This window comes from Palaemon carinicauda, chromosome 6 (assembly GCF_036898095.1).
Source record: "Palaemon carinicauda isolate YSFRI2023 chromosome 6, ASM3689809v2, whole genome shotgun sequence".
Lineage (NCBI taxonomy): Eukaryota > Metazoa > Arthropoda > Malacostraca > Decapoda > Palaemonidae > Palaemon > Palaemon carinicauda.
The window spans coordinates 138,953,686-139,025,774 of record NC_090730.1 but is presented as its reverse complement, the minus strand read 5'-3'; positions in this window follow the sequence as shown (position 1 = coordinate 139,025,774).

The window sequence follows — 72,089 nt, the reverse complement described above, 5'->3', positions numbered from 1 at the left end:
AAGCTGTTGAAGAGGATATTTGGCGATCCTCTTCTGCTGCTAGTTTTTAGTGATTGATAGGAATTGTCTTATTATAATTATAATCATTATTATAATCATGAATACTAATAATATTAATATCAATAGTATTAATATTAACAATATTGATATCAATATTAATAATATTATTATTTATTTCATTATTAATAATATTAATATTAATAATATTATTTTTAATAATATTAATATTAATATTAATATTAATAACATTAACATTGATATTAATATTATTAATATTAATAATAATAACATTAATATTAAAAATATTAATATCAATATTATTAATATTGATAATATTAATATTATTAATATTAATGTTAATAATATTAATATTAATATATTAATATTATTAATATTACTATTAATATCAATAATATCAATATTAATATCATCTATATTAATTTTATTCATATAATTATTAATAATATTATTTTTAATAATAAAAACGATAATAACAATGTTAATATTATAAAATATTAATATTATTATTAATATTAATAGTATTGATATTAGTATTAATATTAATATTGATAATATTGATATTATTATTAATATTGATAATATTAATAATAATAATAATAATAATAATAATATTAATAATATTAATATCAATAATGACATTGATGATATTAATATTATTATTAATAATCTTATTATTATTATTATTATTATTATTATCATTATTAATATTAGTATTAATGTTAATACTAATAATAATATTTACATTGAAAATATTGATATTAATACTATTAATATTAATATTAATATTAAAATTGACATTAATATTAATATTATTAATATTAATATGAATATTAATATTGATAATGTTAATATTAATATTAATAATGTTGATATTATTAATAATATTAGTAATATTAATATTGATAATATTAATATTAATTATATTATTATTAATATTAATAATAATAAAATGAATAATATTAATATTAATACATGAAAATAATATTAATAATATCAACATTCATAATATTGTTAATATTAATATCAATAATATTATCATTAATAATATTATTATTATTAATACTATTAATAATAATATTATTATTGATATTAATATTAATATTAATATTAATATTAATTATTAATGTTAATATTAATATCGTTAATATTAATATTAATATTAATATTAATTATTAATGTTAATATTAATATCGTTATTAATAATATTAATATTACTATTAATATTAATACAAATAATGTTAATATTATCATTAATATTAATAATATTAGCATTGTTAATACTAATATCAATAATATTAATAACATCAATAATGTTATTGTGAATATTAATAATACTAATATGAATAATATTAATATTAATAGTATTAATATTAATAATATTAATATCAATAACATTAATATTAATAATGTTAAAATTTATAATACTATTAGTAATAATATTGATATTGATATTAATATTAATATTAATATTTATATTGATATTATTATTAATAGTATTAATGTTAATATTAATGAGTATTAATATTATTATTGATAATATTATTAATAATAATATTGATATTAACATTTATATTAATATTATTATCAATATTGATATTGATATTAATATTATTATTAATATTGATATTAATATTAATATTTGTATTAATATTAATATTAATATTAATATCAATATTATCATTAATTTTTATATTTATATCAATGTTGATAATATTAATGATAATATCATTATTAGTAATGTTTATATTAATAATGATAATAACATTAATATTATCAACATCAATAGTATTAATATTAATAATATTATTATTAATAATATAAATATTAATATTATTATTATGAAAAATAGTAATATCAATAATATTAACGTTAATAATATCAATATTAATATTGATAATGATATTATTAATAATATTAATATTAATATTAACAATATCAATATTGATATTGATAATATTAATATTCATATTAATAATATTAATATCAACATTAATATTAATAATATTCATATTAATATTATTATTGATAATATTAATATTAATACTATAATTATTAATATCAATTTTGATAATATTAATATTAATATTAATGTTAAAAATATTTTTATTGAATAATTTTATTATTACTAATACTAATATTAATATTGATAATATTATTATTAATATCAATAACATCAGTATTAATATCAACAATATTTTTATATATAATATTTATATTAATATTAGGATAATAATATTAATAATATGATTATTAATTATATCAATAATGATAGTACTTATGATAATAATATTAATATTATTAATAAAGATATTAATATTAATATTAATAATAACAATATTATTAATAATATTAATATTGATATCAATATTGATAATAATAATATTGATATAATAACATTCATATTTTTATTAGTAATAATATTATTAATATTGATATATATATATATATATATATATATATATATATATACATATATATATATGTATATATATATATATATATATATATATATATATATATATATATATATATATATATATATATATATATATATATGTATATATATATATATATATATATATATATCAATATTAATAATATTATTACTAATATATATATATATATATATATATATATATATATATATATATATATATATATATATATATATATATATATATTAATGTTATTATTATAGTATTACTATTAATTTCAATAATATTAACATCAATAATATTAATATTGATAATTTTATTATTAGAAAAATTAATATCAGTAATATTAGTATCAATAATATTATTATTAATTGTATTAATACTAATAATATCAATATCAATAATAGTAAAATCAATTAAATTACCATTAATAATATCAATATTGATTTTTATATTAACAACATTAATAATATAATATCAATAACATTAATCTTATTAATAATAATAATATTATTACTAACACTAATAGTACTATTATTAATATATATATATATATATATATATATATATATATATATATATATATATATATATATATATATACTTATATATATATATATATATATATATATATATATATATATATATATATATATATATATATATATATATATTAATATTTATATTGATATTTATATTAATAATATTAATATTAATAGCATTAAAATTTATAATATTGAAATTAATATTATTATTGATGATATTAATATTAATACTATTATTACTAACATCAATATCAATAATATTAATAATGATATTAATAATATTATTATGAATAATATTAATAATATTATTATTAATAATATCAATATTTATAATATCATTATTAATAATAGTAATGTTAATGCTAATAATAATAATATCATTAATATAAATATTAATATTAATAGTACTAATATTATAAAATTAATATTAATAATAATAATATTTATACTGATAATAATAATATTTATATTAATAATCATATTAATATTATTATTAATAATATTAATATTGCATTAATAATAATCATAATACTATCAATATTAATATCAATATTATTAACATTAATAATAATATTAATATTAATAATAGAATATAAATGATATTAATCTTAGTATTATAATTATCAATAATAATAGCATTAATAATATAAATAATAATAATATTAATAATATCAATATCAATACGACTAATATCAATATTAATGTTAAAAATATTAATATTTATATCGAATATATTAGTATTAATAATAATATTATTAATATCAATATTAACATTAATATTAATAATATTGATATTAATAATATTGATAATATTAATAATATAAACGATATTAATAATAATATCTATAATAATAATAATAATAATAATAATAATAATAATAATAATTATTGTTATTAAAAATATTAATATTAATAATATTAATAGTAGTAATATCAATATTTATATTAATAATAATAATATTAATGATTTTAATATTTGTGATGATAATATTAATAATATTAGTATTGATAATATCAATATTAATAATATTAACATTATTATTAATAATGTTAATATCAGTGTTAATAATATTATTATAATCATAATATTATTAAAATTAATAATGTTAATAGTAATAATATTGATTTTGATAAGATTAATATTGTTAATAACAAAATTATTATTAATATTAAATATAGTTTATATGAAAAATATCAATATTATTTTTAATAATATAAATTTATTAATATTGTTATAATAATAATAATAATAATATTAATAATATAAATATTAAAATCAATAATAATGTTATTAATATTAAAAATAATAATATTAAGATTAATAATATTGATTTTATTAATATTGATATTAATAATAATAATAACAATAATAATAATATTAATATTGATATTAATTATATTAATATTATTTTTATAATATTGATATTATTATAGATATTAAGAATTTGAATAATAATAATACTAATATTAATATTATTATTAATATTAATAATAATATTAATATTAATATAATAATATTAACATTAATATTAATATTATTGATATAAGAAATATTATTAAAAATGATATTAATATTGATAATAATTATGTAATTATTAAAATTTAAATTATTATTATTAATATTAAGGTTAATAACAATAATATTGATATTGATAATATTAATATTAAAATTATTATTAATATAATATAAATATTAATAATAATATTCATGATATTAATATAAATGATATGAATATTATTAATATTATCATCAATAATATCATTTTTAATCATATTAGTATTAATAATAATAATATAGATAATGAAAATAATATTATTAATAATATTAATAATATTAATAATGATACCTAATATTAATAATAGTAATATTGATATTAATATCAATAATACTATTATCGATAATATTAATAATAAGGGTAATAATATTAATAATTTTAGTAATATCAATATTAATAGTATTATTATTAATAGTAATAATAATATCATTATTAATAACATTATTATTAATATTAATAATAATAATATTATTAATAATATCAATATTAATATTGCTATCAGTTATATTAATAATGATTATAATAGTATCAATAATATATTAATATCATTAATTTTATTATTATTATTATTATTAATATTGATATTCATAATATTTATATCAATATTAATAATATTAATAAATATTGATATCAATATTAATAATAATATTATTTATAATATTGATACTAATAATAATAATACTAATGATATTAATGATAATAATAATGAAAATATCAATGATAAATATATCAATAATAATATTATTATTGATCTTAATCTTAATATTAATATTATTAGTAATATTAATACTATTGATATAATTATCAATATTGATATTATTATTATCAAAAATGATATTATAATTTATATTAATATTGATAATATTAATAGTATTATTAAGAGTAATACTAATATTTGTAATATTATTGTTGATATCATTTATGAAATAATTATTATAATAATAATAATATTATCAATATTAGTATTAATTTCCATAATATTAATATTGATAATAGGAATATTAATAATATTATTAATGATAATAATAACAATAAAAATAATAATATTAATATTATTATTATCAATATCCATATTAATGATAATATTTTTTATTAATAATAATATTATTAATATTAATATTATAACAATATTAATAATATTGATATTATTATCATTATTAATAATATTAATGGTAATAATATTAAGAATATTGATAATAATATTGATAAAAATGATATTATTAATATAAATATTATAATTAATATTGATAATAATATTAATACTAATATCAATTACATTAATATTACTAATATTAATATTACTAATATAAATAATGATGTTATTAATATTAATACTAAAAATGTTGATATTAATGTTGATAACTTAATACTGATTTTATCAATATTAATAATATTAATAAAAATAATAATGATATTAAGTATATCAATATTAATAATACTAATGTTAATAATATTAAAATTAATATTATCAATATTAATATCAATAATATGAATATTATTGATATAATATTAATATAAATAATATTAATATATATATATATATATATCAATAGTATTATTATTATTAATCTTAATATTAGTAATATTAATATTATTATTAATATTAATAATATCAATATTAATAACAATATTATTATTGATATTAATAATATTTATATTATTAGAATTAATATTTAAAATAAGGACATTAATAATGTAAATATTAATAATAATATTAGTAATATTGATATTAATGATATAAATATCAATATTGATAATATTGATATTATAATATTAATATTATTATTGATACTAATAATAAAAATAATAATAATAATAATAATATTGATAATAAATGTAATATTAATTTTATTAATATAAATATTGATAATATGAATATCAATAATATTGATATTTTAATTAATGATGCTAATGATAACTATATTAATATTGATAATATTAATAATAATAATAATAGTACTAATATTAATAATATTATTAATATTAACAATGTTATTATTAAATATATTTATATTAATAATAAAAATATTAATAATATTAATATTGATAATATCATCATTTACATTAATATTATTATTATATTAATAATATAGATATTGACAATATTAAAATTGATAATATTTATAATAATAATATTATTATAATAGTAACAATATAAATTTTAGTAATATTAATATTATTATCAATGATATAAATATTAATAATATTAATTTTAATAACATTAATATTGTAAGTATTAATATTAATATTATTGTTATCGATAATATTAATAATATTTACATCATAATTATTAATATTAATAATATTGATATTAATATTATTAATAATATTAATATTAATTTTAAAGATTTTAATGTTAATAATATTGCTATTGATATTTATAGTATTAATTTTTATAATATAAATATTAATAACATAAATATTTATTAATATATTAATAATATTAATATTAATATTTATATTAAAATTGATAACATTATCATCAATATCAATAATATTAATAAAAAAATTATCATAATTAATATTGATATTAATTTTGGTATTAACAATAATATTAATATTAATGATATTAATATTAATATTATTAAGATTAATAATATCAATACTAATATCAAGATTAATAATAATAATAATAATAATAATAATAATAATAATAATAATAATAATAATATTAATATTAATATTACCATTAATAATATTAATATTATTTGATATCATTGATAAAAATATTAATAAATTTATTATTATTAATGAAAATATTATGAAAATTAATATTAATAATATTAATGTTATTAATATTATTGAAATTATGATTAATAATATTTTTTTACTAATATTATAGATAATAATATTATTCACATTAATGCTATTAATATTAACTGTTTAGATATTGATGTTATTAATAATAATATTATTAATATTATTATTATTAATATTTACTTTAATAATATTATTATTTATAATATTAATATTATATAATAATATTAATATTATCAATATTAATATCATTTATATTAATATTATCAATATTAATATTTTTATTGATCATATTTATATATATACCATCACTATCAATATTTTTATTAATATTATTGATATTATTATTATTATCAATATTAATAATATTATATTAATATTGATATTATTAATATTAACAATAATGATATTAATAATATTTGTATTATTAGTGTTAATCTTATTAATAATAATATTTTTAATATGAATATCATTATTAATATTAATATTATTATTAATATTATCAATTCTATTATTAATAATAATATCATTAATATTAGTATTGTTATTATCATTATTATTATTAATACTAATATTATTATGATTAATAATATTATTAATGTTAATATTAACAATATTAATATTATTTATATTGATATTATTAATAATCATATATCAAATATTCATATTATTCATAATAATATTATTAACATTAATATTGGAAATAATAATATTATTAAAAAGAATATTCTTAATATTAATATTATCATCATTAATATTAATGATATTAAAGATATTAATAATATTATTAATATTAATATAATTGATATTGTTATCATCAATATCATTAATATTATTATTATTACTATTAATATTAATAATAATATTATTTTTCATATTATCAATATTAATACTATTAATATTAATATCAATATTTTTAATATTAATATAATTAATATTATTAATAATAATATCTTAATACAAATATTACCAATATTAATTTTAATATTATTAACATTAAAATAATCAATAATAATATTATTAATATTAATAAAATTACTAATGTTCATATAATTAATATTAATATTATTATTGTTAACATCTAATATTAATATTATTAATATTAATATTAATATCCATATCAATATTATTATTATTAATATTGATATTAATATCATCATTTATATTATTATTATCATTACTATTAATATTGATAATAATATTGATATTACTATTATCAATATTTATATTAATATTAATATGAATAATTAAATTAATATTATCATTGATATTTTCAATATAAATATTAATATTTCTATTATTAATATTAATAATATTGATATAAATATAATCAATATTATTAATAATAATATTAATATTATAAATAATAATATAATCAATATTAATATTATCAATATTAATATTATTAATATTAATATTACTATTAATAATATTATTATTACTAATATTAATTTAATTAATAATTATTTGATTCTTAATATTATTAATATCAATATTAACATTGATATTAATATCATTATTATTATTAATATTAATATTGATATTAATATCTTTATTCATATTAATATTAATATTATCAATAATTATGATATTATTAATAATATTAATATTATTAATATTAATTTTAATTTTAATATAATTGATCATAATATTATTCATGACATTATTAATATTATTAACATCAAGATTATAAATATTGATATTATTACTATTAATATTACTAATATCTATATTATCATTATTATTATTATTATTATTGTTATTATTAATATTGATATTATTATTATTGATATTATTATTGTTGATATTATTTATGTTGTTATTATTAATTCAAATATTATGGATATTATTATATTAGTAATATTATTATGGATAATGATATTAATATTATTATTTTTAATATTATTATTATTATAATATTGATATTATTAATATCAATATTATCAAAAGCAATATTATTGATATTATTAATAATAAAAATATTATTAATTTTAACATTATTCATATAAGTACTATTATTATTGATATTATTATTATTAATATTAATAGTAATATCATTATTATTATTATTATTATTATTATTATTATTATTATTATTATTATTATTATTTTTATTATTATTTTTACTATTATTATTATTATTATTATTAATATTTGTAAAATTAGTATTATCCTTCATATTATTGATAATGATATTATCAATATTAATTTTATTGATATTAGTAATATTAACATTAATAATATTTATATCATTATTATTAATATTACTTTTACAAATAGTAATTTTAATCATATTAATGTTATTATTGATATTAATATTATCAATATTATTCTTCATAATATTAATATTAATAATATTATTAACATTATTAATATTATTATTAATAATAATATCAATATTATGAATATTAATATTGATATTAATAATATCATTAACATTATAATTATTAATACTATCAATGATATTAATATTAACATAAATAATATTCATATTGTTAATATTGTTATAATTAATATTATTATCATTGATATTAATATTAATATTATAAATATCCATATCTTAAATATAATAATTATTAATAATAGTTTTATTTATATCAATGTTATTAATATTAATAATAAAATTCTTATTATTAATATTATTTTTGTTAATATTACTATTATTAATATTATCATTAAAATCTTTTTATATTATTATTATTAATAATAATAATATTAATATTATTAATATAATTAATATTATCATTAATATTAATAATATTATTATTATTAATATTATTATTTATATTATTATTATTGATAACTTTAGTATTATTGATATTATTATTAATATTGATATCTTTAATATAATCAATGTTATTATTTATATTATTATTAATATTGATATCTTTAATATCATTAATATCATTATTAGTATTAATATTTATAATACTATTATTGTTAATATTAATATCAATAATATTAATGTTATTGATATTAATATTATTAATATTAGTATTATTACTAATACTAATATTAATATTAATATAATTAACATTAATATTATCAATAATAATATTAATATTAATAATATTAGTATTAATTTTATTAAGATTAAAAATATCAATACTGATATCAATATTAATAATATCAATAATATTAATAATAATAATAATAATAATAATAATAATAATAATAATAATATTAATATTAATGATATTAATATTAATAGACATTAATAAAAATATTAATAATATTAATATTATTAATGGAAATATTATTAAAACTAATATTATTAATATCAATATTATTAATATTATAAAAGTTATTATTATGAATATTATTATTACAAATATTAATAATAATAATATTATTCACATTAATGCTATTAATATTAACATTTTAGATATTTATTTTAATGATATTATTATTATTAATATTAATATTATTCATATTAATATCAAAAATATTAATATTATCAATATAAATATTATTTGTAATTATATTTTCGATATTAATATAATTAATATTAATATTTTTATTCATCATATTAATATAAATACCATCATTATTAATACTGTTTTTATTAATATTATTGATATTATTATTGATAATAATGTTATTATATAAATTTTGATATTAGTATTAACAATAATAATAATAATAATAATTATTATTATTATTACTATTATTATTATTATTATTATTATTATTATTATTATTATTTTTATTAGTTATTATTAATATTATCATTTTATTATTATTATTATTATTATTGTTATTATTATTATTATTGTTATTTTTAATATTTGTAAAATTGATATTAATAGTATTATTATTCTTAGTATTAATAATAATATTATTAATATTTTTTTCAATATTATTAATAATAATAATGATATTGATAATACTATTAATATTACTATTAGTAATTTTAATCATATTATTTTTATTATTAATATTATTATTATTGATATTATTTTTAATAAAAAATAATATAAATAATATCAATAACATTATTAATATTATTATTTATATTACTACTACTAATAATAATATTATTATTAACATTATTATTAAAAATAATAATATCAATAATAATATTGATATTAATGATATTCATATTGTTATTATTATTATTATTAATATCAATATCATCATTAATATTAATATTATCATAAAAATCCCTATTATCAATATAATTATTATAAATAATATTTTTATTTATATTAATATTAATATTATTAATATTGAAATTATTATTGTTAATATTATTATTGTTAATATTACTATTATTAATATTATCATTAAAAATGTTCTTTAAATCATTATTACTAATAATAATATTATTAATGTTATTACTATTAATCATATTATTATTATTAATATTAATATTAGTATTAATATTATTATTATTAATGTTATTATTTATATTATTATTAGTATTGATATCTTTAATATTATTAATATTGTTATTAATGTTAATATTAATAATACTATTATCGTTAATATTAATATCAATAATATTAATGTTATTGATATTAATATTATTAATATTAATATTAATACTAATACTAATATTAATATTAATATAATCATTATTAATATTATCAATAATATTATTAGTACTCATATTTTTTATAATAATATTATTAAAAATATTAATATTATCATTGCTCTTAGTATTATCATTAATATTATTATAAATATTATTAATATTAATATCAATATTATTAATATTACTATTATTAATATTATTATTAATATTAGTATTATTAATATTAATATTATTATTAATAATATCATTGATATTAATATCATTATTATCAATATCGCTTTTATTAATATAATGATTATGATAAATATTAATATTATTAATATTAATAATTTTAACATTAACATTAATGATTATATAATTAATATTACTAATATTAATATTGTTTACATTCATATTAATATTATTATGATTAATATTATTATTTTTATTATTGATATTGATATTAATATAATCAATCTTATTATTAATATTAATATTACTAGTAATTTTATCAATTACATAATTAATATTGATATTAATGTTATTATTTCAAAAATTATTATTAATAATAGTATTGATATTAACAGTATTATTTATATTAATAAAAATATTAGTATTAATATTAGCATTGATATTATTATTATTGATATTATTAATATTAATAATAATATTAATATTAATTTCATTATCAATATTATTAATATTAATATTATTACTATTGATGTTATTAATATTTATATTCTTAATATTATTATTATTGATATTAATATCATTAATATTATAAATATTAATATTATCAATATTGATATTATTATTATTAATTTTTTCATATTGTTATTATAAATTCTAATATTGTTGATATCATTATATTGATATTGTTATCATTGATATTATTATTAAAAATATTAGTATTGATATTATCAATAATATCAATATACATATTATTAATATTATTATTATTAATTGTAATATTATTAATATTATTATTAATAATTAGATTATTAATATTAACATTACTTATATTAATATTATTAATATCATTATTATTAATATTATCAATATTAATATTATTATTATTATTATTATTATTATTATTATTATTATTATTGATGTTAATATTATTAATATTGTCAGTATTAATATTGATATTAATATTATTAATATTAATATTATCAAAGTTATTAATATTAATGATTATATTGAAATTATCAATAATAATATTATCAACATTAATATTATTTATATTCATTTTATTAATTTTAACATTATTAATAATAATATAATTAATATTATTAATTTTGTTATTATTATTATTATTTTTATTATTACTATTATTATTATTATTATTATTATCAATAATATTATTAATGATAATATTATTAATGTTAATATTATTAATATTTATAATATTAATATTATCAATATTCATATTATTGATATTAATATTATTAGTAGTGATATCATTATTATCAATATTAATTTTATTATTATTAATATTAATATTACTAATAGTAATCTTAATCCTTAATTTTATCATTAAATTAATGTTATCAAAATTATTTTTAATATACTTAATATCAATAATTTTATTAACATTATCAATAATAATATTAATATTTATATTAATAATATCAATATTAATATTAACAATATTATTAACATTATTATTAATACTAGTTTCAATAATATTATTATCAATTTTAATAATATTTATATTGAAATAATTTTGTTAATAATAATAATATTATCAATATTATCGATGTTATTACTAATAATATTAATATTATAAATATTAATATTATAATATTAATATTATTAATAGTAATTTTATTTATATTAATGTTATTAATATTAATAATAAAATCATTATTATTGATATCAATATTGTTATTATTATTATTATTAATATTATCATTAGAAATATTTCTAATATTATCATTATTAATATTAATAATATTAATATTATTAAAATTATTCATATTATGGTTATTAATATCAATATTATTAATATTATTATTCTTACTATCAATATTATTGATATTAATATTATTAATATTTTTTATATCAGTACTAATATTAATTTTATTATTTATATTATTATTAATATTGTTTACTTTGATATTATTAATATTATTATTAATATTAATATTAAAAATATTATTACTAATAATATCAATAACAAATATAGTAATATTATTGATATTTATAATATTTGTATTAATATTATCAGTAATATTATTAATAGTAATATTAACAATAATATTAATATTATTATTAATGTTAATATAGTTATTACTATTAGTATTATTATTAATATCATTATTGATAATAATAATAATATTATTATTAATATTATTAATATCAATATCAATATTATTAATAATAATTTTAATATTATCAATATTAATATTATTAATATTGTTATTATTAGTATTGATATTATTAATTATAATATCATTGATATTGATATCATCAATATTAATATCGTTATCAATATCATTAATATTATAATTGATAACATTATTACTCCTAATAATATTAATATTAATATTATTAATATTAATATTATTAATATTACTACTAGTAATATTGTTAATATTGGTATTAATATCATCAAGATTAAAATTATCAATATGAATATTGATATTTATATTAATATGAATACTTTTATTATTAGAATTTAAATTAATATTTATATCAATAGTAATTTTATTAAAATTAAAATTAATATTATAAATATTAATGTTAATATTTATATTATTATCATTATCAATATTAATATTTTTATTAATATCGATATTATTATTATTATTAACAATATTAATATTAATATTATTATTATTAATATTAATATTATCAATATTATTAATATTAATAATATTAATATTATCAATATTGTTATTAATAATGTTGTTATTATTAATTTTAATATTGTTAATAGTAGTATCAATAATATTATTAATATTATTATTAATATCATTAATATTATTCATATTGATAATATTAATATTATTATTATAAATTTTGATACTTATAATATTAATATTATTTATATTTATATTAATATGAATATTATTTATATTATTATTAATATTTGTATTATTAATATTGTTAATAATAATATTAATAATATTATTAATATTACTATTAATATTAATATTAATATTATTAATATTATTGAAGTTCTAATAATAATATTATTAATATTATTATTACTAATATTATTAATATCAATATCATCAATATCATTATTATTAATATTATTCATATTGGTATTATTAATATTAATACTATCAATATTACTAATATTAATATAATTATATTGATATTAATCATATTAATATTATTTATAATAAAACTATAAATATTAACATTGTTAATAATAAAATTATTAATAATACCATTATTAATATTAATATTATTATTATTAATATTATCATTTTAATTATTATTATTATTATTATATATTAATATTATCATTAATATTATTGATATGTGGCCGCGGGAGCATAAAAACAATTAGAATAGTGCCAACTTATCCTTGCGTGTCATAAGAGGCGACTGAAAGGGACTGTACTAAGGGGCTGGGAACCCTCTCTCCTCTATTTTAATCTTGTGAGACATCAAAGAAGTGGAGCTCTGGTGAGATTGACTGCTCCCCGGACTCTAGTTTTGGGGTTTTTGAATGTACGTCGATGCAGTACGATAGAGTAAAAGATGTGAGATACGAAGTATGTTTAGGAATAGAAGGATGGATATATTGGCTTTTTGTGAGACAAAGATAAATGAGAAAGGTGAAGTGATGGTTGGTGAAATGTCTGGTAGAGTGTCTTGGATTTAAAGGGGAAGAGCAAGAGAAGGTGTAGCTTTATTGCTGAGTGAATGGATGACAGGTAAAGTAGTGGAATGGAAGGTGATATTATCTAGGTTAATGTTGGTAGGGGTTAGGTTGGGTAGGGAATGTTGGGCTTTTGTCAGTGCGTATGCGCCAGGTTGTGAACAAAGTGAAGAAGAGCGCAATGAGTTCTGGAATCAATTAACTAGGTGTGTAGAAGGACTGGGTAAAAGGAATTATTTAGTTGTCATGAGTGACTTAAATGCTAGAGTGGCCACTGTAGAGGTAGAAGGTATCATTGGGAAGTATGGCGTACCAGGTGAAAATGAGAGTGGTAAGAGACTGGTTGATATCTGTGTTGAGCAAGAGATGGTGACAAATTCTAGCTTTTTCTAAAAGAAAGATAAAAAAAAAAAGTATACATGAGTAAGAGTGGCAAATGGAAGAGTGGTAGAAAGGGTGTTGATGGACTATATGTTGATAACTAAAAGAATATTTGGAAGATTGAAACTCGTGTACGTATACAGGGGTATGGCTAACGGTATATCTGATCATTTTTTGGTGGAAGGAAAATTAGTTGTAGTAAAAGAGTGGGGGAATAGAGTAAATATCAAAAAAGGTTGAAAAGAGCATATGACGAAGTGAAAGTAAGAGAAACAGGCAATTTAGTGGAGGAGTGGAAGTTAGTAAAAGAAAATTTTGTTGGGATGGCAAGTGATGTGTGTGGCAAGAAGATTGTTGGAGCCAGCATGAGGAAGGGCAGTGAATGGTGGAATGAAGGAGTGAAGGTAATAGTGGAAGAGAAAAAGAGGGCTTTTGAAGAATTCCTGCAGAGTAATAGTGTAGAAAAGTATGAAAGATATAGAGAGAAAAATATGGAAGTAAATCGCAAGGTATGTGAGGCAAAGAGGGTAGCTGACCTGAGGTGGGGTCAGGGATTGGGTCATTCATATGAAGAGAATAAGGAGTTTTGGAAAGAAGTGAAGAGAGTAAGGAAGGCTTGTTCAAGAATTGAAGAGACAGTGAAAGATGGAAATAGAAGATTGTTGAAAGGAGAGGAGGCAAGGAAAAGGTGGGCGGAATATTTTGAAAGTTTACTGAATGATAAGGATAATAGGGAGGCAGATATAATTGCTGTTGCAGGTGTTGAGGTGCCGGTGATAGGAGATGAGAGATTACAAGAGAGGAAGCGAGGAGAGCATTAGATGAAACGAGAGTAGGAAAAGCATCTGGTATGGATGGTGTGAGAGCTGATATGTTGAAGGAAGTGGGTGTGACTGTACTTGAATGGTTGGTGAGATTGTTTAATGTGTTTTGTGTTGTCAATGGTACCAGTAGATTGGGTTTGTGCGTGTATTGTACCACTATATAAGAGTAAGGGAAATGTGTATGAGTGTTGTAATTCAAGGGGTATTAGTTTGTTGAGTGTGGTGGGAAAAGTCTATGGTAGAGTACTGATTAATAGGATTTAGGATAAAACAGAGAATGCAATCTTAGACGTACAGGGTGGTTTTAGAAGAGGTAGGGGTTGTATGAATCATATTTTTATTTATGCAGATATGCGAGAAATATTTAGCAAAAGGTAAGGAGGTGTATGTTGCGTTTATGGATCTGGAGAAAGCGTATGATAGAGTTGATAAGGAAGCAATGTGGAATGTGATGAGGTTATATGGAGTTGGTGGAAGGTTGTTACAAGCAGGGAAAAGTTTCTACAAAGGTAGTAAAGCATGTGTTAGGATAGGAAATGAAGTGAGCGATTGGTTTCCGGTGAGAGTGGGGCTGAGTCAGGGATGTGTGATGTCGCTGTGGTTGTTTAACTTGTATGTTGATGGAGTGGTGAGAAAGGTGAATGCTCGAGTGCTTGGACGAGGATTAAAACTGGTAGACGAGAATGACCATGAATGGGAGGTAAATCAGTTGTTGTTTGCGGATGATACTGTACGGGTTGCAGACGTGGAAGAGAAGCTTGGCCAATTAGCGACAGATTTTGGAAGGATGTGTGAGAGAAGGAAGTTGAGAGTTAATGTGGGTAAGAGTAAGGTTATGAGATATACGAGAAGGGAGGGTGGTGCGAGGTTGAATGTCATGTTGAATGGAGAGTTATTTGAGGAGGTGGATCAGTTTAAGTACTTGGGGTCTGTTGATGCAGAAAATGGTGTTGTGGAAGCAGATGTAGGTCAGAGAGTGAATGAGGGATGCAAAGTGTTGGGGGCAGTTAAGGGAGAGGTAAAAAATAGAGGGTTGGGCATGAATGTAAAGAGAGTTCTGTATGAAAAAGTGATTGTACCAACTGTAATGTATGGATCGGAGTTGTGGGGAATGAAAGTGACTGAGAGACAGAAATTGAATGTGTTTGAGATGGAATGTCTAAGGAGTATGGCTGGTGTATCTCGAGAAAATAGGGTTAGGAACGAAGTAGTGAGGGTGAGAACGGGTGTAAGAAATGAGTTAGCAGCTAGAGTGGATATGAATGTGTTGAGGTGGTTTGGCCATGTTGAGAATTTGGAAAATGGCTGTCTGCTAAAGAAGGGGAATGAATGCAAGAGTTGAAGGGAGAAGTATAAGAGGAAGGCCAAGGTTTGGGTGGATGGATGGAGTGAAGAAAGCTCTGGGTGATAAGAGGATAGAAGTGAGAAAGGCAAAAGAGCGTGCTAGAAATAGGAATGAATGGCGAGCGATTGTGATGTTGTTCCAGTAGGCTCTGCTGGTTCCTCCGGTGCCTTGGAAGACCATGCAGGTAGAAGCAGTAGAGGATTGAGCGTTATGAAGCTTCATCTGTGGTGGCTAACGGGGGAGGGTGGGCTGTGGCACCCCTAGCAATACAAACCGAACTCGGTTGAGTCCCTTGTTAGGCTGTAAGGAACGTAGAGAGAAGAGGTTACCTTTTCTGTTTCATTTGTTTGATGTCGGTTACTGCCCAAAATTTGGGGAAGTGCCTTGGTATATGTATGTATGTATTAATATTATTATTAATAATAATAATATGCATATTATTAATAATGATATTATTAATATTAATATTATTAATATTAATGTTATTAATATTATTATTAATGTTAATAATAATAATATTATTAATATTAGTATTATTAATATTAATATTATTAATGTCGATACTATCATTATTGATATTAATAATAGTGAAATTATTACCATTATTAATATTAATATTGATATTAATAATATTAATATTATTAATATTAATGATTATATTATTAACATTATTATTATTATTAATATTAATAATATTGATATTAACATTAAAATATTTATGTTATCAATATTGTTATTATTAATATTTATATTATTGATATTAATATTATCAATAAAAATATAGTTAAAATTAATTGTATTGATATTATTAAAATTATTAATATTAATATTATTGGTATTATTATAATTATCATTATTGATATTGATAATATTAAATTTAATATTATTAATATTAATCATATCAATATAATTAATATTATTGATACTAATATTATTAATATTGATAATAATAATATTAATATTAATATTATTTTCATTAATATTATTCATAATATTATTATTATTATTCATAATATTAATATTATTATTATTAATATTAATATTAATAATATTAATATTAATAGTATTAATATTATTAACATTAATATTATTATAAAAATATTATCAAATGTAATATTAATATTATTAATATCATTAATATTAATAATCATATTATCAATAATAATATTATTATTATCATTATTATTAATAATATTAATATCTTTAATATTAATATTAATAACATCAATATTATTAATAATAATATTATTAATATTAATATTATTATTAATAATATTATTGATATTATTATTATTAATATTAATATCGTTATTAATAATATTATTAATATTAATATTATAAATAATTAAATGAAAATCATTAATATTAATATTACTATTAGTATTATTAATATTGAAGTAAATATTAATAATATTAATATTATTGTTAATATTAACATTATTAACATTGATATTATTATTAGTATTATTAATACTAAAATTATTATTAAAAATATTAATAATAATATTATGAATTTCAATATGTATATTATCAATATTAATAATATTGATATTAATATTAATAATAATATTATTGATATTAGTATCATTAATATTATTATTATTAATATCAATATTAATAGTAATATTATTATAGATATTATTATCATTATTATTAAGATTAATATTATTAATATTAATATTATTAACATTATTAATATTAATATTACTTCAAAATATTATTAATATTAGTATTAATATTTTTTATAATGATATTAATATTATTAATAATATTATCAATATTATCAATATTAATATTGTTAATATTAATATTAAAATATCAATATTAACATTATTATTATTTTTAATAATATTATTAATACTCTTAATATTAATATTATTGATATTGTAATTATGAATATTATAATTAATATTATTCATATTATTATAAATATTATAAATATCATTATTAATATTAATAATAATAATATTAATCATAATATTATCAATATTAATATTAATATTTATTTTATTATCAATATAATTTTAATTTTAATAATAGAATTTATTTTAATAATAATAATATTATTTTTATTACTATTATCATCATTATCATTATTAATAATAATATTTATATTATCAATAATGATATTGATAATATTATTCATAATATTGATGATAATAATATTGATAATAATATTATTGATATTAATAATATTAATAAAAATATTAAAAATATTTATACCAATATGATTAATATTAATATTATTATTATTATTGGTAATATTATCAATGCAAATATTATTAATATTAATATTTTTAATATTATTGTTATTAATATTAATAATAATAACATTAATATTAATATTATCATCATTAATGTCAATAATAATGATATAATCATTAATATAATATCAATATTAATCGAAATAACATTAATATCATTAAGATTATCATTATTTTAATTAATAATAATCTTGTTATCAATATTGATATTATTAACATTATAATATTAATATCATTAAAAACTTGTCAATAGTAATACTAGTTTTATTAATATTAGGATTAATATTAATAATACTAAGATTTATATTAATAATATTAATATCAATATTATTATTATTAATATAAATAATAATATTAATATAATTCATATTAATATTGATATTTAAATTATTATTATTAATATTAATATCAAAGATTATATTATTTACAATAATATCAATAATATTAATGTTAAGATTATTTATGTTATTATTAATATTATTAATATCATAATAATAAAAAGATTATTATCAATATTAATATTGATATTATTATTATCATTATTATTATTAATATTATTATTATTATTATTATTATTAATAGTATTAGTAAGAAAAACATTATTAATATTGATATTATTGATAAAAATTAATATTAACATTATTATTAACATTATTATTCATAATAATATTATTGATAATAATGATAATATTATGAATACTAATATTATTAATATTAATAATGTCATTAATATCCTTAATATTAATAATATTATTAACATTAATAATATCATTAATATTATGAGGGTTATTGAAATGATTGAATTTATTCATATTATTAATATTTTAATATTATTTTTGTTATTGAAATTACTATTAATATTAATATAAACATTGATATTATTATTATTATTATTATTATTATTATTATTATTATTATTATTATTATTATTATTATTATTATTATTATTAATTCTATTGATAATAATATTATCAGTATGAATAATATTAATAGTAATAGTAATATTAATATTAATAGTAATAGTAATATTAATATTAATATAATATTATTAATAACAATATTAATGTTAATATTATTGATATTATTATCAATATTATTAACATAAATATTGAAATTATTAATATTGATATTATTAATATTATTATTATTGATATTAATATTGATGTTAATATTAATATTAATATCAATATTATTTTTGATATTAATATTATTATTAATATCATCATTAACATTATTATTGATAGTAATTCTTTTATTATCAAAATTAATACTAATATTAATGTTAATATTATCAATATTAATATTATTAATATTATTATTGTGAATATTATAAATATTAATATCAATATTATTCCTAATAATATGATTATTGATAATATTGATAATATAAATATTAATAATACTTGTATGATAGATAATAATACTATTATTCTCAATATTATTAATATTAATATTATCAATATTCTTATTATGATTAATAATTTTATAAATTTTATTATCATTAATATTTATTTTAGTAATTTTGATATTATTGATATTAATTACGTTATTGATAATATTGATATTATTATCAATATTAATATTAATAATATTATTAAGTATGATATTATTAATGTTAATATTAATACTATTAATATTATTATTAATATTGATACTATTATTATTATTATTATTATTATTATTATTATTATTATTATTATTATTATTATTATTTTTTATATTAATAATATTAATATTTTTATTATTAATATTATCAATATTACTAATAATGATATTATTATTGATATTATTATTATTATTATTATTATTATTATTATTATTATTATTATTATTATTATTATTATTATTAATATTATCATTAACTATATTAATGTTAATATTAATTATAATATTATTATTTACAACATTAATACTCTTAATATCAATAGTATTAATATTAATGTTATTAATAATGATATAATTGATATTATTATTATTAACATTAATATTATTAATATTAAATTTATTAATATCAATATTATTGTTATTAATAATATCATTAATATTAATAATATAATTTTTAATGTTATATTTATTATTAGGCTTATTATTATTAATATTAATAATATAAATTTGAATAAAATTAATATTATTAATATAAATATTATTAAAATTAATATTATTGATATTATTATTAAAATTATTAAAATTAATATTATTATTAATAATTTTATTAATGTTAGTATAATTCATATTAATTATATTAGTATTAATAGTATTGATATTAATATTATTAATATCAATATTAACATTATTTATATTATTATTATTATTATTATTATTATTATTATTATTAATATCAATATTAATATAATTATTATTAATATTAATATTATTATCAATATTAATATTCATATTAATGATATTATTAATCATATTATTATTATTAATATTATTGATAATATTAATATTATTATGAATATTAATAATAATATCAATAATATTATTATTGCTAATATGATTTTTATTATTATTATTATTAATATTATTATCAATATTTATTTTAATAGTATTATTGATATTATCAATAGTAGCATTAATATAATTAATATCAATATCATTTATATTTGTAATATTAATATTAATATTATTAATATTATTATTATTGATATTTATATTATTGATATTATTAATATTATTATTATCAGTATTGATATTATCAATATTGATTGTATCAATAATAATATTATTATTAATTATGTTAAAATTATTAATATCAATATTTATACTACTATTTTTATTATTATTATCAATATTCATATTATCAATCTTAATATCATTAATATTGATAATAGTATTATTAATATTTTTATTATTATCATTAATATTATTATTAATATTTTTATTATTATTAATATTAATAATATTAATATTATCGTTATTAATATCATTGATATTATTATTATTAATATTGATATATATATATATATATATATATATATATATATATATATATATATATATATATATATATATATATATATATATATATATATATATATATATATATATATATATATATATATTATTAATAGTAATATTTTCAAAATTATCAATAATTATATTGTTTATATTGTTATTATTAACATTAATATTATTTATAATAATATTAATGTTATTAGTGTTGTTATTTATGATAATATTATTGATATTATTATTAACATTATCAATATTGATATTACCAATATGTATATTATTAATATTAATATTAAAATTATTAACATTATTATTAATATTATTACTATTACCATTATCATTAATATTATTTTTATTATTATATTTATTTATATTATTATTTTTATCATTATTATTATTATCATTATTATTAATAATATAAATATACATATTTTTAATAATAATATTATTAATGTTAACATTATTAACATTGATAATATTATTAGTATTATTATTTTTAACAATAATATTGTTAATATTGATATTTTTATTATTAATAATGATAATGATAATACCAATAGTAATATTATTGATATTAATTGTATTGTTTTAATTAATATTATTAAATTTATCACTAATAATATCAATACCAACAAAATTATTACTTAGATTATTGATAATAATATTAATATTATTATTAATAATATCAATATCCTTGTTATTGATATCAATATTATTAATATTATTATTAACAATATTAATATTACCAATAGTAATATCAATGATATTAATTGTAATATTTTCATCAATATTATTAAATTAATCACTAATAATATCAATACCAACAAAATTATTACTAAAATTATTAATAATAATATTAGTATTATTATTATTAATATCAATATCATTGTTATTAATATTAATATTATTAATATAATTAACATAATTATTGATATTTATATTAGTAATATTGATTATAATATTATTAATCTTTATATTGTTAATATCATTAATATTAATATTAATATCAATATTATCACTATTATTATTAATATTGTTATTGACAATATTATTATTATCAATAATTATATTATAGATATCAATATTATTAATAATAATAATTAATTTGAAGGTTATAAATGTTAAAATTAAGATTATCATTATTATTAATAATAGTGTTAATATTATTATCATAAGTAATATCATTGATAATATTTTTAATATTATTATTATTATTATTATCATTATTATTATTATTATTATTATTATTATCATTATTATTATTATTATTGATATTTATATTATCAATATTAATCATATTTTTATCAAAATTAGTATATATAATATTATTAGTATTATTAATATCAGTATTAATAACATTAATACTATTATTAATATTAATACTAATATTTATATCTTTAATATTAATATTATTATTATTGATATTATTATTAATAATAATATTAATAATATTGATATTTTTATTATTATTATTATTATTATTGTTGTTATTATTATCATTAATACTATTAATAGTATAATAATAATATTATTAATTTTAATATTATTATTATTATTAATATCAATAATATCAATATTAATATCGATATTAATATCATTAATAATAATATTAATATTAATATTAATATTAAGAGTGATAATAATATTATTATTTACATTAATGATATGAATATTATTAATATTAACATTTATATTGATATTAATATCACCCTTTTTATTATTAATAATATCAATATTATTAATATCAATATTATTAACATTGATATTAATATTATTATTATTAATATTATTATTATCAATATTGTTATTAATATCAATAATAAAATTGATATTATTATTAATTTTAATATTTATATTAATTGTAATGTTATGAATATTAATATTAATATCATTAATAACAATATTAATATTGAAATTCAAATTATCATCAATATTATTAATAGTATTAATAGTATTATTAATAATATTATTAATATTAATATTATTATTAATATTGTTATCAACATATCATTATTAATATTATTAATTTTATCATCATTAATATTGATATCATTAATATCAATATGTTAATATTGTTATCAAGAATTTTCATATTAGCAGTATTAATGTTAGCATTATTAATATTAATATTATTATTATTATTATAAATATTATTAATATTGATATTATTTATAATAATATTATTAATATTATTATTTTTAGTAATATTATCAATATTATCAGTTTTAATACCATTAATTACAATATCATTAATATTATCAATATTATTATTAGTATTACTAAATATTATTATTATAACTATTATTGTTATTATTACTATTAATATTATTACTGATATTATTATTATTATTATTATTATTATTATTATTATTATTATTATTATTATTATTATTATTATTATTATTATTATGGATAATAATATTATTTATATTGATATTATCAATATTAATATCATGATTATTATCATTATAAATACTAATATTATAAATATTAACATTATTTATTATATTATTATCAAAATTACTATCATTATTAATATTATAAAAAATAATATTAATTTTATTATCATTGATATTGATATTAATAATAATAATATTCATATTATCAATAATATTATTAATATTAATATTAATAATAATGATAATAATAATAATGATATCATGATATAAATATTATTATTATTAATATCACTATTATTGATATTATTATTTATAATATTAATATTAATATTATTATTATTAATATCATTAATATTTATATTATTAATATTAATTATATTAATAATAATATAATTAATATTAATGCTATTGATAATAATAATAAAATTATCATTATTCTATTAATATTTTCATTATTTTTATTAATATCATCATAAATGATATAATTTTTATTATTATTATTATTATTATTATTATTATTATTATTATTATTATTATTATTATTATTATTAATAGTAGTGTTAATATTATTAATATTGATATTACTAATATTAATATTATTAACTTCCATATTATTAATATTATTAATAATAATATTATTAAGATTATTAACATTAGTATTAATATTATCAACATTACTAATAATATTATTATTGATAGTATTGTTATAAATACCAGTAATATTTTTATCATTGATATTAAAAATATTATTATTGTTATTATTAATATTAATAATATTGATATTATTGACATCGATATTATTTATATTTTTATTAATAATAGTAATATTATTATTATTAATAATATGATTATTAATAATCATTATATAATTATTATTATTATTATTGTTATTATTATTATTATTATTATTATTATTATTATTATTATTATTATTATTATTATTATTATTATTATTATCAATATCATTACTGTTAATAATATCAATTTTATTATAATTATTATTTTCAATATCGATATTAATAATAATAGTATTATTAAAAATAATATTATTAATATTATTATTATCGATATTAATATTATTGATATTAATATCAATATTTCTATTAATATTACTATTATTGATATTATCAAAATTAAAATTAACTTTAATAATATTAATATTATTATCATTATTAATATCAATATCAATATTATTAATATAAATGATAATATTATTAATATCAATATTTCTATCATTAATATTATTATTATTATTATCATTATTATTAATAATAATAATAATAATAATAATAATAATAATAATAATAATAATAATAATATATTATCAATATGAATTTTAATATTAATAATATTACGATTAATAATAATAATATTGATATTACTATTAATATAATATTATATAAATATCATTAATATTAGTATTATTAATTTTAATATTATCAAAATTAATATTATTATTATTATCATCAAGATTATTATTATCATTATTAATTTTAACATTATTAACATTAATATTATAATATTATTATTAATATCATAAATATTAATATTATTATTATTATTGATAATAATATTTTTAATAATAATAATAATAAAATTATTAATAATATTAAAATTATTGATATTGATATTATTTATATTTTTGTTAATATTGATATTCTTATTATTTAACTAATATTGTTAATACATAATATTGATATTTATATTGATATTGGTATTAATATTAATATTTATATTCATATTACTATTAATAACAATATTAATATTGATATTATTATCAATAATATTACTATTATTAATAATATTATAAATATCATTATTAATAATAATATCTATATCATGAATATTGATATAAAGATTATTATAAATAATGTTATTATTGAAATTATTATTAATATAATAAATATTATTATATTATAGTATTCATCATATTATTATTAATATTAATAATATTAATACTAAAATTAATATTATTAATTTAATTAATCATTTCAATACAATTATTATATCAATATTAATATTTATATTAATATTATTATTATTAATAATTTTAAATTTAATGAATATAGATTTAATACTATTATTAATATTATCATTAATATTTATGTTAAGAATATTATTATTAATGATTTTAATTTTAATAAAAATAGATTTAATAACAATGTTAATATTAATAATATCATTATCAATATAATAATATTATCAATAATAATAATATAAAAGATTAGTAATATTAATATTAATATTAATATTAATATTTGTAATATTATTAGTATTATTATTAATATTAAATTATATAACATTTGTATTGATATTATTAAGAATCATATTAATATTATTAGTATTATTATTAATACTATTATCATTAATAATAACAATATTATTATTAATATTGATATTATTAATCATATCATTATTATTATTATTATTATTATCATTATTATTATTATTATTATTATTATCATTATATATATTGATATTATTAATTATAATATTATTAATATTGATATTATTAATATTATTAATAATATTATTAATAACAACAGTGATATTATTAATATTAATAATAATGATCATATTTTTAATATCATTATTAATAATATCATAAATAATTTTGATATTTATAATATTAATAATTTTAATATCATTAATATCTTCAGTATTACTAAAATTATTTCAATTATTGAAATTATTGTAATTATTAAAATTGTTAATATTATTATATTTGTTTTTATTATTATTAATATTATTACTATTATTATTATTATTATTATTATTATTATTATTATTATTAATATTATTATCATTATTATTATTATTATTATAATTATTAATATTTTTATCATATTAACATCATTATTAATTATATTATTATCATTATCATTCATATTATTATTATTAATATTTTGATCATTAATATCATTATTATTCATATTAATAATTTTATTATTAGTATTAATATCAATATTATTATTGATATTAATATTAATATTTTCAATATTAATGATAATATAAATATTAATATTTGTGATAATAATATTGATATAAATAATAATATCAATATCAATATTAATATTAACATCAATATTAATCCTAATAACATATTAATAACATTATTAATATTATTATTAATATTATTTTTAATATTAAAGTTATTAATATTTATATGACGACTATTATTGTTAATATTAATAATAATATGATTAAAGATATTATTAATAATACTATTATTAATATTAATATTGTTGATATTAATATTATTAATATTTTCAAATTTGATACTAATATTGTTTATAATCATATTAATATTATTGATATTAATATTAATAATATTAGTATTATTGTTATTAATATTATTATTATTAATAATGATATTATTATTAATATTAAGATTAATATTATTTATATTATTAATATTGATATTAATATTATTTATAATCATATTATTATTATTGATATTAATATTAATAATATTAGTATTATTGTTATTAATATCATTATTATTTACATGATTAATATTATTAATATTATTATAAATAATAAGAATATTAATATTTTTAATATTATTTTTAATAATATTAATATCAATTTTATTGATAATAATATCATTAATAATAATATAACTGATATTATTGATCTCAATATAATTGATAGTATTGATATTGATATTATTATTATCATTAATATTATCGATATTGTTTATTATATTGATATTATGTGTGCTATTCATATTATTATTATTATTATTATAAATATTAATAATATTAATAATAACATCATTATTATTGATAATAATATTAGTAATATTATTAAAAATAACATTGACATTATTCATTCATTGTTATTATTGATATTATTATTATTATTATTATTATTATTATTATTATTACTGATATTATTAATATTATTATTATCAATATAAATATCAATATCATTAATAGTACTATATTATTAATATTACATATATTATTAATATTATAATATAAATATTTATATTAACATTGTTAATATAAATATTAACTTTATTAATATTGATATTATTAATATAATGCTATTATGGATATTAATATTTATATTAATAATGTTATTATTATTGACATTAGTATTATTGGTATTAATATTAATATTATTAATATTAATATCATCAATAATGATATTATTAATATTAATATTACTAATATTAATAATATTTATATTATTGATACAATTAATATTATTGATATTATTAATATTTTTAATACTATCAATATTTATGATATTTTTTGTAATATAATTACTATTTTAATAATAAAATTATTAATACTAATACTGATATTAATATTAATATCATTAATAATAATATCAATATTAGTAATATTATTAATATTAATATTATTAATATTATTAACATCATTATTATTATTATTATTATTATTATTATTATTATTATTATTATTATTATTTTTTATATTATCATTATTATTGATTTGATTATTATTAATATTATTAATGATAATGTTAACATTATTATATCTATTCTTAATACTGATATTATTAATATCAATGTTATTAATATTATTGATATTATTATTACTGATATTAATAATATTATTACTCTTATCAATATTATTATTATATTTATTAATAATAATATTAATATTATTCTTTATATTAATATTAATAATATTATTATAATAATATCAATAATATTAATAATAATATTATAATTACTAATATTATTAAATTTATTATTATCTATATCTATATTAATGATATTTTCATCATTAATATTAATAATGTTAATATCAATAATATTATCAATAATATCATGATTAGTAATATTAATATAATTAATATCAATAATATTAATCTTAATATTGTTATTATAAATATAATCAATATTAATAATATTAATAAAATTACTACTAATAACATTATTTTTAGTATTATTATGATTACTAATTTATCAATATTCATATTATTGAAATTATTATTATTAATATCAATACTATTAATGTTATTAAGATTAATATTATAAATATTAATAATATTAATATTAATATTAATATCAATTTATTATTAATAATGTTATTATTAATACCATTATTAATATTTATAATAATATTAATATTATTATCAGCAGTAATATCATTTATAATATTAATTAAAATATTATCAATATTTATATCAGTAATAATGAAAATAATATTAATGATATTATATTATTAATATTATTAATATAAATATTATTATAATATTATTAACATTGATATCATTAATATTACTTGTAATAATATTGATAATAATATTAATATGATTGATGTTATAATATTGAAATTGGTGTTATTAATATTATTGATAATAATATTATTAATATTGATATTAATATTATTTATATTGATATTATTAATATCAAAATATTTATATTACTAATAATAATATTAAAAATATTAATATTATTATTATCATTCATATTAATATCAATATTAATATATTTGATAATACGATTATTATCAATATTAATAATAGTAATATCATTAATATTATAAGTATATATGATATTGATAATAATAATCATCTTATTGATATTAATATTACTGATATTGATATCGTTAATATTAATATTATCAATATTAATATTATTTATAATAAAATTATTATTACTATTAATAATAATAATATTATTAATATTATAATTGATATCAATATTATTAATATTATTATTAGGAATATCAATATTATCAATATTGACAACAATAATAATATTGATATTATTAATATTAGTATCATTAATATCAATATTATTAATATTGATATTATTACCGTTAATATTATTGATACTAATATTAATATTATTTATATCAATTTATTATTATTATTAATTATATCATTATCATTAATATCGATATTATCAATATTATAATATAATTAAAAATAATATTATTATTAATATTATTATTATAATTAATAATAATATTATCATTATTATGACTATTAATATTATGATTATTAATATTATCAATTTAATATTAATAAGATTGATATTCTTTATATAAATATCAATATTATTATTATTATTATTATATTATTATTAATATTGATATTATTGATTTTATTAATATTATCAATATCATTATCATCAATATTAACATTATTAATATTATTATTATTATTAAAAAATTTTATATTATCAATATTAATATTATTATTATTAAAATTGATATAATCAATATTAATATCGTTGAGATCACTATTATTAGTATTGATATTCGTAATAATCATATTGTTAATATTAATATTTTTAATATCAATATTATTCATATTATTAATGTTACTGATATTATTGATATTATAGATATCAATATCAATATTATCTTTATTATTGATACTACTATTTTTATATTATTAATATGTTTAAAAATATTATTATCAATATTGTCAATATTATGTATTTTATTAATACCATTAATATTATTAATACTAATATCAATATGAATATTAATTATATAATAATAATAATTATTATTATTATTATTATTATTATTATTATTATTATTTTTATTTTCAATATCATTAATATTCATATTAATATTATCAATATTATTAATAATAATTTTAATAATATTAATATTATTAATATTATTAATATTATTATTATTGATATTATTAATATTGATAACATTATTAATATTATCATTAACATTACAAATATTAATAATATTATTATTATTAACTTTAATATTATTAATATTAATATTATTGATGTTAATATTAGTAATTTCAAAATTATTATTATTAATATTATTAATATTTATTTAACAATTAATGATATTTTTAACTTAGTAATATTATTGATATTATTGATAAAATTAATAGTTCTATTATTATTATTATTATTATTATTATTATTATTATTAGTAATGTTATTATTTATATTATTATTAGTATTGATATCTTTAATATTATTAATATTGTTATTAATATTAATATTAATAATACTATTATTGTTAATATTAATATCAATAATATTGATGTTATTGATATTATTATTATTAATATTAATATTAATAATAATACTTATATTAATATTAATATAATCATTATTAATATTATCAATAATATTATTAGTACTCATATTTTTGATAATAATATTATTATTAAAAATATTAATATTATCATTGCTCTTAGTATTATCATTGATATTATTATAAATATAATTAATAGTAATATCAATATTATTAATATTACTATTATTATTATTATTATTAATATTAGTATTATTAATATTAATATTATTATTAATAATAGCATTGATATTAATATCGTTATTATCAATATCGCTTTTATTAATATAATTTTTATGATAAGTATTAATATTATTAATATTAATAATTTTAATATTAACATTAATGTTTAAATTATTAATATTACTAATATTAATATTGTTTACATTTATAATATTATTATGATTAATATTATTAATTTTATTAATGATATTGATATTGATATAATCAATCTTATTATTAATATTAATATTACTAGTAATTTTATTAATTACATAATTATTATTGATATTAATATTATTATTTTAAAAATTATTATTAATATTAGTATTGATATTAACAGTATTATTTATATTAATAAAAATATTAGTATTAATATTAGCATTGATATTATTATTATTATTGATATTATTAATATTAATAATAATATTAATATTTATTCCATTATCAATATTATTAATATTAATATTATTACTATTGATGTTATTTATATTTATATTCTCAATATTATTATTATTGATCTTAATGTCATTAATATTATAAATATTAATATTAATAATATTGACATTATTAATATTCATTTATTCATATTGTTATTATAAATTCTAATATTGTTGATATCATTATATTGATATTATTATCATTGATATTATTATTAAAAATATTAGTATTGATATTATCAATAATATCAATATTCATATTATTAATATTATTATCATTTATTGTAATATTATTAATATTATTATTAATAATTAGATTATTAATATTAACATTACTTATATTAATATTATTAATATCATTATTATTAATATTATCAATATTAATATTATTATTATTATTATTATTATTATTATTATTATTAATATTGTCAATATTAATATTGATATTAATATTATTAATATTAATATTATCAAAATTATTAATATTAATAATTATATTGAAATTATCAATAATAATATTATCAACATTAATATTATTTATATTCATTTTATTAATTTTAACATTATTAATAATAATATAACTAATATTGTTATTATTATTATTTTTATTATTATTATTATTATTATTATTATTATTATTATTATTATTATCATGATAATATTATTAATGTTAATATTATTAATATTTATAATATTAATATTATCAATATTCATATTATTGATATTAATATTATTAGTAGTGATATCATTATTATCTATATTAATTTTATTATTATTAATATAAATATTACTAATAGTAATCTTAATCCTTAATTTTATCATTAAATTAATGTTATCAAAATTATTTTTAATATAATTAATATCAATAATTTTATTAACATTATTAATAATAATATTAATATTCATATTAATAATATCAATATTAATATTAATCATATTATTAACATTATTATAAATACTAGTTTCAATAATATTATTATCAATTTTAATAATATTTACATTGAAATAATTTTGTTAATAATAATAATATTATCAATATTATCGATGTTATTACTACTAATATTAATATTATAAATATTAATATTATAATATTAATATTATTAATAGTAATTTTATTTATATTAATGTTATTAATATTAATAATAAATCGTTATTATTGATATCAATATTGTTATTATTACTATTATTAATATTATCATTAGAAATATTTTTAATATTATTATTATTAATATTAATAATATTAATATTATTAAAATTATTCATATTATGGTTATTAATATTAATATTATTAACATTATTATTCTTACTATCAATATTATTGATCATTAGAAATATTTCTAATATTATTATTATTAATATTAATAATATTAATATTATTAAAATTATTCATATCATGGTTATTAATATTAATATTATTAACATTATTATTCTTACTATCAATATTATTGATATTAATATTTTTAATATTATTTATATCAGTACTAATATTATTAATTTTATTATTTATATTATTATTAATATTGTTTTCTTTGATATTATTAATATTATTATTAATATTAATATTAAATATATTATTATTAATAATATCAATAACAAATATAGTAATATTATTGATATTTATAATATTAGTATTAATATTATCAGTAATATTATTAATAGTAATATTAACAATAATATTAATATTATTATTAATGTTAATATAGTTATTACTATTAGTATTATTATTAATATCATTATTGATAATATTAATAATATTATTATTAATATTATTAATATCAATATCAATATTATTAATAATAATTTTAATATTATCAATATTAATATTATTAATATTGTTATTATTAGTATTAATATTATTAATTATAATATCATTGATATTAATATCATCAATATTAATATCGTTATTAATATCATTAATATTATAAATGATAACATTATTACTCTTAATAATATTAATATTAATGTTATTAATATTACTACTAGTAATATTTTTAATATTGATATTAATATTATCAAGATTAAAATTATCAATATGAATATTGGTATTTATATTAATTTGAATATTTTTATTATTAGAATTTAAATTAATATTAATATTAATAGTAATTTTATTAAAATTAATATTAATATTATAAATATTAATGTTAATATTTATATTATTATCATTATCAATATTAATATTCTTATTAATATCAATATTATTATTAACATTATTAATATTAATATTATTATTATTAATAATATTACTATTATTATTAATAATAATATTATCAATATTATTAATATTAATAATATTAATATTATCAATATTGATACTAATAATGTTGTTATTATTAATTTGAATATTGTTAATAGTATTATCAATAATATTATTAATATTATTATTAATATCATTAATATTATTCATATTGATAATATTAATATTATTATTATCAATTTTGATACTTATAATATCAATATTATTTATATTGATATTAATGTGAATATTATTTATATTATTATTAATATTTTTATTATTAATATTGTTAATAATAGTATTAATAATATTTTTAATATTACTATTAATACTAATATTAATATTATTAATATTATTGAAGTTCTAATAATAATATTATTAATATTATTATTACTAATATTATTAATATCAATATCATCAATATCATTATTATAAATATTATTCATATTGGTATTATTAATATTAATACTATCAATATTACTAATATTAATATAATTATTTTGATATTAATCATATTAATATGATTTATAATAAAATTATAAATATTAACATTGTTAATAATAAAATTATTAATAATACTATTATTAATATTATTATTATTATTATTATTATTATTATTATTATTATTTTTATTATTATTACTATTATTATTATTATTATTATTATTATTATATATTATTATTATCATTAATATTATTGATATGTGGCCGCAGGAGCATAAAAACAATTAGAATAGTGCCAACTTATCCTTGTTTGTCATAAGAGGCGACTGAAAGGGACTGTACTAAGGGGCTGGGAACCCTCTCTCCTCTATTTTAATCTTGTGAGACATCAAAGAAGTGGAGCTCTGGTGAGATTGACTGCTCCCCGGACTCTAGTTTTGGGGTTTTTGAATGTACGTCGATGCAGTACGATAGAGTAAAAGATGTGAGATACGAAGTATGTTTAGGAATAGAAGGATGGATATATTGGCTTTTTGTGAGACAAAGATAAATGAGAAAGGTGAAGTGATGGTTGGTGAAATGTCTGGTAGAGTGTCTTGGATTTAAAGGGGAAGAGCAAGAGAAGGTGTAGCTTTATTGCTGAGTGAATGGATGACAGGTAAAGTAGTGGAATGGAAGGTGATATTATCTAGGTTAATGTTGGTAAGGGTTAGGTTGGGTAGGGAATGTTGGGCTTTTGTCAGTGCGTATGCGCCAGGTTGTGAACAAAGTGAAGAAGAGCGCAATGAGTTCTGGAATCAATTAACTAGGTGTGTAGAAGGACTGGGTAAAAGGAATTATGTAGTTGTCATGAGTGACTTAAATGCTTGAGTGGCCACTGGAAAGGTAAAAGGTATCATTGGGAAGTATGGCGTACCAGGTGAAAATGAGAGTGGTAAGAGACTGGTTGATATCTGTGTTGAGCAAGAGATGGTGAAAAATTCTAGCTTTTTCTAAAAGAAAGATAAAAAAAACAAGTATACATGAGTAAGAGTGGCAAATGGAAGAGTGGTAGAAAGGGCGTTGATGGACTATATGTTGATAACTAAAAGAATATTTGGAAGATTGAAACTCGTGTACGTATACAGGGGTATGGCTAACGGTATATCTGATCATTTTTTGGTGGAAGGAAAATTAGTTGTAGTAAAAGAGTGGGGGAATAGAGTAAATATCAAAAAAGGTTGAAAAGAGCATATGACGAAGTGAAAGTAAGAGAAACAGGCAATTTAGTGGAGGAGTGGAAGTTAGTAAAAGAAAATTTTGTTGGGATGGCAAGTGATGTGTGTGGCAAGAAGATTGTTGGAGCCAGCATGAGGAAGGGCAGTGAATGGTGGAATGAAGGAGTGAAGGTAAAAGTGGAAGAGAAAAAGAGGGCTTTTGAAGAATTCCTGCAGAGTAATAGTGTAGAAAAGTATGAAAGATATAGAGAGAAAAATATGGAAGTAAATCGCAAGGTATGTGAGGCAAAGAGGGTAGCTGACCTGAGGTGGGGTCAGGGATTGGGTCATTCATATGAAGAGAATAAGGAGTTTTGGAAAGAAGTGAAGAAAGTAAGGAAGGCTGGTTCAAGAATTGAAGAGACAGTGAAAGATGGAAATAGAAGATTGTTGAAAGGAGAGGAGGCAAGGAAAAGGTGGGCGGAATATTTTGAAAGTTTACTGAATGATAAGGATAATAGGGAGGCAGATATAATTGCTGTTGCAGGTGTTGAGGTGCCGGTGATAGGAGATGAGAGATTACAAGAGAGGAAGTGAGGAGAGCATTAGATGAAACGAGAGTAGGAAAAGCATCTGGTATGGATGGTGTGAGAACTGATATGTTGAAGGAAGTGGGTGTGACTGTACTTGAACGGTTGGTGAGATTGTTTAATGTGTTTTGTGTTGTCAATGGTACCAGTAGATTGGGTTTGTGCGTGTATTGTACCACTATATAAGAGTAAGGGAAATGTGTATGAGTGTTGTAATTCAAGGGATATTAGTTTGTTGAGTGTGGTGGGAAAAGTCTATGGTAGAGTACTGATTAATAGGATTTAGGATAAAACAGAGAATGCAATCTTAGACGTACAGGGTGGTTTTAGAAGAGGTAGGGGTTGTATGAATCAGATTTTTATTTAGGCAGATATGCGAGAAATATTTAGCAAAAGGTAAGGAGGTGTATGTTGCGTTTATGGATCTGGAGAAAGCGTATGATAGAGTTGATAAGGAAGCAATGTGGAATGTGATGAGGTTATATGGAGTTGGTGGAAGGTTGTTACAAGCAGGGAAAAGTTTCTACAAAGGTAGTAAAGCATGTGTTAGGATAGGAAATGAAGTGAGCGATTGGTTTCCGGTGAGAGTGGGGCTGAGTCAGGGTTGTGTGATGTCGCTGTGGTTGTTTAACTTGTATGTTGATGGAGTGGTGAGAGAGGTGAATGCTCGAGTGCTTGGACGAGGATTAAAACTGGTAGACGAGAATGACCATGAATGGGAAGTAAATTAGTTGTTGTTTGCAGATGATACTGTACTGGTTACAGACGTGGAAGAGAAGCTTGGCCAATTAGCGACAGATTTTGGAAGGATGTGTGAGAGAAGGAAGTTGAGAGTTAATGTGGGTAAGAGTAAGGTTATGAGATGTACGAGAAGGGAGGGTGGTGCGAGGTTGAATGTCATGTTGAATGGAGAGTTACTTGAGGAGGTGGATCAGTTTAAGTACTTGGGGTCTGTTGATGCAGCAAATGGTGTTGTGGAAGCAGATGTATGTCAGAGAGTGAATGAGGGATGCAAAGTGTTGGGGGCAGTTAAGGGAGTGGTAAAAAATAGAGGGTTGGGCATGAATGTAAAGAGAGTTCTGTATGAAAAAGTGATTGTACCAACTGTGATGTATGGATCGGAGTTGTGGGGAATGAAAGTGACTGAGAGACAGAAATTGAATGTGTTTGAGATGGAATGTCTAAGGAGTATGGCTGGTGTATCTCGAGAAAATAGGGTTAGGAACGAAGTAGTGAGGGTGAGAACGGGTATAAGAAATGAGTTAGCAGCTAGAGTGGATATGAATGTGTTGAGGTGGTTTGGCCATGTTGAGAAAATGGAAAATGGCTGTCTGTTAAAGAAGGGGAATGAATGCAAGAGTTGAAGGGAGAAGTATAAGAGGAAGGCCAAGGTTTGGGTGGATGGATGGAGTGAAGAAAGCTCTGGGTGATAAGAGGATAGAAGTGAGAAAGGCAAAAGAGCGTGCTAGAAATAGGAATGAAAGGCGAGCGATTGTGATGTGGTTCCAGTAAGCTCTCCTGGTTCCTCCGGTGCCTTGGAAGACCATGCAGGTAGGAGCAGTAGAGGATTGAGCGTTATGAAGCTTCATCTGTGGTGGCTAACGGGGGAGGGTGGGCTGTGGTACCCCTAGCAATACAAACCGAACTCGGTTGAGTCCCTTGTTAGGCTGTAAGGAACGTAGAGAGAAGAGGTTACCTTTTCTGTTTCATTTGTTTGATGTCGGTTACTGCCCAAAATTTGGGGAAGTGCCTTGGTATATGTATGTATGTATTAATATTATTATTAATAATAATAATATGCATATTATTAATAATGATATTATTAATATTAATATTATTAATATTATTATTAATATTAGTATTATTAATATTAATATTATTAATGTCGATACTATCATTATTGATATTAATAATAGTGAAATTATTACCATTATTAATATTAATATTGATATTAATAATAGTAATATTATTAATATTAATGATAATATTATTAATATTATTATTATTATTAATATTAATAATATTGATATTAACATTAACATATTTATGTTATCAATATTGTTATTATTAATATTTATATTATTGATATTAATATTATCAATAAAAATATAGTTAATATTAATTGTATTGATATTAATAATAAAATTATTAATATTAATATTATTGGTATTATTATAATTATCATTAATGATATTGATAATATTAAATTTAATATTATTAATATTAATCATATCAATATAATTAATATTATTGATACTAATATTATTAATATTGATAATAATAATATTAATATTATTTTTATTAATATTATTAGTATTAATATTATTCGTAATATTATTATTATTATTCATATATTTAATATTATTATTATTAATATTAATATTAATAATATTAATATTAATAGTATTAATATTATTAAAATTAATATTATTAACATTAATATTATTATATAAATATTATCAAATGTAATATTAATATTATTAATATCATTAATATTAATAATCATATTATCAATAATAATATTATTATTATCATTATAATTAATAATATTAATATCTTTAATATTAATATTAATAATATCAATGTTATTAATAACAATATGATTAATAATAATATTATCAATATTAATATTATTATTAATAATATTATTGATATTATTATTATTAATATTAATATCGTTATTAATAATATTATTAATATTAATATTATAAATATTTGAATGAATATCATATTATTGTTAATATTAACATTATTAACATTGATATTATTATTAGTATTATTAATATTAAAATTATTATTAAAAATATTAATAATAATATTATGAATTTCAATATGTATATTATCAATATTAATAATATTGATATTAATATTAATAATAATATTATTGATATTAGTATCATTAATATTATTATTATTAATATTAATATTAATAATAATATTATTATAGATATTATTATCATTATTATTAAGATTATTATTATTAATATCAATATTATTAACATTATTAATATTAATATTACTTCAAAATATTATTAATATTAGTATTAATATTTTTTATAATGATATTAATATTATTAATAATATTATCAATATTATCAATATTAATATTGTTAATATTAATAATAAAATATCATTATTAACATTATTATTATTTTTAATGATATTATTAATACTTTTAATATTGATATTATTGATATTGATATTATGAATATTATAATTAATATTATTATAAATATTATATATATCATTATTAATATTAATAATAATAATATTAATCATAATATTATCAATATTAATATTAATATTATTTTTAATATTAATATAATTTTAATTTTCATAATAAAATTTATTTTAATAATATTAATATTATTTCTATTACTATTATTATCATTATTATTATTTATAATAATATTTATATTATTAATAATGATATTGATAATATTATTCATAATATTAATGATAATAATATTGATATTAATATTATTAATATTAATAATATTAATAGAAATATTAAAAATATTTATACTAATATGATTAATATTAATATTTTTATTATTAATGGTAATATTATCAATGCAAATATTATTGATATTAATATTTTTAATATTATTGTTATTAATATTAATAATAATAACATTATTATTAATATTATCATCAGTAATGTCAATAATAATGATATAATCATTAATATAATATCAATATTAATAGAAATAACATTAATATCATTAAGATTATCATTATTTTTGATTAATAATAATAATGTTATCAATATTGATATTATTAACATCATAATATTAGTATCATTAAAAACTTGTCAATAGTAATACTAGTTTTATTAATATTAGGATTAATATTAATAATATTAATATTTATATTAATAATATTAATATCAATATTAATATAATTAATATAAGTATTAATATTAATATAATTGATATTAATATTGATATCTAAATTATTATTATTAATATTAATATCAAAGATTATATTATTTACAATAATATCAATAATATTATTATTAATATTATTTATGTTATTATTAATATTAATAATATCATTAATAATAAAAAGATTATTATCAATATTAATATTAATATTATTATTATTATTATTATTATTATTATTATTATTATTATTATTATTATTAGTAAGAATAATATTATTAATATTGATATTGATAAAAATTATTATTAACATTATTATTAATATCATTATTTATAATAATATTATTGATAATAATGATAATATTATGAATACTAATATTATTAATATTAATAATGTCATTAATATCATTAATATTATTAATATTATTAACATTAATCATTACATTAATATAATTAAGGTTATTGAAATGATTAAATCTATTAATATTATTAATATTTTATTATTATTTTTGTTATTGAAATTACTATTAATATTAATATAAATATTGATATTATTATTATTATTATTATTATTATTATTATCATAATTATTATTATTATTAATCCTATTGATAATAATATTATCAATATGAATAATATTAATAGTAATAGTAATATTAATATTAATATAATATTATTAATAACAATATTAATATTAATATTATTGATATTATTATCAATATTATTAACATAAATATTAAAATTATTAATATTGATATTATTAATATTATTATTATTGATATTAATATTAATGTTAATATTAATATTAATGTCAATATTATTTTTAATATTGATATTATTATTGATATCATCATTAACATTATTATTGATAATAATTCTTTTATTATCAAAATTAATACTAATATTAATGTTAATATTATTGATATTAATATTATTAATATTATTATTGTGAATATTATAAATATTAATATCAATATTATTCCTAATAATATTAATATTGATAATAATATTGATATTAATATTATTAATATTAATAATATTAATAGAAATATTAAAAATATTTATACTAATATGATTAATATTAATATTTTTATTATTAATGGTAATATTATCAATGCAAATATTATTGATATTAATATTTTTAATATTATTGTTATTAATATTAATAATAATAACATTATTATTAATATTATCATCAGTAATGTCAATAATAATGATATAATCATTAATATAATATCAATATTAATAGAAATAACATTAATATCATTAAGATTATCATTATTTTTGATTAATAATAATAATGTTATCAATATTAATATTATTAACATCATAATATTAGTATCATTAAAAACTTGTCAATAGTAATACTAGTTTTATTAATATTAGGATTAATATTAATATTATTAATATTTATATTAATAATATTAATATCAATATTAATATAATTAATATAAGTATTAATATTAATATAATTGATATTAATATTGATATTTAAATTATTATTATTAATATTAATATCAAAGATTATATTATTTACAATAATATCAATAATATTATTATTAATATTATTTATGTTATTATTAATATTAATAATATCATTAATAATAAAAAGATTATTATCAATATTAATATTAATATTATTATTATCATTATTATTATTAATATTATTATTATTATTATTATTATTATTATTAGTAAGAATAATATTATTAATATTGATATTGATAAAAATTATTATTAACATTATTATTAATATCATTATTTATAATAATATTATTGATAATAATGATAATATTATGAATACTAATATTATTAATATTAATAATGTCATTAATATCATTAATATTATTAATATTATTAACATTAATCATTACATTAATATTATTAAGGTTATTGAAATGATTAAATTTATTAATATTATTAATATTTTATTATTATTTTTGTTATTGAAATTACTATTAATATTAATATAAATATTGATATTATTATTATTATTATTATTATTATCATAATTATTATTATTATTAATCCTATTGATAATAATATTATCAATATGAATAATATTAATAGTAATATTATTATTAATATTAATATAATATTATTAATAACAATATTAATATTAATATTATTGATATTATTATCAATATTATTAACATAAATATTAAAATTATTAATATTGATATTATTAATATTATTATTATTGATATTAATATTAATGTTAATATTAATATTAATGTCAATATTATTTTTAATATTGATATTATTATTGATATCATCATTAACATTATTATTGATAATAATTCTTTTATTATCAAAATTAATACTAATATTAATGTTAATATTATTGATATTAATATTATTAATATTATTATTGTGACTATTATAAATATTAATATCAATATTATTCCTAATAATATTAATATTGATAATATTGATAATATAAATATTAATAATACTAATATGATAGATAATAATATTATTATTCTCAATATTATTAATATTAATATTATCAATATTCTTATTATGATTAATAATTTTATAAATTTTATTATCATTATTATTTATTTTAGTAATATTGATATTATTGATATTAATTACGTTATTGATAATATTGATATTATTATCAATATTAATATTAATAATATTATTAAGTATGATTTTAATGTTAATATTATTATTATTATCATTATTATTATTATTATTATTATTATTATTATTATTGATATTAATAATATTAATATTTTTATTATTAATAATATTAGTATTAATATTATCAATATTACTAATAATAATATTATTATTAATATTATTATTATTATTATTATTATTACGAATATTGATATTAATAATATTATTAATATTATCATTAACTATATTAATGATAATATTGATAATAATATTAATATTTACAACATTAATACTCTTAATATCAATATTATTAATATTAATGTTATTAATAATGATATAATTGATATTATTATTATTAACATTAATATTATTATTATTAACAATAATATTATTAATATTAAATTTATTAATATCAATATTATTGTTAGTAATAATATCATTAATATTAACAATATAATTTTTAATGTTATTATTATTATTAGGCTTATTATTATTAATATTAATAATATAAATTTGAATAAAATTAATATTATTAATATAAATATTATTAAAATTAATATTATTGATATTATTATTAAAATTATTAAAATTAATATTATTATTAATAATTTTATTAATGTTAGTATAATTCATATTAATTATATTAGTATTAATAGTATTGATATTAATGTTATTAATATCAATATTAACATTATTTATATTATTATTATTATTATTATTATTAATATCAATATTAATATAATTATTATTATCAATATTAATATTCATATTATTGATATTATTAATCACATTATTATTATTAATATATTGATAATATTAATATTATTATGAATATTAATAATAATATCAATAATATTATTATCAATATTTATTTTAATAGTATTATTGATATTATCAATAGTAGCATTAATATCATTAATATCAATATCATTTATATTAGTAATATTAATATTAATATTATTAATATTATTATTATTGATATTGATATCATTGATATTATTAATATTATTATTATCAGTATTGATATTATCAATATTGATTGTATCAATAATAATATTATTATTACTTATGTTAAAATTAATAATATCAATATTTTTACTACTATTTTTATTATTATTATCAATATTCTTATTATCAATTTTAATATCATTAATATTGATAATAGTATTATCAATATTATTATTATTATTATTAATATTATCATTAATATTTTTATTATTATTAATAATAATAATTTTATTATTATCGTTATTAATATCATTAATATTATTATTATTAATATTGATATATATATTATTGATAGTAATATTTTCAAAATTATCAATAATTATATTGTTTATATTGTTATTATTAATATGAATATTATCTATAATAATATTAATGTTATTAGTGTTGTTATTTATAATAGTATTATTAATATTATTATAAATATTATCAATATTGATATTACCAATATGTATATTATTAATATTAATATTAAAATTATTAACATTATTATTAATATTATTATTATAACCATTATTATTAATATTATTTTCATTATTATATTTATTTATATTATTATTTTTATCATTATTATTATTATCATTATTATTAATAATATAAATATACATATTTTTAATAATAATATTATTAATGTTAACATTTTTAACATTGATAATATTATTAGTATTATTATTTTTAACAATAATATTGTTAATATTGATATTCTTATTATTAATAATAATAATAATAATAATAATACCAATAGTAATATTATTGATATTAATTGTATTGTTTTAATTAATATTATTAAATTTATCACTAATAATATCAATACCAACAAAATTATTACTTAGATTATTGATAATAATATTAATATTATTATTAATAATATCAATATCATTGTTATTGATATCAATATTAATAATATTATTATTAACAATATTAATATTACCAATAGTAATATCAATGATATTAATTGTAATATTTTCATTAATATTATTAAATTTATCACTAATAATATCAATACCAACAAAATTATTACTAAAATTATTAATAATAATATTATTATTATTATTAATATCAATATCATTGTTATTAATATTAATATTATTAATATAATTAACATAATTATTGATATTTATATTAGTAATATTGATAATAATTTTATTAATCTTTATATTGTTAATATTATTAATATTAATATTAATATCAATATTATCACTATTATTATTAATATTGTTATTAACAATATTATTATTATCAATATTTATATTATAGATATTAATATTATTAATAATAATAATTAATTTGAAGGTTATAAATGTTATAATTGAGATTATCATTATTATTAATAATAGTGTTAATATTATTATCATAAGTATTATCATTGATAATATTTTTAATATTATTATTATTATTATTATCATTATTATTTTTATTATCATTATTATTATTATTATTGATATTTATATTATTAATATTAATCCTATTTTTATCAAAATTAGTATTGATAATATTATTATTATTATTAATATTAGTATTAATAACATTAATACTATTATTAATATTAATACTAATATTAATATCTTTAATATCAATATTATTATTATTGATATTATTAATAATTATATTAATAATATTGATACTATTATTATTATTATTATTATTATTATTATTATCATAAATACTATTAATAGTATAATAATATTATTAATATTAATATTATTATTAATATTAATAATATTAATATTAATATCGATATTAATATCATTAATATTAATAGTAATATTAATATTAAGAGTGATATTAATATTATTATTTACATTAATGATATGAATATTATTAATATTAACATTTATATTGATATTAATATTACCATTTTTATTATTAATAATATCAATATTATTAATATCAATATTATTAACATTGATATTAATATTATTATTATTAATATTATTATTATCAATATTGTTATTAATATCAATAATAATAAAATTGGTATTATTATTAATATTAATATTTATATTAATTGTAATGTTATGATTATTAATATTAATATCATTAATAAAAATATTAATATTGAAATTCAAATTATCATCAATATTATTAATAGTATTAATAGTATTATTAATAATATTATTAATATCAATATTATTATTAATATTGTTATCAATATATCATTATTAATTTTATTAATTTTATCATCATCAATATTGATATCATTAATATCAATATTATTAATATTGTTATCAAGAATTTTTATATTAGCAGTTATATGTTAGCATTATTAATATTAATATTATTATTATTATGAATATTATTAATGTTGATATTATTTATAATAATATTATTAATATTATCATTTTTAGTAATATTTTCAATATTATCAGTTTTAATACCATTAATTACAATATTATTAATATTATCAATATTATTATTAGTATTACTAATACTATTATTATATTATTATTATTTTTAATATATTATTATTATAATAATAATAATAATTATTATTATTATTATTATTACTATTAATACTATTACTGATATTATTATTATTATTATTATTATTATTATTATCAATATTATTATTATTATTATTATTATTATTATTATTATTATTATTATTATTGTTGTTAATATTATCAATATTATGGATAATAATATTATTTATATTGATATTATCAATATTAATATCATGATTATTATCATTATAAATACTATTATTATAAATATTAACGTTATTCATTATATTATTATCAGAATTACTATCATATTTAATATAATAAGAATTAATATTAATCATATTATTATTGATATTGATATTGATAATAATAATATTGATATTATCAATAATATTATTAATATTAATATTAATAATAATAATAATAATAATAATAATAATAATAATGATATTATAATATAAATATTATTAATACTAATATCACTATTATTGATATTATTATTTATAATATTAATATTAATATTATTATTATTAATATCATTAATATTTATATTATTAATATTAATTATATTAATAATAATATAATTAATATTAATGCTATTAATATTAATAATAAAATTATTATTATTCTACTAATATCATTATTATTTTTATTAATATCATCATAAATGATATAATTTTTATTATTATTATTATTATTAATATTATTTATAGTAGTGTTAATATTATTAATATTGATATTACTAATATTAATATTATTAACTTCCATATTATTAATATTATTAATAATAAAATTATTAAGATTATTAACATTAGTATTAATATTATCAACATTACTAATAATATTATTATTGATAGTATTGTTATAAATACCAGTAATATTTTTATCATTGATATTAAAAATATTATTGTTTTTATTATTAATATTAATAATATTAATATTATTGACATCAATATTATTTATATTTTTATTAATAATAGTAATATTATTATTATTAATAATATGATTATTAATAATCATAATACAATTATTATTATTATTATTATTATTATTATTATTATTATTATTATTATTATTATTATTATTATTATCATTACTATTAATAATATCAATTTTATTATAATTATTATTTTCAATATCGATATTAATAATAATAGTATTATTAAAAATAATATTATTTATATTATTATTATCGATATTAATATTATTGATATTAATATCAATAATATTCATATTAATATTTCTATTATTGATATTATCAAAATTAAAATTAACTTTAATAATATTAATATTATTATCATTATTAATATCAATATCAATATTATTAATATAAATGATAATATTATTAATATCAATATTTCTATCATTAATTTTAGTATTATTATTATTATTATTATTATTAATAATATATTATCAATATGAATTTTAGTAATAATAATATTACGATTAATAATATTAATATTGATATTACTATTAATATAATATTATATAAATATCATTAATATTAGTATTATTAATTTTAATATTATCAAAATTAACATTATTATTATTATCATCAAGATTATTATTATCATTATTAAGTTCAACATTATTAACATTAATATTGTAATATTATTATTAATATCATAAATATTAATATTAATATTATTATTGTTAATATTAATATTTTTAATAATAATAATAATGATAAAATTATTAATAATATTAAAATTATTGATATTGATATTATTTATATTTTTGTTAATATTGATATTCTTATTATTTAACTAATATTGTTAATACATAAAATTAATATTTATATTGATATTGATATTAATATTAATATTAATATTCATATTACTATTAATACCAATATTAATATTGATATTATTATCAATATTATCACCATTATTAATGATATTATAAATATCATTATTAATAATAATATCTATATCATTATAAATAATGTTATTATTGAAATTATCATTAATATAATAAATATTATTATATTATAGTATTCATCATCATATTATTAATATTAATAATATTAATACTAAAATTAATATTAATAATATTATTGATCATTTCAATACTATTATTATATCAATATTAATATTTATATTAATATTATTATTATTAATAATTTTAAATTTAATGAATATAGATTTAATACTATTATTAATATTATCATTAATATTTATGTTAAGAATATTATTATTAATGATTTTAATTTTAATAACAATGTTAATATTAATAATATCATTATCAATATAATAATATTATCAATAATAATAATATAAAACATTAGTAATAATAATATTAATATTAATATTAATGTATGTAATATTATTAGTATTAATATTAATATTAAAATATATAATATTTGTATTGATATTATTAATAATCATATTAATATTATTAGTATTATTATTAATACTATTATCATTAATAATAATAATATTATTATTAATATTGATATTATTAATCATATTATTATTATTACTATTATTATTATTATTATTATTATATATTGATATTATTAATTATAATATTATTAATATTGATATCATTAATATTATTAATATTGATATTATTAATATTATTAATAATATTATTAATAACAACAGTGATATTATTAATATTAATAATAATGATCATATTTTTAATAGTATTATTAATAATATCATAAATAATTTTGATATTTATAATATTAATAGTTTTAATATCATCAATATCTTTAGTATTATTAAAATTATTGAAATTATTGAAATTATTGAAATTATTATAATTAATAAAATTGTTAATATTATTATATTTGTTTTTATTATTATTATTATTATTATTATTATTATTATTATTATTATTATTATTATTATTATTATTATTATTATTATTATTAACATCATTATTAATTATATTATTATCATTATTATTCATATTATTATTATTAATATTTTGATTATTAATATCATTATTATTCATATTAATAATTTTATTATTAGTATTAATATCAATATTATTATTTGTATTAATATCAATATTTTCAATAATAATGATAATATAAATATTAATATTTGTGATAATAATATTGATATAAATTATTATTCATATTAATAATTTTATTATTAGTATTAATATCAATATCAATATTAATATTAACATCAATATTAATCCTAATAGCATATTAATAACATTATTAATATTATTATTAATAATATTTTTAATATTAAAGTTATTAATATTTATATGACGACTATTATTGTTAATATTAATAATAATATGATTAAAGATATTATTAATAATACTATTATTAATATTAATATTGTTGATATTAATATTATTAATATTTTCAAATTTGATACTAATATTATTTATAATCATATTAATATTATTGATATTAATATTAATAAAATTAGTGTTATTGTTATTAATATTATTATTATTAATAATGATATTATCATTAATATTAATATTAATATTATTTATATTATTAATATTGATATTAATATTAATTATAATCATATTATTATTATTGATATTAATATTAATAATATTAGTATTATTGTTATTAATATCATTATTATTTACATGATTAATATTATTAATATTATTATAAATAATATGAATATTAATATTTTTAATATTATTTTTAATAATATTAATATCAATTTTATTGATAATAATATCATTAATAATACTATAACTGATATTATTAATCTCAATATAATTGATATTATTGATATTGATATTATTATTATCATTAATATTATCGATATTGTTTATTATATTGATATTATGTATGATATTCATATTATTATCATTATTAATATAAATATTAATAATATTAATAATAACATTATTATTATTGATAATAATATTAGTAATATTATTAAGAATAACATTGACATTATTCATTTATTGTTATTATTGATATTATTATTATTATTATTATTATTATTATTATTATTATTATTATTATTATTATTATTATTATTATTATTATTATTATTATTATTACTGATATTATTAATATTATTATTATCAATATAAATATCAATATCATTAATAGTACTATATTATTAATATTATAATATAAATATTTATATTAACATTGTTAATATCAATATTAACTTTATTAATATCAATTTTAACATTATTAATATTGATATTATTAATATTAATGCTATTATAAATATTAATATTTATATTAATAATTTTATTATTATTGACATTAGTATTATTGGTATTAATATTAATATTATTAATATTAATATTATCAATAATGATATTATTAATATCAATATTACTAATATTAATATTATTTATATTATTGATACAATTAATATTATTGATATTATTAATATTTTTAATACTATCAATATAAATGATATTTTTTGTAATATAATTACTATTTTAATAAAATTATCAATACTAATACTGATATTAATATTAATATCATTAATAATAATATCAATATTAGTAATATTATTAATATCAATATTATTAATATTATTAAAATCATTAATGTTTATTATTATTATTATTATTAATATTATTATTATTATTATTTTTGATATTATCATTATTATTGATTTGATTATTATTAATATTATTAATAATAATATTAACATTATTATATCTATTATTAATACTGATATTATTAATATCAATGTTATTAATATTATTGATATTAATATTACTGATATTAATAATATTATTACTATTATCAATATTATTGTTATTTATATTAATAATAATATTAATAATATTCTTGATATTAATATTAATAATATTATTATAATAATATCAATAATATTGATAATAATATTATAATTACTAATATTATTAATTTTATTATTATCTATATCAATATTAATGATATTTTCATCATTAATATTAATAATGGTAATATCAATAATATTATCAATAATATCATGATTAGTAATATTAATATTATTAATATCAATATTATTAATCTTAATATTGTTATTATAAATATAATCAATATTAATAATATTAATAAAATTACTACTAATAACATTATTTTTAGTATTATTATGATTACTAATTTATCAATATTCATATTATTGAAATTATTATTATTAATATCAATACTATTAATGTTAAGATTAATATTATAAATATTAATAATATTATTATTAATATTAATATCAATTTATTATCAATAATGTTATTATTAATACCATTATTAATATTTATAATAATATTAATATTATTATCAGCAGTAATATCATTTATATATAATTAAAATATTATCAATATTTATATCAGTAATAATGAAAATAATATTAATGATATTATGTTATTAATATTATTAATATAAATATTATTATTATAATATTATTAATATTGATATCATTAATATTACTTGTAATAATATTGATAATAATATTAATATGATTGATGTTATAATATTGAAATTCGTGTTATTAATATTATTGATAATAATATTATTAATATTGACATTAATATTATTAATATAGATATTATTAATATTGATATTATTAATATCAAAATATTAATATTACTAATAATAATATTAAAAATATTAATATTATTATTATCATTCATATTAATATCAATATTAATATATTTGATATTACGATTATTATCAATATTAATAATAGTAATATCATTAATATTATAAGTATAATTGATATTGATAATAATATTATTAATGATATTGATATTAATAATCATCTTATTGATATTGATATTACTGATATTGATATCGTTAATATTAATATTATCAATATTAATATTATTTATAATAAAATTATTATTACTATTAATGATAATAATATTATTAATATTATAATTGTTATCAATATTATTAATATTATTATTAGGAATATCAATATTATTAATTTTGACAACAATAATAATATTAATATTATTGATATTAGTATCATTAATATCAATATTATTAATATTGATATTATTACCGTTAATATTATTGATACTAATATTAATATTATTTATATCAATTTATTATTATTATTATTAATTATATCATTACCATTAATATCGATATTATCAATATTAATAATATGATTAATAATATTATTATTATTATTATTATCAATATAATTAATAATAATATTATCATTATTATGACTATTAATATTATGATTATTAATATTATCAATTTAATATTATTAAGATAGATATTATTTATATAAATATCAATATTATTATTATTATTATTATATTAACATTAATATTGATATTATTGATTTTATTAATATCATCAATATCATTATCATCAATATTAACATTATTAATATTATTATTATTATTATAAATTTTTATAATATCAATATTAATATTAATATTATTAAAATTGATATAATCAATATTAATATTATTGAGATCACTATTATTAGTATTGATATTTTTAATAATCATATTGTTAATATTAATATTTTTAATATCAATATTATTCATATTATTAATGTTACTGATATTATTGATATTATAGATATCAATATCTATATTATCTTTATTATTGATACTAATATTTTTATATTATTAATATGTTGAAAAATATTATTATCAATATTGTCAATATTATGTATTTTATTAATATCATTAATATTATTAATACTAATATCAATATGAATATTAATTATATAATAAATATTATTATTATTAAAATTATTGTTATTATTATTAGTTTTATTTTTAATATCATTAATCTTCATATTAATATTATCAATATTATTAATAATAATTTTAATAATATAATATTATTAATATTATTAATATTATTATTATTGATATTATTAATATTGATAACATTATTAATATTATTATTGATATTACAAATATTAATAATATTATTATTATTAACTTTAATATTATTAATATTAATATTATTGATGTTAATATTAGTAATTTCAAAATTATTATTATTAATATTATCAATATTTATTTTATAATTAATGATATTTTTAACTTAGTAATATTATTAATATTATTGATAAAATTAATAGTTCTATTATTATTATTATTATTATTATTTTTATTATTATTATTATTAATATTATTATCAATATCAATTATAATATTATTAATATTATTAATATTATCAATATGATCAATATTAATAATAGTAATATTATTATTATTAAAATTAATATATTTAATATTATTATTATCCATATTAGTATTATTGATATTATTATTATCAATATTATTAATGTCATTATTGTTGTCATTGCTTTTATTATTATTATTATTATTATTATTGATATCATAATATTATTATTATATATTAATAATATTATATATACTATTTACATTATGTTTATTAATATTATTAATAGAAATATTATAAATATCAATATTAATAAAAATAATAATATTAATATTATTATTATTATTAATATCGATATTAGCAGTATTATCATTAATAATATTAGTAATATTAATAATATTCAAAATAATATTTTTAATATTAATATAAAAATATATTCATTATTAATATTTATATAAATCATAATATTAACAATAATAATAATATTCATAATCATAATAATAATATCAATAATATCACAATTAACAATATTTATATTAATATTATAATTACCATTATTAATAATAATTTTAATATTATTAATAGTAATATTATTAACCTTGATATTATTAATATTTTCATCAATATTATATGATTAATATTAATATTATTATTAATAGTATTATTGATATTATTAATACTAATAATAATATCATTACTAATAATATTATCAATACGAATATCAATATTATTAATATTGATATTATTAATATTAATAATTTTGAAATTAATATTATTGATATTAATATTGATATTATTATTATTATTAATATTATTCTTATTAATATTGGTATTTTTATTTCCAATATTAATATAAATATTAATATTAATATTAAAAATGATATTAATGTCATTATTAACATTAGTATTAAAATTAATATTAATACTAATATTGATATTGATAATAATATTTATATTGATACCAATATTATTAACATAATATTAATATTTTTTATATTAATATTATTATTATTATTATTATTATTATTATTATTATTATTATTATTATTATTATTATTATTATTGATATCATAAATATCAATTTTGATATTGCTATTATTATCATTAATATTATTATTATTATCAATATTAAAATTATTATTAATGAAATTATTAATATCAATATAAATAATAATATTAATATCATTAATGATAATATTATTAATACTAATATTAGTATTAATAACAATATTAATATAATAATAATAACATTAATATGATAATCCATATTATTACTAATATCAATAATATAAATATTAATATCAATATTATTAATATAATAAAAATAATTTTAATATCAATATTATTAATACTTATATTATTAATAATATTTTATAATTATTAAAATGATATTAATGTTAGTAATAATAATAATATTAGTGTTAATAAAAATAATAATACTATTATTTATATCAATATTAATGATATTATTATTATTAACAATTTATTATTATTAATGTTAATATGAGTACTAATAATAACATTATTAATATTATTAATATTGATATTAATAATATTGATATTAATAATAATAATATTAATATTTATTTTTATATTAATATCGAAATTAATATTAATATTAGTAATATTAATATTGATATTAATTGTAATATTAGTATTAATATCAATATTATTATCAAAGTTAATAATAATATTAATATTAATATTATATTAAAATTAATATTATCATTAAAGTTAAAATTAATAATTATAATATGAATATTTATGATAATATCGAAATTAATATCAATATTAGTAATATTGATATTGATATAAATTTTAATATCAGTATTAATATTAATATTATTATCAAAGTTATAATAATGTTAATATTAATATTAATGATATTAATATTAATATTATTGATATTGATATTATTACTAATATCAATACTATTTTTATGGATATCAATAATATGAATAATAATAATAATAATAATAATAATAATAATAATAATAATAATAATAATAATAATAATAATAATAATAATAATAATAGTATTATTAATAATATTAATGATATTAATATTAATAATAATTTTATCATTAATAATGTTCATAATATTGATATTAATTATATTATTATTAATAATAATATTAATATTATTAATAATGATATTGATATTAATAATAGCAAAATCAATATGATTAATATTAATATTAATATTAATTAAATTAATATCAATATTAATAATATTAATATTAATACTATTAATTTAGAAATTATTATTATTAATATTGTTATTAATATTATTAATATGGATTATAATTCTAATATTAATATTGATATTAATATTATTATTATTAATATTATTATTAATATTATTATATTATTGATATTATTATTATTATTATTATTATTATTAATATTTATTTTATAAATAATAATATTAATATTAACATTATTGATATCAATATTATTAATATTAATGGTATTATTAACATTATTAATATTAATATTAATATTATAAATAGTAATATAAATAACATTGAAATTAATATTTAAATTTTTAATATAAATGAATATCATTAATATTGATATTATTATCAATATTATTATTGACATTATTAATAATAATATCAATAATATTTATATTGACAACAATATTAATAATAATATTATTAATATTAGTATCATTAATATCCATACTAATAATATTGATATCATTACTGTTGATACTTATATTGATATTATTGATATCAATTTATTATTATTATTATTATTATTATTATTACTATTACTATATTATTATTATTATTATTATTATTATTATTATTATTATTATTATTATTATTATTATTATTAATATTGATATTATCTATATTACTATTATTAATAATAATAAATATATTAATATCATTATTATTATAATTAATATTAATATTATTATTGTGACTATTATTATTATGATTATTAATATTATCAATTTAATATTTTTAAGATTGATATTAATAATATAAATATAAATATTAATATTAATATTAATATTAATATTAATATCAATATTAATATTAATAATAATATTAATATTATTGATTTTATTAATATTATTAATATAATTGTCATCAATATTAATATTATTAATATTATTATTATCATTATAAATTTCGATATTATCAATATTAATATTTATATTATTAATATTAATATTATTAATATTGATATAATTAATATTAATATTATTAATATTACTATTATTAATATTGATATTCTTAATAATCATATTGTTATTATTAATATTCTTAATATTAATATTATTAATATTATTCATATTATTAATGTTACTGATATTATTGATATTATTGATATCAATATCAATATTATCTTTATTATTGGTACTAATATTTTTTACATCATTATGATGAATAATATTTTTATCAATATTGTCAATATTATGTATATTATTAATACTATTAATATTATTAATACTAATATCAATATGAATATTAATTATATTATAAATATTATTATTATTATTACTATTATCATTATTATTATTATTTTTATTATTATTATTATTATCTTTATTATTTTTATTTTTAATTATTTTATTTATATTCAAATTAATATTATCAATATTATTAATAATAATATTAGTAATATTAATATTATTAATATTATTAATATTATTATTATTGATATTATTCATAATAAGACCCTCAGGAAAGTGGGTGATGGTAAAATGCCGTGTAGTTCCTTAACTTTTCTTCTTGAACTATATGTATATTAGGTTTACAGTATTCTTCTACGTGGAATAATTGGGTTTTAAATACAGACAATAAAAACAATAAAAACTCTTGAAGATTGGACGCTGCAACTGTAGACTTCTGCCTTCACTTCAGCGTTCTGGATGGGAAATCCTTGAATTCTATGTGGGGGATATGGGGATCGCTTCTTCGTAGATGTGTCCACTCACTGACACTCTTCTTAGTAATTTCTCCTTCATCGAAGATAATCTTATATCTCCCGGTTGAGAGGTAATTTGTTGGCAGTTAGGGAACTCGGTCCCTTCGTTGTCCATCTTTGGAAAATATCTTGTTAACTTGACGTTTAGTTAGTGCAGGCCAACTATGCACCAGAGGTAGGGCCTCCCCCATGATGGGGGGAGAGGGAGAAGGGACAACCGATTATCGCGGTTACTTGTGGGAAAGAGCCGCTTCCTCTATGCCATCAACTGTTTAAGTAGCTTAGAATAAGGGCGTTGTAATTGCGCCACGTCATGTGACTATTCTTGTGTTCCATTGGTCCCTTCTTCTGACGTAATGGTAACGTCATACATATGTCACTTCCGGTTACTCGGCAAGCGAACCGGCATGCATTCCATTTGCGTGAGTCACTCGATCTGCTTCCATCGTTGGTCGTAGTTTTGGCCAACTTATCGCTGTCTGCACTTTTCACAAACATTGCCTTCCAAGTACCACTTCACTCCAACTTCATTTTTCTCGTCTTTCTTTTTCTCTCTCTCTCTCTCTCTCTCTCTCTCTCTCTCTCTCTCTCTCTCTCTCTCTCTCTCTCTCTCTCTCTCTCTCTCTTTATTTCAATGTCTCTCTATCATTTAACTAACGAATAAAACTCATGAATACTTAAATACAGATATCACTTTATTTAGTGTGAAATTTTCTCCTTTACATGACAATAATTAATATTGATAACATTATTAATATTATCATTAATATTACAAATATTAATAATATTATTATTATTAAATTTAATATTATTAATACTGATATTATTGATATTAATATTATTATTATTGATATTTATTTTATTGATAATGATATTTTTAATATTAGTAATGTTATTAATATTATTGATAACATTAATATTTTTATTATTATTATTATTATTATTATTATTATTAAAAAGAAATTTTATCAATATTATTATTATTATTATTCAAAATAATATTATTGATATTAATATTATCACTATTATTATCATTATTGTTATTATTACTTTTATTATTATTATTATTATTATTGATATCATGATAATTTTATTATATATTAATAATATTATATATACTATTCATATTATATATATTATTAATATTATTAATAGAAATATTATAAATATCAATATTAATAAGAATAATAATATTAATATTATTGATATTAATATTATTAATATTATTGTTAATATAGATATTAGTAATATTATCATTATTAATTATAGTAATATTAATATTATTTAAAATAATATCATTAATATTAATATAAAAACATTTTTATTATTAATATTTATATAAATGATAATATTAATAATAACAATAATATTCATAATCATAATAATAATATCAATAATATCAATATTAACAATATTTTATCTTAATATTATAATCATTAATATTAATAATAATTTTAATATTATTAATAATAATAATAATATTATTAACATTGATCTTATTAATATTTTCATCAATATTATATGATAAATAATAATATCATTATTAATATTATTATTATTGATATTATCATTACTAATATTATTATCATTAATAATAATATTATCAATATAAATATCAATATTATTAATATTTATATTATTAATATTAATAATTTTAATATTTATATTATTGATATAATATTGATATTGATATTATTATTATTGATATTATTATTAATATTGGTATTTTTATTTCCAAAATTAATATCAATACTAATATTAACATTATCATTAATAATAATGTTAATATTAAGAGTGATATTATTAATATATCATCATTATTAATAATATTAATATTATTAACATTAATATCATTATCATCACTATTAACATTAATATTGATATTAATATTAATATTATCAATATTGATATTAACATCAATGTCATTAATAATAATATTATCAATATTATTATTAACATTATTAATATTAATATTTTTAATATTATTATAAATATTAATTTAATAATTATTTTTAATAATAAAATATTAATAATAATATTAATATCATTATTAACATTATTATTATTGTTAATATTAATATTCAATATTAATATTTTTTATATTATTATTATTATTATTATTATTATTATTATTATTATTATTATAAATATCAATTTTAATATAAGTATTATTATCATTAATATTATTATTATCAATATTAAAGTTATTAATAATGAAATTATTAATATCAATAATAATAATAATAATAATGATATTAATATCATTAATGATAATATTATTATACTAATATTAGTATTAATAATAATATTAATATAACTATATTAATATTATTCTTATTATCCATATTATTACTAATATTAATAATGTAAATACAAATATTAATATTATTAATATAATAAAAATAATGTTGATATTAATATCATTAATACTTATATTATTAACAATATTTTATAAGTATTAATAATAATAATAATAATAATAATAATAATAATAATAATAATAATAATAATAATAATAATAAGAATAATAATACTATTATTTATATCAATATTAATGATATTAATATTACTAATGATAATATTATGATCAATTTTAATATGAGTATTGATAATGATATTATTAATACTATTATTAATAATAATATTAATAATAATGATATTAATAACAATAATATTAATATTTAAATTTATATTATATAAAAATTAATATCAATATTAGTAATATTAATGTTGATATTAATTTTAATATTAGTATTAATATAATATCATTATCAAAGTTAATAATAATATTAATATTAATGTTGTATTAAAATTAATATTATCATTAATACTAAGCTTAATATGAATATTTATATTAACATCAAAATTAATATTAATATCAGTATATTAATATTGATAAAAATTTTAATATCAGTATCAATATTAATATTATTATCAAAGGTATTAATAATATTAATATTAATATTAATGATATTGATAAAATAATGTTAATATTATTGATATCAATGTTATTAATAATATCAATAATACTATTAATGATATCAATGATATCAATATTAAAATTTTTAATTTTATTAACAGTAATATCAATAATATTATTATAAATAATAGTAATAATTTGAATGATATTAATATAAATTATATTATCATTGTTGATCTTAAAAATGATAATAATAATAATAATAATAATAATAATAATAATAATAATAATAATAATAATAATAATAATAATAATAATAATAATGATAAAAATAATAATAATAATATTACTAATATTGATAATTATAATAGTATTATTAATGATATTAATGATATTACTATTAATAATTATTTTATTATTAATAATGTTCATAATATTATTAATAATAATATTATTATTATTATTAATATTGATATTATTAATAATAATATCAATATTAATAATAGTAATATTAATACTATTATTATTAACTAAATCATTTAATTAAATTAGTATCAATATTAATATTATTAATGATATCAACATTAATAATAATAATATTATTACTATTAATATAAATATTATTATTAATAATATTATTATTATTATTATTGATATTAATTTTAATATTAATATTGATATTAATATTGATATTAATATTAATATTAATATTATTATATTATTGATGTTATTATTATTATTATTATTATTATTATTATTATTATTATTATTATTATTATTATTATTATTATTATTATTATTATTATTATTAATATTAATATTGATTTTATAAATAATAATATATTTATCACTATTATTTTTAATATTAATATTAACATCAATGATATCAGTATTATTAATATCAATTTTATTATCAATATTATTAATATTAATATTATTAATATTAATATTGATATTAAGAATTAATATTTAAATTTCTAATATAAACGAATATTATCAATATTGATATTATTATCAATATTATTATTGACATTATTGATAATAATATCAATATTAATAATATGTATATTAAAAATAATAATATTATTATGAATATTAAAATTATTAATAATAATAATAATATCAATATCAATGATATTAATATTAACAATATATTAAAAATAATAATAATAATAATAATAATAATAATAATAATACTAATAATAATAATAATATTATTATTATTATTATTATTATTATTATTATTATTATTATTATTATTATTATTATTATTATTATTATTATTATTATTATTAACAATAATAATAATAATAATAATAATAATAATAATAATAATAATAATAATAATATCATTATTATAATATTGTTATTATTATTAATGCTAATATTGATAATATTATTAATAATAAAAATATAAATATTTATATTATAATTAATATTATTAATGATAATAATATCTACATTAATATTAAGAATATTAATATTAACATTTATATTATTAATATCATTATTATTAATATTGATATCAATTCTATTATTATTATTAATATTAATATTATCATTTTTTCTATTATTGATATAATAATATTATTTATACTAACTTTAATGATATTAATATCATTAATATTAATATTATTAATATTCCTATTATTAATTATAATAGTAATATTAATGTTAATAATAATATTAATGATGTTGATATTATTGATAATATTAATATTACTACGAATATTATTGGTATCAATATTATCAGTATTAATAATATAGATATTAATATTTATAACATTAATACTAATATTATTAATATTATTATTATTGATAATAATATTATTGATATTATAATTACTATCATTATTATTATCATTAATATTAATAATATCAATAATATCATTATCAATATTATCAATAATAATATCAATATTAATCATATTAATATTATTATTATTATTATGGATATGATTAACGATATTAATCTCATTAATATTAATAATAATAATAATGATACTAATATTAATATTATTATTATGAATAATAATAATAATAATAATAATAATTATAATAATAATAATATTCTCAATATTAATATTAATAATTTTAATAATGATCTTAATATCAATATTATTATTATTAATAATAATATTAATACTAATATTATTATTATAAATAATATCATTAATGATATAAATATTCATATAAATATTAATATTAATATTTATATTATTAATATTATTAATCTTAATATTATTAACATTAATATTGGTAATATTAACATTATTAATAATAATATTATCATTATTATTATTAATATCATTAAGAATATTACTCAAATTAATATTAATAATTATATTATTAATAATATTAATATTAATATCTATATTAATATTATGATTATTAATGTTTATATTTATACTATTAATATTAATATCATTAATACTGATATTAATAATATTAATATTAATGTCAATTATAATAATAATATTATTATTCATAATAATAATATTAATATTTATAATATTAGTATTAACATCAATAATCTTAATATTAAAATTAATATTTATATTAATGATAATTTTATTAATGATAATATCAATTATATTAATATTACTATAATCATTATTATTAATATTTTTACGTCAACATTATAAATATTAATATAATTATCAACATTATTGATAATAAAATTAATAATATTATAATCAGCATTATTAATTGTGTCAATAATATTTTTATTAATATTATTATTAATAAGAAAATAATATTAATATTAATATCAATTTTAATATTATTATTTATACTAATGATAATATTAATATTAAAAATAATATTGATATCATTCATCCTAATATTATTATTATTAGTATTAATATTAATGTTAAAATTTATATTATTAATATCAATACTATTAACTTTGATATTAATATGAATATTGATATCAAAGTTGATATTATAAATATTGATATTAATATTAATAATATTAATATTATTATTAATGTTATGAATATCAAAATTAATATTGATATCATTATTAATATTAATATTATGAATATTTATATCAATATTATTAATATTGATATTATTATTCTCATATTAATATTAATATCAATATTAATATTAATATTATGATTGATAAAATTATTATAATTTCAATAATTATTATCAATATTATTATCATTATTATTAATATTAGTATTATTGATATTAATATTATTAATATTATTGTTATTACTATTATTATTATGATTAATAGTAATATTATTGTTAATATCAATATCATTAATATAGATAGTATAATTATTAATAATATTATTATCATTAACAATGAAATTAACATTAACAATATTATTATCAATAACATTATTGAAATTATTATCAAAACTAATTTGGATAATAATATTATTATTAATATTTTAATATTATTATTAATATTATCCTTTTTAAAACTAATTTTATTAATATTAATGTTATTAAGATTATTAATATTAATATAATTAATAATAATATTATTAATATTAATGTTATTAATATTATCAATATTATTAAATATAGTGACATTAAAAATATTAATATTTATATTGGTATTAATATTATTATTCATAATTATATTGATATTCCTTATATAATTATTAACATTAATATTAATAATATTATTATCAATAATATTAATAATATTAATAATATTATTCACAATATTCATATTAATATTATTATTGATATTAGTATTATTAAAATTATTAAGATTAATAATATCAATATGATTGATATCAATATTATTAATAATAATATTAAATATAATATTTCTAATAATATTAATATAAATAATAATATTATTATTATCATATTATTATGATTAATATTATTATTATCAATATTAAAAATAATATTGATATTAATATTAATATCAATATTAATAATGATGATATTATAACTATTATTATTAATTTTAATATTAATATTATTGATATTAATATTGTTATTATTAATAATAATATTACTAATATTAATATTAATAATATTAATATCATTATGATTAGTAATATTGTTATTATTAATATTATCATTTATATTATCGATATCAGCTATTATTATTAATACTAATACTATTGATATAAATATTATTAATATCAATATTATTGACAATATTGATATTAATAACAATATTAATAATATTAATAATAATATCAATGATATTATTTTAATATTATTAAAGTGATAATTTTCATATTAATAATAATATCATTATATCAATATTAATAATATTAATATTATCATCCTTGATATTATTATTATTATTATTGATAATATTAATATCATTTAAATTATTAATATTAATAATAATATTAATATTATTTTTATTTTGATTATTATTGAAATATTATAATTATTATTAATAGGATTAATGATATAATTTATATTATCAATATCAATAATAATATTTTTAATATTAATATTATTAATATCAATATTATTATTGATATTAATAATACTAATATTATTAATATGAATATTATCAATATTGATATTATTGATAATAATATTATTGATATTGATATTATTAATTGTAATATTATCAATGTTGATAATATTACTATTGTAATATTATCAATGTTGATAATATTACTATTGATAATAATATTAATATTAATATTAATATTAATATTAATATTAATATTAATATCAATATTATTAATGTTAATACAAATAATAATATAAATAATATTTTTATTATTATCAATATTAAATTTATTATTAATATTAATATTAATAGTAATATTATTATTGATAATAATATTGATATTAATAATATCAATAATAATAATATTAATAATAATATTAATGTGATTAACATTATAATTATTAATATCAATATTAATAATAATAATATTATTATTATTATCAATATTAATAATATATATATTCATAATAATAATAATAATAATAACAATAATAATATTTATTCTATTAATATTAATAATTTTATTATTGAATATATATATGTAATAATAATATTATTAATATTGATATTATTAATATAAATATTAATATTAATTATATTAATTTTATTAATACTAATACTATCATTATTATTATTATTATTATTATTATTATTATTATTATTATTATTATTATTATTATTATTATAATCTTGATATTATTAATTACATTACTATTAATATCATTCACATAATTTCCATTATTTTTATTAATATTAATGTTAGTAATATTAATATTAATATTATAAATATTAACATTATTACTACGAATATTATTGGTTCTAATATTATCAATATAATAATATAAATTTTAATAATAATATCATCAGAATTAATATTACTAATGATAATATTTTTGATATTAGTGTTCTTACTAATAATATCACTATTAATATTATTAACATCATTTATATCAATATCAATATTATTAATAATAATGTAAATATTATTATTACCAATAATATAATTATTAATAATAATATTAATATTAATATAAATATTAATATTAATGGTCACATTAATAATATTACTAACATTATTACTAAAATTAATATTGATATTGATATTAAGATTAATATGAAATTAATATTAATGATAATATTAATATAAATATTATTATAAATAATAATAGTAATATTAATATTCTTGATATTTTTCTTAATAAGATCTCTATTAATCATTTTTCTTTTAATAATAATATTATCAATAATATTTTGAATATGAATTTAACATTAGTATTGATATCAATATTTATATTAATATCATTGATATTATTATTTTTATTATTAATGTTATGAATTTAATGTTTTTATTATTTATATAAGCAATATCAATATTATTAATTTTAATAATATTAATAATCATATCATAAATATTAATATTTATATTAAATAATAATAATGTTCATATAATTAATATTATTAATATTAATATTATTAATATTAATATTGTTAATATTAATAATATGAATATTATTAATATTGAATTTTAATATCATTATTATTGATATTAATATTAATGTTATTAATACTAATCAATGATATTATTAATATGAATATCAATGTTACTAATATCAATATTGATATCAATATTATTAATATCAATGATAGTATTAATCCTATTGATATTAATATTAATATTGATATTAATAATAATATTATTAATATTACCGTTTATACTCATATAATTAATTTCAATATCATTGATACTGATATTAATAATATTAATATCAACATTAATAATTTTAATATTAAAATTAATATTAATACTAATAAGAAATTTATTAATAATAATATTATTATTAATATTAATATAATCAATATTATTAATATCAATGTCAATATCACAATTATTAACATTAATATATGTAATATTATTATTATATTATTAATATTAATATCAATAATACTATTATCAATATTGTTAATATTAATATGAATGTCAATATTATTATCATTAATCCTAATATTATTAATATTATTATTATCAATATTAATATTATTAACATTAATATTATAAATACTATTATTAACATTAATGTTATTATTAATATCAATTTCAATATTCATATTAATATTAATATTATTAGTATCACTAATAATATTGATATTAATAATAATATCAATGTTAGTATTTATATTATTAATATTGATACTATTAACAATAATCATAATATGAATATCAATATCTATATTAATATTATTAATATAAATATTAATAATATTATTATTAAAATCAATAATATTAATTTCATTATCAATATTATTAATATTAAAATTCATATTGATATTAATAATAATACTATTATTATGAATATTTGTATTAATATTATTAATATTAATATTAATAATATTGATGTTATTATTAATATTAATATCAATTTTAATATTATTATTATTATTATTATTAATATCAATATTAATATTAGTATTAATATTAATATTGATGTTAATATTAATATTATTATTATTTTTATCATTATCAATAATATTATTAACATTTATATTAATAATAATATTATTATTCAAATTATTAGTATTAATATTATTATTATTAATATCAATAATAATGATATAAGTATTAATATTGTTACTATTATGAATAATATTAATATTATTTATGTTAATAATCACAATATTAATAATAATATTATTTATATTAATATTATTAATAATATTATTATCAATATTAATATTGTTTACATCAACAATAATATTATCAATATTAATATTAATATTATTAATAATATTATTATATTAATATTAATATAATTAATATTAATATTATTAATATTGATTATATATTTATTAATATTATTAATAATAATATTAACAATATTATTAATATCGATATTAACATCAATTTTGAAATGAATATTAACATTAATATTAATATCATTAATGATATTATTAATATTATTGATGATATTGATAATAATAATGTTAATGTTAATAATATTAATAATAATATCAATATTCATATTAATATTGATATCAATAATATTGTTATTAATAATAGTAATAATAACATTAATATCATTAATAATAATACTGATATTAGTATTATTAATATCAATATTAATATTTATAATGATAATATTAAAATTAATATTATTGATAATATTAATGTTAATAATATATTTATCAATTATATCAAAATTAATAATATTAATATTATTATTAGTATCAATATTAATAATATTAATATTAATATTAGTATTTACACGATTAAAAGACCAGAGTATGTACTCTTCATATATTTGTATGGTCACAAACAATGGATATCAGAAACACTGATAAGTATTCGGCAATATACACAAATTAAAAGACGGTTTGTATATTCAGTGTATACTCATATTTTTTCACACAATATATGCTAACCTTGAGACCTCATTTCTACTGTTTCGAATGACTCTTCCCTGTAGCGGGCAGGAAGCACTAACATCGTTTATGATTAGTGATAATGATGTATAACGAAAACGTTATTTGTCTCGATTGGTCCAAATTATCATAGAAATGTTGTCCCAAAGCTAGTGCACTAATGAAAATCGACAATTACACCAATGCTCTGGTACGCTTCCATCAGGACAACATGGCTTGAGCCCCAAAAACGGATTTTGAGCGAAAAATCTATTTTTGGGTGAGATCGCCATGTCGTCGAGATTGACCCACCCTTCTTTTCTAAAAGAAAAGATCTTCAGAGTATCCCTACCAAAGTACTGTATCTCCAGCACCATTCTCAATGCTACAAGGAATGTCAGCCATCTTGGAGATGGCGCTGTTGTGGTGGTCAATAGTAGTACGAGAACTGGGGTAATTTTGATACGGCTCCCCTTCTATTGTGACAAGTCCCCCTCGAAGCGTAAACGCTATTAGGGGTGCAGATTGCTATGTGGCGTGTCAAGGTTACGTCGTCTGATATTATGCAATATCCTTAAGAGAAAATTTGAGGATATTCACTCCCGGAGTTAGAATTCTGGGACCTGAAGGTTTAATTCTATGGGAATATCACTGTAGTAACATATATCCCTTAAGGAGCAAGTTTAGGAACTTCCATCAGGACAACATGGCAATCTCTCCCAAAAATGATATTAAAATTATTACTATTTTTAGTTATCAATATTAATACTATTAATATTGATATTGTCAATATTATTAATACTAGTAATAATATTTATATTAATAATAATCATATTATTAATATTAATATTATAGATATTAATATAATTATTATTGATACAAATATTATGATTATTAATATTATTATTATTATCATTATTAATATCAATAATAATATTATTAACATTATTAATATTATTAATATTATCATTATTAATATTGATATTAATATTATTAATATCGATTTTATTGTTATAATATAAATATCAATATTGTTGATATTAATATTAATATTAATGCAATTATTACTAATATTAATATCAATAATACCAATATTATTAATATTCATAATATTGATATTAATATTAATATTCATAATAATATCAATATTAATATCATTTTATTAATATTGATATTAATATTATTAATATTAGTACTATTGTATAAATATTAATATCAATAATAGCTTTATTATTACAGTAATATTAATATTCATAATATTAAAATTAATATTTATAGTTATGATGATATTAATATTATTAATAATTAAAATATTAATATTATTATTCACAATATTATTAATATTATCAATATTAGTATTATTATTATTAATTTTATTTACATTAATAATAATATTAATATCTATATTAATGATAATATCATTATATTATTATCAATAATAATATTATTATAAAAATTAATATCAACAATAACATAATTATTATTATTATTATTATTATTATTATTATTATTATTATTATTAATATTAATATTATTGTTAATTTTATTAATAATAATATTATCAATATTAATATTATCATTGATATTATTAATAATAATATTAATAATATAATTATTAATATTGATATCATTGACATTAATATTATTAATATTGATATCATTAATATTAATATTAATGTAGGCTAATTAACATTATTAACAATAATAATATTAATATTGATATCAATATTGATATTAATATTAATAATAATTTTAATTTTAATATAATTATTGATATTAATATCAATATTGGTATTGAAAATAATATTAATTTTAATATTAACATTAAAATTAATATTATTATTAATATTGATATTAATATTAATATTAATATTATTATTTATATCAAAATTAACAAAAATAAAATTAATATTAATATTGATATTATTAATATTAATAATATTATTAATATTAGGAATATTGATAATAATATCAGTATTATTAATAATAATATTATTAAAATCAATATTATTACAATTATATTATTAATATTAATATTATCGATATTGACATTATTATCATTGATATTATTGATATTGATAATATTATTATTATTATTATTATTATTATTATTATTATTATTATTGATAATATTAATATTAATTATATTAATATTTTCAATATTAATATTATTAATATTCTTATTGATATTATTAATATTATAATCAATGTTATTATTTTTATAATAATAAGAATTATTATTATTATTATTATTATTATTATTATCATTAAAATGAATATTGTTAATATTAATATAAATAATATTCTATTAAAATCAATATTAATATTATTAATATTAATTATAATATTATTAATAATAATATTATCAATAT